The following is a 70,740-nucleotide window of genomic DNA, read 5'->3' as shown; positions in this document are numbered from 1 at the left end:
AAAGGACGGCAGTGAGAAAAGTGGAGAAGTGACCAACGCGCAGAACACTAAGAATAAGCTTGAGGCTAGGAAGCCGCTCACATGCTTTAGGTGTAATGAGCAGGGTCACATTGCCGTCAACTGCCGGAAAGAAAAGATTGCTTTCTCGTATGTCAGTGACTGCGATGAAAATATGCAGCTTTTGGAACCCTACCTGCATGACCTAGTAGTCAACGGGAAGCCTTGCAAGGTACTGCGCGATTCGGCCGCAACGACGGATGTTGTCCATCCGGCGTATGTGTCGCCTTCCGACTATACAGGACAGTGTGCATGGATCCGCCAGGTAGTGGAGGAACAGAGTGTGTGCTTGCCAATCGCGAACGTGGTCATCGAGGGCCCTTTCGGCGAGTTCACAAACGAGGCTGCCGTTTCAGGGAAAGCTTCCTAATTGCTATCCGTATTTGTTTTCCAACAAATCGGACATGCTACTGCGAAAGAGGGGCATCCTTTTCGGAGACAGAGTTGTGCAAGCCTTAACACGTTCAAAGGCGTGAGAACTAGCTACACTGCTCATTCCAGAAAAATCCACAGCGGAGGAAACGGCAGTTAAAACAGTGGTCGATGCGGAAGATAGCGGGTCAGAAAACTTTGAGAGCGAGGCATCTCAGATAAGTCAACTTGAAAGTGAGCTTGATGAGACGCGGAATGAGGACGTTCTTGAGAGTAACCTCTTGCCACCAGTGTCTAGTAATCTCACGAGACTTTTAAGTGGAACCCGAGAGGACTTAGCTATGGAGCAAGCCAATGATCCTAATATACAGGAGATAAGGGAGCGCCACCGTGCCACTAAGACAGCAAATAATATTTCTTTCTAGATGAGAAAGGGAGTACTGTATCGCTTATTCAAGGATAAGCGCGGAGTAGAGCGGGACCAATTAGTCGTTCCCCAAAAGTACTGCGAAGACTTACTGCGACTTTCCCATGGCAGCTCGTGGTCATGTCACTTTGGAATAAGGAAAACAAAGCAGAGGCTGTTGTTGCAAGAATACTATTGGCCTGGATGTTTTAAGGACACGGAAAATTTTGTGCGGTCATGCAACACGTGCCAGCGGGTTGGAAAGGCGCAAGATAAGTGGAAAGCTCCGATGGTGCTAGTACCAATCATTACCGAGCCTTTTCACTGGTTAGTAATAGATGTAGTTGGGTCACTTCCTGTGACAGAGTCAGGGTACCGTTATATCCTCACTATGTTATGCCCAGCCACAAAGTTTCCAGAAGCTGTTCCGCTGCGCGAGGTGACGTCCGAGAGTGTAGTGGATTCGCTGCTGTCAGTGTTTGCACGAGTTGGATTCCCTTCCGAGGTCCAAAGTGATCAGGGTAGCGTTTTCACAAGTGTCCTCACCACCTCATTTCTCGAGCGATGCGGCATTAAGGTACTGCATAGCTCAATCCACCATCCGCAGAGCAACAGCGTAGAAAGATGGCATTCTGTTCTCAAACGAGTCCTGAGGGGACTGTGCTATGAAAACAAGCGCGAATGGGATACCTTCCTGCCTGCAGCACTTTTCGCTTTGCGGTCAGTGCCGCACGAATCCACTGGATTTAGCCCGGCCGAGTTGGTGTACGGAAGGTCACTGCGCTCACCTTTGCGAATGGTGCGCGAAGCCTGGGAGGGGCGCGGAGAAGACCCAACAGTAGTAGAATTCATTCTGAACCTCTTGAATCGCTTACATAACACTAAGGAACTCGTTGAGGCCAGCATGAAGTCAGCCCAGGCTCGTTCCAAAGTGTACTATGATAAGTCAGCCCGTCAAAGGACGTTTCTTATCGGGGACCAGGTGATGTTGCTGAGAGGTTCAAGGCAGAATAAGCTCGATGTACAGTGGGAAGGACCTGCTGAAGTCGTTGCAAAGCTTTCTAACACTAACTACGCAGTGAAAATCCCCGGTAGGCGTAAAGAAGTGCGCATTTATCATTGCAATCTTATGAAGCCTTATGTGCAGAGGGAAGCCGCGGTAAATCTAACGTTAAACCTTCTCGAGGAGATGGGGGACAACTTGATTTGCCTCAGCGGAAAAGAAAGCAACGCTCAGGAGCTTCTCAAAAAGACGGAGCAGAGAGGAGAACTAAATAAATCCCAGCTGTCCGATCTGGGCGAGAAAATAACAGAGTTTGAGGCCTGCTTCGTGGACAGGCCAGGCAGGGCTGATTTGACTGAGCCCGATATTGAGCTGACTTCAGACGTGCCAGTGCGATCAAGGTGCTACCGATTTTCTCCAAGGCAAAGAGAAATTCTGGATAGGGAAGTAACTCGCATGCTGGAATTGGGAGTAATAAAACCCTCGGAAAGCGATTATGCTTCGCCCATGATCTTAGTAGAAGCTCCAGGCAAAGACCCTAGGCCTGTGGTAGACTACCGAAAGCTAAATTCTCTCACCAGGGATCAAGTGTATCCTATTCCGAATATCGAGGAGAGATTAGAACAGTTCAGTAGAGCGGCATATGTGACTACGCTGGACCTTACTCGAGGATACTGGCAAGTACCGCTCACTGAACGCGCCAGCAGATACACGGCTTTCGTCACTCCGACGGGCATCTACCAGCCAACAATGATGAGTTTCGGGCTCAAAAATGCTCCATTTTGTTTTTCCCGACTCATGGATAGGGTTTTAAAGTGGTGTGAAACATTCGCGGTGCCTTATTTAGATGACTGCGGTTTTTTCCGACTCATGGGCGGACCATATGGTACATCTAAGAGCTGTACTGAGCATTTTGCGTCAAGCTGGGCTAACCGTAAAGGCAGAGAAATGTTGCCTGGCAAGGGCGACCGCGGACTACTTGGGTCACAATGTAGGTCAAGGTTTCAGGAAACCCAGCGAGATTAAGATTTCTGCGGTAGCAGACTGCCCGCGACCGAGCACGAAGACGGAAATTCGGGCATTCCTGGGGCTGACGGGATACTACAATCACTACATCCCTAACTATTCAGCTTTGGTTAGCCCTCTGACCGACGCTCTCCGCAAGACAGAACCGACAAATGTAGTCTGGGACGAACAAAAGGAAGCCTCCTTCATAAACCTGAAGGCTGTGCTGATTAGCCGTCCGGTATTGCGAGCTCCAGACTATGACCGAGAATTCACGGTCCAGTGTGATGCAAGTGATCAAGGGCTAGGAGCTGTTCTCTGCCAGAGAGATGACGACGGCAATGAGCACTCCGTGCTCTACCTGAGCAGAAAACTGAGTTCTAGAGAGAGGGCTTGCGCGTCAGAGAAAGAGTGCGCTTGCATTGTATGGGCCATTCAAAAATTGCAGTGCTATCTTGGAGGGGCCAAATTCACCGTAGAGACGGACCATTGTCCCCTGGCTTGGCTGCGAACTGCGAAATCGAAGAACAGTTGCCTTCTGGGGTGGAGCTTGATTTTACAGCAGTACAATTTTGAAATAACATACAAAAAGGGGAAGTTAAATGGGAATGCGGACGCGCTTAGCCGCTGTTTCTAAGCGGTCCGAGGTGCTCCTCACTATGTATCCAAATTGATACTCAGGTTCTTTTTTTTCGTGCTCTTGTATATGTGTGACTATGTAAAGCAGCACGTTTGGTTTTCTAGGCATACGTGGGTCCTGAACGCCTTGAGTGTGGGCTTTTCTCGGACAACGATGGCAGTTTTCTTTTCACCTGGTCTCTTCAGACAGGAGCCGAGTGCTTGCTTAGACATGTGGTTGAGTTTCAGAGACAGCTCAAGCAATTTGGCCTACGACAATCAAGACAACGCGACAAGCAACAGCGAGCTTAAAGCGTTCATGTGCAGGCCATTAAGTCGTCTCTTCATGCAGCAGCTGCGACTGCTGCCCTCCGTGACTCTTCTGGCGGGGGAGGAGGCTGTTATGACCGTGCATGGTCCGCACTTGCGCGCACTATTGTTCGCCTGTGGACATGGATATGTGTTGTGGATATGTGCTGTTGGTGCAAGGGCTCCAAGTGAGCCTGTTTCCATGAATCTTTTTGTGTCAGCCTGCTTTGCTTTGTCGAGACCCTGCAACTGCCAATTTGGCCCTGTCAAGGGAACGTCAAGAAAAATACAAAGCAAAGTCGCCCTGTGAGAAATAGCCATATGTGCTTTTGTTCAATTGTTCACCCTTCCCGTCGAGAAGCGCTATTGTCAAGTGAGGAATGCCTATTGTCCAAAGGAGACCACAGAGTGACACGTCCGCTGACGTACAGGACAAGAAAGGAGCATGACGAATACGGCCATTAGCGGAATTCCCGGGAATGCAGGAAAGATTTGCAATTGTCGGAAAGGGACAATGCTAGGAGCAGTATGTGGCGCCCACGTGAACTTGTCTTTCTGAGAAGGAAATCCACTTGCCGGAACCACCATATCGGATCTTTGCTGAAGAATAGAAATGTACCTCCTCGCCGTTCCCAAGCTCTACCCGCCAACAAGTGACCACGCCCAACGAAACAATACCGGACCAGGCAGTGCATCAGACCATCAGTGCAGTGATGTGTTCGATTGGATGCCGATATCTGAGGGGCGTGCCCTGGAACTGGTTGGTCAGCATCTTCAGAGAGGGGCTGGACATAGGGGGTTTTAAGGACGTTGCAGAGCACGAAATGACGCTCTGAGCCCTGGGTAAACGGCTAATCCAGACGCTTCTCGCTATGAACTCTTAACGGTTGCCATTTTGCTGATATACCCTTTTTTTTCATGTAAATAATTTTCCCAAAGTGCCATTAAACCTGCTTGTACATATTTTACCAACTTCGAATATTCAATCCTTCATCACCCCGAAGTCTTTGCACGCTACCAAGTGAAGGCCGGGTCGACTTAGCCCCAGCGTCACACAGCGAGCAGCTTCTTTGTTGCCTCCGCACTCCGCAAGGTAACCGCCCAGACATGGTTGATTTGGTACGTCCCCAACGCAACCACGTCGGGGAGCACACCGGACTCCGCCAGGGCGTCACGAAAATCTACGACCCGGAAAGGCCTCACTCGTACATCGCCGTGAAGAAAAACCGTGTTAAAACAACACGACTGGTTGGCAGTGTAGGCAAAATGATCTGGTAGTCCTATCTTCGCTTGCATCGATCCTGTTTCCGCGGCCGTCTAACGGCGGCTATCGCCGCTCCGTTGGAGCCCATGACCCGGCGATCCGTTCAGCTCGGCTGCCGGAAGCAAAATGCGCCACTCTGCTTTCGTCTCATTTCCATCTTTAAACCCAGATTTTATACGCACAGAAAATTACGCAACAAAGAGACATGGGTAAAAACGACGCCAGCACGGGCTGCTGGAAAAGTGTGCAGTTAAAGTGAAATGCATTTTAGGGCAGACAACAAAGCGATTACAGCTGTCTGATGATCAATTGATTTGCTCAAAAGAAGAAAAAAAAATAAGATATAGCAGAGCGTGGTTTCGATCCACGGACCTCTGGGTTATCGGCCCAGCACGCTTCCACGGCGCCACTCTGCTTTTTTTTCTTTTTTTCTTCTTTATTGCCGTGAATCACAAAACAAGAATACACATGATAAAACACGTCAACTACACTCGAGCTAACGCGTACGTGGCTAAAATCTTTTCAAGTGCACCAACTAATCGAACAGACAATGCCATTGTGGTGGATCCTGCTGCATCCTGAACGTTTCGCGTATATACACCGCTCTTTCAATGAAGTTTTCACGCGCAGATCGTGTGTCTATATCTGCATGACGCACCTGCATTCGTGTTTTCTACAAATTATGGAGGCCAAGGAGCAAAAATAAATCATACGGTGCATCATCGTTCTGCACTGGTAGGAATCTGATACCGTACGGAGTTAAGGGGAGTTCCTTTTTAATTGTCCTTTGGAGGACGTGCCATTGTCACCCGTTAATAATTAGAGGGGTATTATTAACGATGCGCCCTTAACGGTGCGCACACTCCCAGACACCCTTTGAGTGAGTGGGGGTAACTGTTCCGGTCGCAAAGGAGGTGCCCTCGACCTGCGTGGCAAGCTCAGCCGGAATCCAACTACCTTGTAGTGACAGAAGGGGGTGGTCGTTTGGTGCCCAGCTGTCGCCGGTTCAAACCAGAGTAAGGATCGGAGTCAGAAGTAAGAAACAAAACACAATTTATGTACAGCAAGAGACGATACAGAGGAATACACAAGATCACTTGAAATACAACAGACGAGAGGTTCACTGAATAACAAACGCTAAGCATGCAATTACAGAATGATTCAATAACACAGGCTTTACAACAGATCCAACACGAGAGAGTTACATAAACAAACACCAAATTGTTCACCGGGCACTGTTGCAGTCCGACGCCTCAAGAGTCACGATGTGGCCGCCATACGAGACGAGCGCCGCTCCCTTGAAAGTCCGTGGGCTTGCCAGCAGCGGGTGATCCCCGGGAGTCCAGCCGAAACACAGGCGAGCACGTCGCAAAACACTTGACGAACTGACTGACTGGCTGGCTGACTCATCAAGCGGCGCGGTCTCTTTAAATAGGGCGCGCCGCGTCTGTTTGTTAGCACGCGCCAAGGCTAGCGCGCACACACACTTAGCTTCGCTGGTTATAGCGCTCTCTCTTTCTCCCGTCGAGCCGCGCGTCGCCATTGGCCAGGTCCCATAGAACATGCTAGAAATTTCTGGCTGATTCCAGTCCGATGAACCACCGTCCTCCCCGGGCAATGGAAAGAGGGTGACGGCAACGCGTACAAAGCTACGCGCTCTCCCGCGCGGGGAAGGGGGCTTTTCTCTATGCCTTCCACGCGACGCCGTGCGGGCCTCGCGCCGTGCCGGCTTGATGAAAATGGGCGCCGATTTCGTGACACTGCCCCTCCCTTAAAGAATATTGTTCCACAATATTCACAACAACCACGAACATCGCGCGCACACGCATGCGCTCACAATTGTATGGGGCAAATGTTCACATCACACATATTGCACAAATTTCACAAACTGTAATAACACATTACAAAATTCATTCATCAATGCCATAAAATTCACAAACATAGCAACATACTGTTCTCGGATACACATAGGAATCAACAACACAGAAACCCATAGTTATTCAAATGTGATGCACACAAACCGATGGCATGCTTTCGCCTATATTTCCAAAAACGGTTTGTGGCTCTTCCTTGGAACAGGTGAGCTCTTCTCAAACTGCGAGTTCTCTTTCCTACGAAGCACTGGCGCTTCTTTCGTTCGCGCGTCCGGCTCCCGTTTCTGGTTCTAATGGTACTTCTCATTCGCGATTTTATCTCGCTCCTCCCTCTACTCTTCAGTTCTGCTTTTCGATCGGAAGCTTGGCCAGAACTAGCGCTAACATGCCTAGGACCGCTTCTATTAGGCAGTCCCATTCCTTCCCGGCTGGTGATACATTCTTTGCGCTTGCGCTTCCAGTCCTTCATGAACTTCTTCCTTGTTTTTCTTTGGGACTCTTCCCGCTCGACTTTGCCTACATCAGCAGTGTTGAGTTTTCTTTTCTTTCTTACCTTCCCCCGCACAGCTGACCGAGGCGCGTTTGTTCCCGTTTTACTGGGATAATCAGAATATTGTCTGGAAGGAGCGTCTTTTTGAGATCTTTGTTCTTCCTCAATCCTTTTAATTTTCTTTCTTTTCTTTGCGACCTTCAGTCGTACTTTCTTAAAGCAGCGCTCATTTGCAACTGGAGACTCATTCTCCTCACTTTTGGTTACATCCTGTTCCTTAAAATTTTTGTTGAACTCTTTTCTCGCAGTGCAGTTTTCTCTTTCTGGCGGTTTCCGTTTCTTATCTGCACTGTCATTCCCAACGTAGGGAAATATTTCGTCCTCCTCAATGAGTAAAGCCTCCTCGTCAGTCGAACCGTTCCTGGAAACCGGTTCTTGCATTTCGGCAAGAATGCTGTCCTCAGCATCAGCTCCATCTAAGCTTTCGGCATCGCTGTTATTCCACAGCTCTTCCTTTCCGTCAGTCATGCGACCAGACGTGGAGCTAGAATATTGCGCTTCCTCTTGAAGCGAAGAGTACATGCATGAGCCTTCTGGCTCGATAGCTGCCGTTGCAGCTTCTCTGCAACCTGTCGTCTCGGAGGGCACAATATCATTTTTCTGAGAATTCTGAGCTCCAGTTAGGTCATCTGACGTTTCTGTTGTAAGAACACGCTGATCCACAACCTCATTCTGGCTGCTGGAGCCAGTTTCTACAGTACCTGTGGCTGTCAATGTATCGCTTGGTTCACTGTACTTTATAATATAAGGAAAGGTAACCTCCGGAGGCTCGGTAATACCTTTCAAACGCCGAACTTCAGACAGCTTTTTGAGAAGGATATCTCTCTCTTTTAAGAATTCTTTTTCTTTTTCTGCCTGCTTCCTCAGCCATTCTTTTTCTCTTTCGGCTCTCTTCCTGAGCCATTCTTTTTCTCTTTCTTCTTCTTGCCTCTTTGCCTCTGCTTGTTTCCTCTGCCATTCTCTCTCTCTTTCCTTCTCAGCCTCTTCTTGAACCTCTCTTTCTTTTCGGTCCACCCATTCCCGCAGTTCAGCTCCTTTAAGACCTTTCTCTAAGCCCAACGCAATAATCTCCTTGAGATTCATCTTCAATGTGAACTGCCTAATGCTAATACATAGCACTCTCAATGGACTTTACACACCCGCTTCAGCGCGGTACCTCTTGCTATCGCTCTGCTGTTACACTGTTTACGACCTCTTCGTAAACTCTTCCAACTCTTTCTCCGTCCTCTGAGCTTGAATGCACCAAACGTCCTGTCGCGGACGCCAGAATAATTGTCACCCGTTAATAATTAGAGGGGTATTATTAATGATGCGCCCTTAACGGTGCGCACACTCCCAGACACCCTTTGAGTGAGTGGGGGTAGCTGTTCCGGTCGCAAAGGAGATGCCCTCGACCTGCGTGGCAAGTTCAGCCGGAATCCAACTACCTTGTAGTGACAGAAGGGGGTGGTCGTTTGGTGCCCAGCTGTCGCCGGTTCAAACCATAGTAAGGATCGGAGTCAGAAGTAAGAAACAAAACACAATTTATGTACAGCAAGACACGATACAGAGGAATACACAAGATCACTTGAAATACAACAGACGAGAGGTTCACAGAATAACAAACGCTAAGCATGCAATTACAGAATGATTCAATAACACAGGCTTTACAACAGATCAAACACGAGAGAGTTACATAAACAAACACCAAATTGTTCACCGGGCACTGTTGCAGTCCGACGCCTCAAGAGTCACGATGTGGCCGCCATACGAGACGAGCGCCGCTCCCTTGAAAGTCCGTGGGCTTGCCAGCAGCGGGTGATCCCCGGGAGTCCAGCCGAAACACAGGCGAGCACGTCGCAAAACACTTGACGAACTGACTGACTGACTGGCTGACTCATCAAGCGGCGCGGTCTCTTTAAATAGGGCGCGCCGCGTCTGTTTGTTAGCACGCGCCAAGGCTAGCGCGCACACACACTTAGCTTCGCTGGTTATAGCGCTCTCTCTTTCTCCCGTCGAGCCGCGCGTCGCCATTGACCAGGTCCCATAGAACATGCTAGAAATTTCTGGCTGATTCCAGTCCGATGAACCACCGTCCTCCCCGGGCAATGGGAAAGAGGGTGACGGCAACGCGTACAAAGCTACGCGCTCTCCCGCGCGGGGAAGGGGGCTTTTCTCTATGCCTTCCACGCGACGCCGTGCGGGCCTCGCGCCGTACCGGCTTAATGAAAATGGGCGCCGATTTCGTGACACCCATGGAAAGACAGCATCCAAACACTGTAAGAAAACGTGCTCAATAGTTTCCGGTCTTTTGCACAACAGGCAATTTGTTGTCCATGGGACGAAGATACCTTTATCATTCAGCCAGGTTTTAACAGGGAGTGTATTAGAGTGAAGTTTGAAAAGGAACGTTTTAGCAGATGGCCTCAAGGGCATCTTCTTAACTCTTTGCAAAACGTCCTGCCCTGAGCCTCCACAGTGTAATGCCCGGTAGAAATTCACCGGCAGCATCACGTCAATGAGATCTTTATATAGTTTATTTCTGGAAACATTACAAAGGTAATCAAAAGAGAACCGCACTCCAAGCAAATTGCACGGAAAAACAACCTCGCGCAGGTAGCCAGTCACAGCACCAGGCATGTTTTCACATGACACAGTCCATTCAGGGAGCATCCTCTGCAATCGCACTTGAATGACAGTTCTTAGAAAGGTATCTTTTTGATAACGCATGAATATAAATCGCGAAACCAGCTGACGCAAGATCAGATGTGCAAGGCCAAGCCCGCCGCTTTTAACAGAAATAAACAAATTCGTTTGGGTGGTTTTTTCCCATAAATAAAAACAGCAACAACGCGGTGCATTTTCTTGATTGAGGTTCGTGAGACACACAACACATTGATGAGGTACCACAGCCTCGAAATAAGAAAAACATTGCAAATAGAAGCGCGCGAAAACATTGAGAGTTGCCTTCCTTGCCACGCATCCGCTTTTTCTTCCGCTCTGGATGTTTCTTCCATCCAGTGAACGTTGGGATCTCGATAACAATCTAAAGGCACTCTTAGATAACGCGTTAATAGAGCAGACCTTCGCAGCTTACAGAAGAAATCTGGTGCCACGTCCCAATCACCGTGCCAAAACCCAGAGCTTTTCTCCCAATTGATCTTACATCCAGTTTGATCGCAAAATTTTTGAACGACTCCCGTGACTTCGCAGATGCTCTTTCTGGTTGCACAAAAGACTGCAATGTCATCAGCGTATGCTAGCATTTTCACGTGTGCTGATTGCAGCTTGAATCCTAAAATGCGATCGCTATCAATGATAGCCAAGCAAAGTGGCTCTAAATACAGTGCAAAAAGTAGGGGTGAGAGCGGGCAGCCCTGCCTTAATGATGACCGTACTGCAATGCTGTCAGTCAGTTCACCATTCACTTTAATAAGGGTCGTGCAGTTCGCATAAACCATTTTAACACCCTCCACTATGACTTCACCAAGGTTAGAATGCTCCAAAATGGAAAAAAGAATTTCGTGAGAAACACGGTTAAAGGCTTTCGCCAAATTTAATTGCATCATGGCTATCTGACCCCCGAGTGCATCAACACATTCTAGTACGGTTCTTGCGACATGTATAATCGAGGCAATGGATCGACCCCTGATGCCACACGTTTGATGAGACCCAACCAATTTCTTTATTACGCTTTGCAGTCTTTTTGCTAAAACCTTCATGTACACCTTGTAGTCAACATATGTGAGGCTTATCGGTCGATATGACCCCACCAACTGTCGTTTCTCCGGATCCTCTATCCTGGGTATTAGAACAATGTGCGATGTAGAGAAAGACAATGGAACAGCATTACGTCGTAAGCTTCAGTGATTACATCGAGCATAAACTGAGCCGCATAGTGCTGAAACGTTTTAAAGAAGACAGCGCTTAGACCATCGGGCCCAGGGGCTTTCCTAGGTGTCAGGTCATCTATTGAAGATTCTATCTCCTGTAACGTTATCGGTGATTTTGGGCGCGCTTTACTTAAGTCATCCAATGCAGGCATCAGTCATAGAAAGTCTGTTTGAAAGCCGCCTACAGTCTCAAGCTTAGCGCTAAGCAGTTCTTCGAAGTGCTCTGCTTCCGCATGCTGAATATCTTTAGCATCTTCTGCGATATGGCCGTCATACCTTATACTCCTAATTTCTTTCTGGCAGGCGTATCTTTTCTCGTCTGCTAGGGCTCGTTTTGTCGGCACTTCTCCAGCCCAAAGATTTTCAGCCCTTGCACGTATGACAGCCGCTGTGTATCTTTCGCTGTCGATTGCTTCCAGCTCACTTTTAAGCTCTCGTATTTTACTGGCGAAATGCCCTGGCACAGTACTTTCCATGCTGAAAAAAAATCAAGTTGTTCATTCAGTTCTTTTTCTTTCTCTTTGTACCGCATCTTACTACTCTTTTCTATGGCTCTCAGTTTGACCCACTCTTTGAAGCTGTCCCATTCCACTGCAAAACTTACTGGTCGCATATAGCAAGACGATTTTCAAACTCGGTCTTAACTTCAGTAAGGAACTCTTCATCGGCAAGAAGTTTGGCATTCAGTTTCCATAGATACCAGTTAAAGCGCGATTTCTTTCCTTTGCGACCAAACACTGCACTCACGAGACAATGATCGCTGAAAGACACAGGTTTGACCTCATATGCAGTACATAGGGAAACAATATCTACCGAGGCATACACCCTGTCCAGTCTAGCTTGGCTATCTCGCTGAATGTGCGTTAACTCTGACTGGTTTCCAGTGGAGAACACACTACCCATCCTCAAGGCTATACTCATGCACAAGTGCATTCGACAGCTCGGAGCTTCTGTCTCTTCGAGGCTTAGACTTGGCCGCTCGGTCCACAGCTGCACACACACATTTGTAGTCACCAAGTACAAGCAAGATTTTGTCGACCTTCAACCACAACTCAATAGACTCAAAAAACAATTCACGCTCACATCCTGAATTGGGAGCATACAAACACACAACACGCCAGCATAAATTAGAGTAGGTAAAAGCGGTAACCAAAAGCCTACCACTTGGACAGGCAAAAACGGACTCTAAGCTTACTCCCAGCGTGTTACGTATAAATAAAAGGCACTGACCCGATACACCAACAGAATGGCATACACACACATAAAAGTTTGTTTGAAAAGAAGCCACCATACGGTCAGTGCTTTCTTGGTTCTCAATCTTCGACTCTTGCGCAGCTGCTATATCTATATCATTATCCAAAAGGAGGCGACTGAGCTGGCATTGCCGCCTTCTCGCTCCCAGTCCTCTGACATTCAAAGTAGCTACGTGTAACGGCGAATTAAGCTTGAGAGTCATGTATTAAAAAGAGACGCCCGTACCCGCATGCTGCCTACCTTCATGGTTGCGTGTCCTCCGCTTCTGACGAACAGCGGCGTATGTATGCATGTAATGTCTTCCCAGCAGAATGTCGGGATGCATTCAAACGAAGTCCAAGCACATTGTTTCATTTTTTGCTAACACACGCACCATTTTGTTGCAGAAGGTTCCTGACGCTGGTCGTAGGCAGCCGACCCACAAATCGTTCAGGACACCACACAAACTACGAAGGCGGTCTCCCCGCCTGCCGCGTGTCGGCCGAGAAGTTCGGCTTCGGTCTTGGCTCTTCGGATGCCAGAATTTTGCGGCGGCGGCTCACCACAAACACCGCCTGGCAGCTGAATCTCCTCGACGCTTGCCTCATGCGGACGTTTCGCAGCAATTAAGGCTGCTGTCTCCGGCCCAACCTCCATGGCATCAGTACAGGAAGGCTCAGTACTGAGATGATCCTCAGCGTCAGAAAATTTCGTTACGTCTTCTGACGCTTCCTTTGACGCGCTTTCATGGTCCTGGGCAGGAACGTTCAAGACATGTCGAGTTTCATTATTTTCATTTGAGACCGTCACCTTATTCTTTGTTAAAACCGTCGTGGAAGGCGCGTCCTGTTTCGTTGACTGACTCTAATGTCAGCAGCCTCCTCCGCATCCGTCTCGTAAATAATTAACTCGGACGAGCCTTCGCAGGTCTCAGGTCCGGCAATGCTATCGTAGGTACGAGCACACTGGCTGTCTTCATGCCCTAACCGTCGACAGGTTCCGCAGCGAGGAACCCGGCACTCTTTGCGGATGTGACCCGTACTCCGGCAGCGTAGTCACAACGGGGGTCTGCCTGGCACAATAACGAGCGCTAGCTCACCGCTAACATTCAACTGATGCGGCAGGTCGTCGAGCTTCATGCCAGCTTTCAGCTTCAGCGTGACGAGTCTAGTTGTGGAGCCCTTTTCTAGCATACCTTTAACACGCCAGCGCTCCCGGGAAACTTCTGACACCTTTCCGTACGGCGCAAATGCAGCACGAACATCTTCGTCTGGCACGTTGTGTAGTAGCCAGTGAAGTTTAAGTGGCACGTCCTGGTTCGCCGGGTCAATCACCAAGCAGCGACCTTTTTCACAGACAGCTCACCTATACTGACAATCTTGTTGACGGTTTCAGTATTCTTGAGAGTGACGGCCCAGACGTGGCTCATCCGATACGCCCCCATAGCGATAGCATCGGGGATTAGCGAGTGTTGTAGTAAAGCATCCCGGAAATCTTCCACCCGGTACGGGCGGGCCCTGATATCAGCGTGCAAAAAAAACGGTATTCAAAACAAGCCGACCTGTTGGAAGTGCAGGCAAAACGACCTGGTAAGTGTTGTCCTGTTCAGCAGTCCTGTTACCGCGGCCTGACATGGCCGCTGAAGCCGCTCCTGAAGAGGCCTGCATCCTGCGTCCGCTCACTGCCGTGGCCGGAAGCCGATTCCGCGCCACTCTGCTTTCGTCTCATTTCCATCTTTAAACCCAGATTTCATACACACAGAAAATTACCCAACAAAGAGACATTGGTAAAAATGACGCCAGCACGGGATGCCGGAAAAGCATGCAATTAAAGTGAAATGTATTTCAGGGCACACAACAAAGCGATTACAGCTGTCTGATGATCAATTGATTTCCTCAAAAGAAGAAAAATATAAGATACAGCAGAACGTGGTTTCGATCCACGGACCTCTGGGCTATGGGCCCAGCCCGCTTCCACTGCGCCACTCTGTTTTTTTTTTCTTTATTGCCGGTCATCACCAACACAAAACAAAACCAACAAAAACGCGCTACAAACAGAATGCTGAGAGCAGAGCGGTTACCACAAGCATGACACTGTTAATACAGAAGCCGGCAGGCTCATACGAGTTGCCTTTGTCAAGTTAAAATTCGTTCAGCTCGCATAGTGGTTCGACTCTTGAAATCCAGTCTGGCACAGTGGTCTTCAATTTGTGCATTTCAACCAATGCGTGTATACTCTCGCGAAAGTAGAGCCTTGCAGGGCGGGCGTCAGGGTCACAGTGAAAACCCGCCATTCTGGACCGCCATAGACTGTGCAGGCCTATGAGCATAACCGTATCAAGTGGAATCCCATCATTATTTTAAGTTGGCAGGAATCTAATCCCGTATGAGTCTAATGGTAATTCTTTTTTAACAGTTCGTTGCAGCACATCCCAAATATAGACGCCCTCCCAACAGTGCAGAAATACATGGTCTATTGCCACTGGCTGTTTACATATTAAGCAATGTCAACCCCATGGCAGATGAAAGCCCTTGCTTTCAAAAAACGTTTGTAGAGATAATGTTCCTGTTTGTAACTTAAAGAAAAACGTATTTACCCCAGGAGAAACTGGCATTCTTTTGACACGCTTCAGTACGTCTTGACATAGACGGCCGCTATACAAGGCTCTGAACACAGAAACAGAGAAGAAGTCGTCACAAACAGCTTTATACAGGTTCTTCTTTTTCACTGAACTTAAGTATTCTGTCGAGAAGCGAGCTGACAGAATTCAAACACTGCTGACAACGTCTTTATAAAAACTAGAAAGACGCCCTGACATGCTTTCCGTAGCAACAACGAAATTGGGCAACGCCCGCGCGAGCCTCACTTGGCACACAGTGCGCAAAAAGAGGTCGGTAACGTCACGAAAGAAAATAAATCTGTTTACAAGCTGGCGAACAAATAAGTGAGCAAGCCCGAGACCTCCGTATTTATTTGGCCGGAACAGGTTATCCCGACTACATTTTTCTCAGCTTGATGCCCATACAAACACAGCAAAGATTCGGTGTAGCTTTTGAACACTCATACTAGAACAATAAAGTGCTTGCATAACGTACCACACCTTGGCAACAAAAAATAGATTACACACAGTGGCTCGTGCGAAGATAGACAGCGGCACTCCTTTCCACTTGTCAGCCTTCTCCCGTATTTCCTGAACTTGGGCGCGCCAAAATGGCTTGCTGTCTTCATAGAATTCTAGAGGTACGCCCAAATACTTCACGGGTGTTGTAACCCATGTAACATTGGCAAAAAAGTCAGGCGTTGATGTCCACGCCCCGTGCCAGAAGCCAAGACACTTTCCCCAGTTTACTGGACTTCCTGTGGTCGCACTAAAATCTTTCACAACTTCAACTGCGGCGCAAATACTTACTTTGTTCGCACAAAACACTGCCACATCATCAGCGTACGCCAAAAGTTTGACCTCAGACATGTACAGTTGAAAGCCCTGAACAGATGGATTTTGCATAATAGACAGGCATAAAGTTTCGATATAAATGCAGAATAGAAGAGGGCTGAGGGGACAACCCTGACTTACCGAACGCCGAACATTTATGGGTTCCCCTAATACTTTATTAACAATCAATCGCGTTGTGCAGTTTCGGTACGCCAGGGCTACGCCCTCTCTGATAATAGAACTGACATTGATATAATCCAATATTGCAAACAATGCATCATGTGGAACACAGTCAAACGCCTTTTCTAGGTCGAGCTGAAGAAGCGCGACCCTCGCGCAAGCAACGTCACAACATTCCAGCACGCACCTCTCCTTATGAATATTTGTTGTAATGGACCGGCCCTTTATACCACATGCCTGGTGGGAGCCAACGATATGTTTTATCACTGTCTGTAGCCTGGCTGCCAGAACTTTCATCAGTATTTTGTAATCCACATTTGTTAAAGAAATAGGCCTGTATGACGTCACAAATTTTAGTTTCTCTGTTTGGTTTGACTTATGAATTAACACTGTGTGTGTGAGGATGCGAACGAAGGAGGGAGTGCACCAAGTTTATAGCCTTCGTTAAATACTGCAGCTAACAATGGAGACAGCTCTAGCTTGAATGCTTTATAAAAAGCTGCGCTCAAACCATCCGGCGCAGGCGACTTTACTGGGTTCAGATTATCAATGGCGCGTTCAACCTCGTCCTCGGTAATCGGCTGCTCTAACTTTTCTCTTGTGGTGGCATCCAGTCGTGGCAAGGAGGAAAGAAACACCTGCTTAAAAGTCTCCAACTTCATGTCCCGAAAAGCAAACAGCTCCTGATAATAGTCGAAGAACGCACGTGCAATGTCATTCTTATCTGTCACGAGGCTTCCGTTCCATTCTACTTCGGTTATGTCATTTCTATGAGCCTCTGCTTTTTCAAGACCCAGAGCGCGCTTAGTGGGCGTCTCGCCGGCGACCCATCTTTCGGCCCTGACGCGAACGAGCGCTCCTCTATATCGGTCCTCTTCTAATAATTCTATTTTCTCTTTTATCTTTCTGATGTCCTCTTTGTAAACCCCCGGCTCCTTACACTCCTGCGCTATTAACTTCTTTAATGTTGATCTTAGGCCTGCTTCTTCTCGCTTTTCGTTATGGCGAATACAGCTGGCTCTTTCTATCGCTTTCATTTTAATTTCTTGCTTGCACAGTTCCCATTTCTCCCCAATGCTGCTGTTAGGTCGTTTATTTATTTCATTTAGCTTCTGTACAATAATTTCGATTAAGTTATCGCCTTCTAAAAGTTTGGAATTCAGCTTCCAAAGATCCCACACAAACTTTTGCTTGGGCTTCTAGCTCCTATAGTGCATTTTGCCAGACAATGATCGGAGAAGGACATTGGGATAACAGAATAATTTCTACACTTCGGTATCACATCCAACGATAAATAAATTCGGTCAAGTCGAGCATGACTAGAACTCTGAAAATGGGTGTATTGCACGCTGCGTGCTCCCTCCAAGCACTCAGCAACATCCTCTAATGAAAACTCTGCAATCATCTGCAACAAACATTCGGTGCTTGCATCTTTAAAGGGGCGGTTAGAGGTTTTGTCTCGGGCGCTTAAAACACAGTTGAAGTCACCCATAATTATCAGCTGCCTTGTTGAATCTAAGTATCGTTCGATGTTTTTAAAGAAAATGAGCCTGTCTTCAGCTGCATTTGGTGCATAAACGCAGAGAATGCGCCATTCACTGTTATGCAAAACCAGGTCACAAACAATCAACCTTCCGCACGTAGACAAAATCACGGCCTGCACTATAAGTCCTGGGAACCGTTTGACAAGAAGAAGGCACCCAGCCGACGTGCCCACTGCGTGACTAACAGCCACTTCGTACCGCGACGTGAAACGCTGCGCCATGCTCCCTGTCTCGTCCTCTCCCTCCACTTTAGTTTCCTGTACTGCCAGCACGTCTATGTTTTGCTCTGTTAAAAGGCGAAGTACTTGGCTTTGCTTCCTTCTACCAGCCAACCCTCGGACGTTGAGCGTTGCAACGTTCAGGCACTGATCCATCGCCATAATCATGCATTAGAAGGAGGCCGGGAGCATGACGCTTACCTTTCACGTCTAGCATGCCGCTAGATGCCACTCTGCTTTCGTCTCATTTCCAGCTTTAAACCCAGATTTTATACACACAGAAAATTACGCAACAAAGAGACATGGGTAAAAACGACGCCAGCTCAGGCTGCTGGAAAAGCATGCAGTTAAAGTGAAATGTATTTCAGGGCAGACAACAAAGCGATTACAGCTGTCTGATGATCAATTGATTTGCTCAAAAGAAGAAAAAAATAAGATATAGCAGAGCGTGGTTTCGAACCTCGGACCTCTGGGTTAAGGGCCCAGCACGCGTCCAATGCGCCACTCTGCTTTTTTTTTCTGTTTTCATTATTGCCGACTTTGACATTTGAAAGTGAAATCAGAAATACAGTGCATAAACTGCGCCACTCTGCTTTTTTTTATTTCCGTAACGAAAAACCTTTATTTACATATGTATGTACAAGGCTGCAACTCAACCAATAGCCGAGTGCATTGATTGCTTCTCGTGTTAACGTCGGCCATAGGAAACATGAGGGGAGATTAAGCACAATAGAGAGTTATGTCGAGAGGTATGGTGAGAAATGGTCAGAAAAGGTGTAACATATAAGCCTAAAATGCACCACTAAAGGACAAAGTTGAAAACCAGTAAAGTGGAGAGAAAAAAAAAAGCACTTGGGCAACGCTGCGTGAAGCATCAGCAGCACCCAAACCGTTCGTACTGGCGTGTCTTGAACACCATCACAGCGTGGCAGCCTCGTTGTAGTTCCTCCTGCAGGTTTTCGTCGGTGCCAGAGAACTCTAGTGCGCTCACTGTCCACTCTGTTTTGTCCAATAGGTGCCGCCACGCTGGTTTCGGCCAACGCACACACTCCACCACATCCACGCGCGCACGCCAGAGGGCATGCAACGCAAGCACTATCACAATGTCTCGAAGCTCTGGACGATCACAAGACGCGTCGAGACACAAGAGCCCTGGCCATGTGACTTTCAAATCCGTGGAGAAAAATCCCCGTACATCGTCCCAGAAGATATGCGCCGTGTTGCATTCCATAAAGACATCTTGAGCGGTCTCCCGTCAGCCACACGGGAGACAGTTTGCGCTTTCACGGGCATAACTACTGTGTGGAAACGGAAGAAATCCTTGGAGCTTGTTGGAACGGGCCGCTTCCTAACCCGCTTGAGGACAGCAGTCTTGCCCACCCCTATATGTATTTGCCGATATACTGGAGGTTGCAGAAATTGTGCCAGCAAGTCCCAGTAAAGCTTTCTCGGCTTTACTGCGAGCAGGTACTCCCAGGAAAAAACCCTTGCAGCAGCGAGAGGGACTGCGCTACCTCTTTGTAGAAGGCTGCGGCTCTCATGCCGTGACCTATTGGCTTAGTTGTGGCCAACCAAGGGGCCAAGTGCACCGAGCCTAGATACTGAGTTGCCGCGCGAAGAAAATTATCCTTTTGGCTTCGAAAGAAAATGAGCCTTTGGACTACAAGTTTAAGTTCTAGGTTCACTAAGCCCAGTCCGCCTCGCTCCATGCTCCAGAAGAGATTGCTTCGGGGCATGGGCTCTGCCGTAGAGTGTCAAACGAAGACTGCCCATGATCTGTGTAGCCTGCCCACGGAGCCCCTGTCGATTCTGGTCACTCTGGCTGAGTATAGTACCGCCGGGTAAACCACTGCGTTACATACATAGGCTCTCGTGAACATGGCTATGTGTCTCGGCAGCCATGGGTCTAGCTTCCTTTCAGCGGCAACTAGTTTGGGTTGCCACCTGTTCATGATTGCTTTGCTAATATCTAGATTAACGCCTAGATATTCATCAATTTTTTCGGTCCATTCTACTCCAAAGAGTTGGCGGGGCTTCCCTCTCCACTCTCCCAACCAGGCGCCTTGCGATTTTTTAAAATTTAGTTCGGCTCCAGAAAACTGACAGAAGGAGTTTGCCAATCGAATCACCTCCCCCGCTTGATGTTGGGATGTGCAAATGAAGGCTGCATCGTCCGCGTATGCGAGGACGCGCAGTTCTTGGCCGCCGAGATCTAGACCCTTGATGGTTTTAGACGCAAGTACCATGCTACATAGAGGTTCCAGATACAAGGTGAAGAGAACAGGCGACATCGGACACCCTTGTCGTACTGACCTATTCACCTGTATCGGCGCGCCTGGTATACCGTTCAGGACGATTGCAGTACTAATTTCAGTGTAACAAATTTTGAGGCAATCTATTATGTCGTCACCTACTTCGCACTGCTGAAGGAGAGAAAAGAGGAAAGGCCAGTCAACCTGATCAAGCGCCTTCCTCAAATCGATCTGGAGAATGGCCAAAGGAAGGAGCCCTACATCCGCCGCCTCGCGGACCGTCCTCATGCGGTGTAAGTTGGTATTTATGGAGCGCCCTTTGAAGCCGCATGTTTGATGCTCTCGCACCACGGGGCTGAGGGCGGTCTCGAGTCGACGAGCGAGAGCTCTAGCCAGAATCTTATAGCCCGTGGAAAGAAGCCTGATTGGCCTGAAATCGGCTATGTCGGGGGTTGATTCGGGGGAAGGTTTCTTAGGAATCAGGACTAAATCGCTGCGCCGCATGGAAGGAGGGAGAAGTTTTCGTTTCCTTATCCTCGAACACCTCCGCTAGTATTGGGCTGAGTTCATTTCTAAAGCATTGGTAAAATTCGGCTGTTATGCCGTCCGGTACGGGTGATTTATTCTTAGGGAGTTTTGCAATTACGCGCTCTATCTCGTCAGCAGTCAATGAGGAGCTTTTGCCTCCCTAACCTCCTGAGGAACTTTGGGCAGTTCGCTCAGGACTTCGGATGGCACGGGATCCAGCGGTTTTCCTGCCTGGAAAAGCTTGTGATAGTATTCATCGAAAGCCTGCGCCATTTCGCCATGCCCTCGCGCAGCGGTGCCGTTGTTAATAACCTCCCGTATACTAACCCGTGCAGCCTGCTCCCGTTCGAAGGCACAAAAGAGTTTCGTTGGCTGCGCCTCGTACTGCACTCTTTCCTCCCGACTGCGCACGAGTGCGCCCCAATAACGCCGTTCCAGCTCTGATCGAAGTTCCTCTTTAACTTTCTGAATGTCATCAGAAAATTCTGCCGGCATCTCTTCGTTGGCCTCGACAAGGCCCTGAAGGGTGCCTGTGAGGTGCCGGATTTCAGCTTTAGCGGACGCGGCAATTTTTGTTCCGATCTCTGTGGCAATGGTTTTGACTTTCGTTTTAAATAACTCCCACTCTACTGCATTAACCGACCCAGACTTAAGCCTAGCAACATCCTTATTTACTTTATCTAAGAACTCTTCGTTGCAAAGGATAGTCGAGTTCATTATCCACCGTCTTTCCACTGTTTTTCCTGTTCGACATGTTAAGGCACCCAGCACGCACGAGACCAGGCCGTGATCAGAGAAACACACAGGAGTGACGGTGTAGCTGCGGACGCGTTGGAGCGCCTCACCGCAGACATAGATGCGATCGAGGCGAGCCTGCGCTGTGCCGCGCCAGCGGGTGTAGCGCGCAGTCGACCCCGTCCGTCCGAGCGCCACGTCCACCAGGTTAGAATCTCGCAGGACCTCTCTCAACTCCCCCCCCCCCCCCCCGCTCGCTCTATCACTCGTGCTGAGTACGCAGTTAAAATCACCTCCGAAGTATACGATTCCGGGGACAAGAAGACAAGGACGGAGAGATCGAAAGAGCTCGGACCGTGCCGTTGTCTCATTCGGGGCGTAGACACACACAAAGCGAGTCAGCTCCCTCCCCACAAGGGCATCAACGAGACAAAAGCGCCCGTCCTCTCCCAGGTCGCAGTCAACAATGGTGACGTTATCGTTTTTCCTAATGAGAATGGCGGTGCCTCCTGCTCTTCAAGTCGTGATTGTATGGAAACACCAGAATTGAGCTCCAAAGTAACGAACGAAGAATTTAGCATCATCCGCACTTGAAATTTTGGTCTCTTGTAAAAGAGCAACGTCGACGCTGTTTTCAATAATTAAATCGAGAAGCCATCTTTTCCTTTCTGTTTTTATAAGCCTCACCACGTTAATGGTGGCCACTTTAAGCCACAGCTGGGAGGGATCCATTGTGGGGGGGAAAGCTTACCGGACTGGTGGCATACGCCCCCCGCTACCGCCTCGCAAGGGTGGCTGGCGGCTGCAAGGGCTTTCCTCGTCACGCGGCGGCCTTCTCTCTTCCCCTCCTTGACATTGAGCTCGTCAATGGCATCGGTGGGGATGGTGTTGGTGTTGGTTTTTCCGGACCTGTCGTCTCTGCTCCTTTCCGCAGTTCGCCTTACTTCCGTTGTTCCCTCCGTGTTTCCCCCTTCCTCTCTCTCCAGTTGTTTGGAGACCGGCTTATATGATTCTGATTCCTGAGGCCCCTCGACATCGTTCGAGAGAGCTGCAGGTTCGTCGACCTTCCTGATCGCAGTGATATCTATGGTGCTGGGTTCGTCCAGCGTCTCGGTTTACTCCTCATGCTGCGCGGCGGCCGCTACCGAGTTCGCGTTGCTGCAGGTCCGACCATCAGAGAGAGAAGGAGACCCAGCTTCTCCGAGAGTTGGGGTCGCTACTTTTTGTGGGGGAAAAATGGAGGCTTCGGTAAATGCAACCGCCGGACGTTCACGGTCTGGTGGCGATTCCATAGTAGTCGCAATTTTTTCCACGTCCTCAGCGTCCATGAAATCGTCCAACGGTTGCTTCGCAACCCAACTCTTCGTTCTGGCTGCATAAGACTGCGTGCAGTCTTCCTCGCGGCGTCCGATGGAGCGACACGCCTGACCCCAGGGAGCTTTGCACTGCCTGCGTAGGTGTCCGGTCTATCGACATCTCAAACAAAGCGGCGCTCTGCCGGGCATGGAGATAAGGACCGGGCAGCCGGTCCTGATCTCCGTGCTGGGTTTAAGATGGGTTTAAAGATGGAAATGAGACGAAAGCGCCACTCTGCTTTCGTCTCATTTCCATTTTTAAACCCAGATTTTATACACACAGAAAATTACGCAACAAAGAGACATGGGTAAAAACGACGCCAGCACGGGCTGCTGGATAAGCATGCCGTTAAAGTGAAATGCATTTCAGGGCAGACAACAAGGCGATTACAGCTGTCTGAGGATCAATTGATTTGCTCAAAAGAAGAAAAAAATCAGATATAGCAGAGCGTGGTTTCGATCCACGGACCTCTGGGTTATAGGCCCAGCACGCTTCCACTGCGCCACTCTGCTTTCGTCTTATTTCAATCTTTAAACCCAGATTTTATACACGCAGAAAATACGCAACAAAGAGACATGGGTAAAAACGACGCCAGCACGGGCTGCTGGAAAAGCATGCAGTTAAAGTGAAATGCATTTCAGGGCAGACAACAAAGCGATTACAGCTGTCTGAGGATCAATTGATTTGCTCAAAAGAAGAAAAAAATCAGATATAGCAGAGCGTGGTTTCGATCCACGGACCTCTGGGTTATGGGCCCAGCACGCTTCCACTCCGCCACTCTGCATTTTTTTTTCTTTATTGCCTGACTTTGACACAAATACAACGCACTGGAAAACAAAACAACAGGAACAAAGGAATAATATATGTACACAAAGCTAGTTCGCGTTGCCTATCCCCCACTGAGGGGCAGGCATTGTCATTTTAAAATTCCTTGAGCACCGTCAAAGGTTCCAGCTTTGACAGCCACTCAGGAGCACATGGTTGCAATTTAAGCACGTCGAGCCATCGCTGCACACTTTCACGGAAATACATGCGGGCTGGCCGTGCATCTGGATCGCAGTGATAACCAGCCATTCGTGCGCGCCATATACTGTGGAGGCACATTAACATAACCTGGTCTAACGGCATATCATCGTGGTTATCCAATGGCAAATACCTAATGCCATGGGAATCAAGTGGCAACTGTTTTTTAATTGTCCTTTGCAGAACATCCCACAAATATACCCCCTCCCAGCAATGCAAAAACACGTGATCTATTGTCTCTGGCTGTTTGCAGATGAGACATTGGGCCCCCCACGGTAGGAAAATACCCTTTTCCTCCATAAATGATTTTACACTCAAAGTACCGGTATGTAGCATAAAGAAAAAAGTTTTAGCTCCCGTAGCAACTTGCATTTTCTTTACGCGTTTTAATACATTACTTCCTGTGCCTCCATAGTATAAAGCTCGGTACAAGGGCACCGGGAACACCACTTCACAAACATCCTTGTATAATGTTCTCCTGTTAACATTACTTAAATACTCTTTCGAAAAACGTGCGCTTAAGAATTTCACGCTCAAAACAATTTCCCTAAAGAATCCAAAAAGAGATCCCGGCATACATTGCGTATAAACTACGAAATCAGGCTACGCTCGACCAAGTCTTTGTTGACACACTGTGCGCAGGAATGGATCACTGGCATCCCTAAAAAACATAAACCGGTTGACAATCTGTCGCACAAACAAATGACCCAGACCAAGCCCTCCATGCTTCACCTGCCGGAACAAATTTGTCCGACTGTACCTCTCCCAACTCGAGGCCCAAACAAACACCGCAAAAACTCGATGCAATTTTTGCACATTTACACGGGAGCAATGCAACACTTGCATTACATACCATAACTTACTAATTAAAAACAGGTTGCAAACTGCGGCTCTTGCAAATATTGATAATTGAGCGCTTTTCCATTTCTCCGCTTTTTCACTGGTTTCTCTGACCTGCTCTAGCCAGTAAGGCTCGCTTTCCTTGTAAAATTCCAAGGGCACACCCAAGTACTTTGCAGGCGTTGTAACCCACGACACATTAGCGAAAGTGTCGGGGGTCAGCTGCCAGTCTCCGTGCCAAAATCCCAGGCACTTACCCCAGTTAACTTTACTCCCTGTGACTTTGCTAAAATGTTTTACCACCTCCACTGTCCTCTTTATACTCTCCTTATTCACACAAAAAACCGCAACGTCGTCTGCGTAAGCCAGCAATTTGACTTCTGACTCCTGCAGTCGAAAACCATCAATGTCATTGTTTTGTAGGATGCTTAAACACAATGTTTCAATATAAATGCCGAACAAAAGAGGGCTGAGGGGGCAACCTTGGCGCACCGAACGTCGTACGTTGATGGGGGCCCCCAGTGACTTATTGACAAGTAATCTCGTAGTGCAGTTACGGTACGCCAAGGCCACTCCCTCTCGAATAACAGAGCCGACATTAACATGGTCTAATATACTGAACAGAATAGCATGCGCCACACAATCAAAAGCTTTCTCCAAGTCCAACTGCAGTAAAGCAACACACGCATGAGTTGCATCGCAGCATTCGAGCACACTTTTCGCTTTGTGAATGTTCTGAAAGATGGATCGCCCTTTGATACCGCACGTTTGGTGAGGGCCCACTAGTTCGCATATAACCGTTTGTAGTCTGCCAGCAAGCACCTTCATATAAATCTTGTAATCAACGTTTGTCAGAGCAATGGGCCTGTAAGACGACAACTGCCTAAGCTTATCTGGTTGGTCAGTTTTCGGAATAAGTACTGTGTGCGACGATCCGAAAGACGCAGGCAGTGCCTTCAGCTCATACGCTTCATTAAATAAGGCACACAACAAAGGAGATAGCTGTTGCTTGAACGCTTTATAAAAAGCCGCACTCAGGCCATCAGGCCCGGGTGATTTCCCAGGGTTTAAATTTTCTATTGCCTGCTGCACTTCTTTTTCGCTTATTGGCCGCTCCAGTCTTTCTTTTTGTTCGTCATCAATTTTTGGCATCGCGTCAAGAAAGGATTCTTTAAAACGGTCCAAATTAACCTCTCGGGACGAAAATAGCTCTTCATAATACTCCCGGAAAGCTTCCGCGATTCCTTCGTTATCGGTTTCTGTGCGTCCTGCCCAATCTACCTCTGCCACGTGATTTCGCCTTGCATTTGCTTTTTCTATTCCCAACGATCTTTTTGTCGGCGTCTCATCCATGGCCAATTTTTCCGCTCTCGCACGCACCAGTGCTCCGCGATAACGGTCTTCGTCATTCAGTTGAAGTCTTTGTTTTATTTTTCTAACGCCGTCCATGTATAACCCTGGCGTGTTACACTCCAGGGCTAACAATTTATCTAGCAAAGATCTTAAATGCATTTCATTTTGTTTTTCTTGAAACCGTATGCAGCTGGCCTTTTCTATAGCTTTGATTTTAATTTGTTGCTTACACAGTTCCCATTCTTGACCCAGTTCGTGGGTGTCCTCCTGACAAATATTACCAATTTCTTCTTCTACTAGTCTGGTGAATTGCTCGTCATTCAGCAGTTTATTATTTAACTTCCACAATTCCCAATTAAAACCGCTACCTCCCTTTCTTGGTCCAATTGTACACTGAACCATGCAGTGATCTGAGTACGTTACCGCCAAAACATAATAATCCTGGCATTTTGGAGCCAGTTCTGCGGCCACATAAATTCTGTCAAGGCGGGCGTATACTGAACCCGTCGCTCGCTCGTGAGACACTCTGCAACGTCTTCCAGTGCAAACTCGTCAATCAAGCGCGAAAGCACCTCTGTGCTACGATCCCTAAATGTACGAAGGCTAGTTTTGTCACCGGAGCTCAGTACACAATTGAAATCCCCCAGAAAGACAAGTTGCTTATCCGTGTTTAAATACCCTTCAACAAAATCAAACAAAGCAGCCCTCTCATCAACTACCGTAGGTGCATATATACAAACAGCACGCCACTCAGCCGAGCAAAAACTAAAATCGAGGACCACACCCCGACCCGACGGAAAAGAAGCATGCGACTGCACTACAAGACCCGGCAACTTCTTCACAAACAGGACGCATCCAGCAGAAGTACCGACTGCATGGCTGACAACTGCGTAAAACCGCGACGTGAAACGCTGCACCATGCTCTCGGTCTCTTGTTCACCCTCGACTTTTGTCTCTTGAACTCCAAGTATATCGATGTCATTTTCATTTAAAAGGCGCAGGACCTGGCTCTGCTTCCTTTTTGCTGCTAGACCTCTCACGTTAAGGGTCGCAACCTTTAGTGACAGTACATAAGCCATTTTCTTAGAGTGAAAAGAGGCCAAGAGCTTGGTGCTTACCCTTCACGTCTAGCATGGCGCTAGACGCTTTCGTTGACGCCAGAGCCATGAGGTTGGACTGGCAGACCTTGTGACGGGGGCGGCTTTTCGGCAGCTCTCCTGTCCGTCGAGACATTCGGTCTTGGTTTGAAGGTCGCCCTCCTCCCTATTGGCGTTTTTATCGGCGGCTCGTCGTTGCTAGCTTCCTCTGCCTCATTCGTCTCACTGGCGCTCCCGTCGTGGGCACGCTTCGCAGGGCCCTGGACGTTGGTCGCTCGGCCGCTGCTCTCTTCGAGGGTCCCCCGTCTGCCCGCAGACTCCGGAAGTTCAATTTTTGAGCTCTCGGCATCGCTCACCGTTTCTTTCTCCGACGGTCCGTTGCTTGGCAGTGCCACTTCCCTGTCTGGTCCACCGAGCATCTCGTCGCCACCCCCCGGGGGCACTAACATGCCTGTCGTTGCTGCCATCCTCTCATCCTCTCCGACCCCTTTTGCGGCCTCCTCCGTCTCTGCGACGTCCATTCGCTGTTCCGTCATGTCCGCCCTCGCTGTTGGTGCAGTAGCCACTGCATACGTTCGTACGCAGTCTTCCTCCGAGTGGCCAAACCGCTTACACGTCGCACACCGCGGAATCTTACATTCCCGGCGCACATGACCGGTCCCGCGGCAGCGCAGGCACTGCATGGGCCGCCCAGGCACCACAACAAGGGCCAACTCCCCTGCTACTCTTATCTGGTGAGGCAGATCTGCTATCTTCATCCCAGGCTTCAACTTCAGAAGCACGGTTCTTGTTGTTGAGCCCTTTTCGTGCACTCCCTGGACTCGCCACCGCTCACGGGTCACTTCCGTCACCTCACCGAACGCCGCAAAAGCTGTTCGGATATCCTCATCCGCCACGCCGTGCAACATCCAGTGGAGCCGTAGCTTCACCTGTTGGTCCTCGGGGTCAATGACGATACACCGTCGACCTTTCACTTGAAGCTCCTTGAATGCTAGCAGCCGCTTGGTTGCTTCCGTGCTGTTCAAAGTCACCGCCCAGACATGGTTTATTTGGTAAGCCCCCAAGGCCACCACGTCTGGGAGCGTATCAATCTTGGCCAGGGCGTCCCGGAAATCTTCAACCCTGAAGGGTCGCACTCGTACGTCACCGTGCAAAAAAACTGTGTTGAAAACAACACGTCCGGTGGGCAGATGCGGCAAAATAATCTGATATTCCTTGTCGTCGTTTTCCTCAAGCGTGTTACCGCGGCCAGCCTGGGCCGCAATCGCCGCTCCGCCGGAGCTCATCATTCTGCGTCCGTACACGCCGGTGGCCGGAAGTAGAATCACTGCGCCACTCTGCTCTCGTCTTATTTCAATCTTAAAACCCAGATTTTATACACACAGAAAATACGCAACAAAGAAACATGGGTAAAAACGACGCCAGCACGGGCTGCTGGAAAAGCATGCAGTTAAAGTGAACTGCATTTCAGGGCAGACAACAAAGCGATTACAGCTGTCTGAGGATCAATTGATTTGCTCAAAAGAAGAAAAAAATCAGATATAGCAGAGCGTGGTTTCGATCCACGGACCTCTGGGTTATGGGCCCAGCACGCTTCCACTGCGCCACTCTGCTTTCGTCTTATTTCAATCTTTAAACCCAGATTTTATACACACAGAAAATACGCAACAAAGAGACATGGGTAAAAACGACGCCAGCACGGGCTGCTGGAAAAGCATGCAGTTAAAGTGAAATGCATTTCAGGGCAGACAACAAAGCGATTACAGCTGTCTGAGGATCAATTGATTTGCTCAAAAGAAGAAAAAAATCAGATATAGCAGAGCGTGGTTTCGATCCACGGACCTCTGGGATATGGGCCCAGCACGCTTCCACTGCGCCACTCTGCTTTCGTCTTATTTCAATCTTTAAACCCAGATTTTATACACACAGAAAATACGCAACAAAGAGACATGGGTGGAAAAGCATGCAGTTAAAGTGAACTGCATTTCAGGGCAGACAACAAAGCGATTACAGCTGTCTGAGGATCAATTGATTTGCTCAAAAGAAGAAAAAAATCAGATATAGCAGAGCGTGGTTTCGATCCACGGACCTCTGGGTTATGGGCCCAGCACGCTTCCACTGCGCCACTCTGCTTTCGTCTTATTTCAAACTTTAAACCCAGATTTTATACACACAGAAAATACGCAACAAAGAGACATGGGTAAAAACGACGCCAGCACGGGCTGCTGGAAAAGCATGCAGTTAAAGTGAAATGCATTTCAGGGCAGACAACAAAGCGATTACAGCTGTCTGAGGATCAATTGATTAGCTCAAAAGAAGAAAAAAATCAGATATAGCAGAGCGTGGTTTCGATCCACGGACCTCTGGGTTATGGGCCCAGCACGCTTCCACTGCGCCACTCTGCTTTCGTCTTATTTCAATCTTTAAACCCAGATTTTATACACACAGAAAATACGCAACAAAGAGACATGGGTAAAAACGTGCGCCAGCACGGGCTGCTGGAAAAGCATGCAGTTAAAGTGAACTGCATTTCAGGGCAGACAACAAAGCGATTACAGCTGTCTGAGGATCAATTGATTTGCTCAAAAGAAGAAAAAAATCAGATATAGCAGAGCGTGGTTTCGATCCACGGACCTCTGGGTTATGGGCCCAGCACGCTTCCACTGCGCCACTCTGCTTTTTTTTTTTTTTTTGTTGTTTTCTTTATTGCCTGGCTTTGACACAAATACACCGCACTGAAACTCAAAACAACAGGAAAAAAAAGAATAATATATGTACACAAAGGTAGCTAGCGTTGCCTAACATCCACTCAGGGGCAGGCATTGTCATGTTAAAATTCCTTGAGCACCGTCAAAGGTTCCAGCATTGACAGCCACTCAGGAGCACATGGTTGCACTTTAAGCACGTGGAGCCATCGCTGCACACTTTCACGGAAATACATGCGGGCTGGCCGTGCATCTGGATCGCAGTGATAACCAGCCATTCGTGCGCGCCATATACTGTGGAGGCGCATTAACATAACCTGGTCTAACGGTATATCATCGTGGTTATCCAATGGCAAATACCTAATGCCATGGGAATCAAGTGGCAAATGTTTTTTTATTGTCCTTTGCAGAACATCCCACAAATATACCCCCTCCCAGCAATGCAAAAACACGTGATCTATTGTCTCTGGCTGTTTGCAGATGAGACATTGGGCCCCCCACGGTAGGAACATACCCTTCTCCTCCATATATGATTTTACACTCAAAGTACCGGTATGTAGCATAAAGAAAAACGTTTTAGCTCCCGGAGCAACTTGCATTTTCTTTACGCGTTTTAATACATTACTTCCTGTGCCTCCATAGTATAAAGCTCGGTACAAGGGCACCGGGAACACCACTTCACAAACATCCTTGTATAATGTTCTCCTGTTAACATTACTTAAATACTCTTTCGAAAAACGTGCGCTTAAGAATTTCACGCTCAAAACAATTTCCCTAAAGAATCCAAACAGAGAACCAGGCATACATTGAGTATAAACTACGAAATCAGGCAACGCTCGACCAAGTCTTTGTTGACACACTGTGCGCAGGAATGGATCGCTGGCATCCCTAAAAAACATAAACCGGTTGACAATCTGTCGCACAAACAAATGACCCAGACCAAGCCCCCCATGCTTCACCTGCCGGAACAAATTTGTCCGACTGCACCTCTCCCAACTCGAGGCCCAAACAAACACCGCAAAAACTCGATGCAATTTTGCACATTTACACGGGAGCAATGCAACGCTTGCATAACATACCATAACTTACTAATTAAAAACAGGTTGCAAACTGCGGCTCTTGCAAATATTGATAATTGAGCACTTTTCCATTTCTCCGCTTTTTCACTGGTTTCTTTGACCTGCTCTAGCCAGTATGGCTCGCTTTCCTTGTAAAATTTCAAGGGCACACCCAAGTACTTTGCAGGCGTTGTAACCCACGACACATTAGCGAAAGTGTCGGGGGTCAGCTGCCATTCTCCGTGCCAAAATCCCAGGCACTTACCCCAGTTAACTTTACTCCCTGTGACTTTGCTAAAATGTTTTACCACATCCACTGTCCTCTTTATACTCTCCTTATTTACACAAAAAACCGCAACGTCGTCTGCGTAAGCCAGCAATTTGACTTCTGACTCCTGCAGTCGAAAACCATCAATGTCATTGTTTTGTAGGATGCTTAAACACAACGCTTCAATATAAATGCCGAACAAAAGAGGGCTGAGGGGGCAACCTTGGCGCACCAAACGTCGTACGTTGATGGGGGCCCCCAGTGACTTATTGACAATTAATCTCGTAGTGCAGTTACGGTACGCCAAAGCCACTCCCTCTCGAATAACAGAGCCTACATTAACATAGTCTAATATACTGAACAGAATAGTATGTGCCACACAATCAAAAGCTTTCTCCAAGTCCAACTGCAGTAACGCAACACATGCATGAGTTGCATCGCAGCATTCGAGCACACTTCGCGCTTTGTGAATGTTCTGAAAGATAGATCGCCCTTTGATACCGCACGTTTGGTGAGGGCCCACTAGTTCGCATATAACCGTTTGTAGTCTGCCAGCAAGCACCTTCATATAAATCTTGTAATCAATGTTTGTCAGAGCAATGGGCCTGTAAGACGACAACTGCCTAAGCTTATCTGGTTGGTCAGTTTTCAGAATAAGTACTGTGTGCGACGATCCGAAACACGCAGGCAGTGCCTTCAGTTCATACGCTTCATTAAATAAGGCACACAACAAAGGAGATAGCTGTTCCTTGAACTCTTTATAAAAAGCCGCACTCAGGCCATCAGGCCCGGGTGATTTCCCTGGGTTTAAATTTTCTATTGCCTGCTGCACTTCTTGTTCGCTTATTGGCCGCTCCAGTCTTTCTTTTTGTTCCTCGTCAATTTTTGGCATCGCGTCAAGAAAGGATTCTTTAAAACGGTCCAAATAAACCTCTCGGGACGAAAATAGATCTTCATAATACTCCCGGAAAGCTTTCGCGATTCCTTCGTTATCGGTTTCTGTGCGTCCTGCCCAATCTACCTCTGCCACGTGATTTCGCCTTGCATTTGCTTTTTCTATTCCCAACGACCTTTTTGTCGGCGTCTCATCCATGGCCAATTTTTCCGCTTTGCACGCACTAACGCTCCTTGGTATCTGTCTTCTTCTATCAAGTTAATCTGTTCTTTTATTTTTCGAATATCCTCTATCCATCTGCCGGGTGCCTTACATTCCTGTTCGTGTAGTTTTGCAAGCAAAGCCTTAAGCTGGGTTTCTGTAATTTTCTTCTCGTACACCAGGCAACTTGATCTGTCAATGGCTTTAATTTTAATCTGTTCCTTGCACAACTCCCACTGTTTCCAGATTTCGAGCAAAGTCCCTGGCCTCACTTTAATCAATTCATTCAATACCACGCGTCTAAAGGCATCATCATTAAGCAATTTATTGTTAAATTTCCATAACTCCCAGCTAAATGCATTGCTTCGTTTTTTGGTGCCGAATAAGCATTCCACCAAACAGTGATCCGTGAATGTCATAGGCACAACTCGGTATTCATTGCATGAATGAATCAAATCCAGCGACGCGTAAATTCTGTCCAGACGCGCGTGGCTAGAACCTTGGAAGTGCGTGTACTGAACGGCACGCGGTCCTTCCAAGCAATCAGCCACATCCTCCATATTCCATTCGCTTGTTAACTGGCATAACATTTCAGTGCTCTTGTCTCTGAATCCGCGTGTGCTGGTTTTGTCTCGAGCATTCAGTACACAGTTAAAATCGCCCAGCAATACTACCTGCCTTTCCGTACTTAACTGCTGCATAACATTCTCGAAAAACACTGTTCTTTCCTCCACATAGTTAGGAGCGTACACACAAATAATGCGCCACTCAACACCGCTGTATACACAATCAGCCACTACACACCGTCCAGAAGAGCATGAGGAGTAGCCCTTTACAACCAGACCAGGCAGCTTTTTGACAAACAATACACACCCGGCCGATGTCCCAACTGAGTGGCTAACAATGGCGTAAAATCTAGCCGTGAAACGTCGCACCATGCTCCCGGTCTCTTCCTCCCCGTCAACCTTAGTTTCTTGCACGGCAAGCACGTCAATATCGTGGTCAATTAAGAGCCGATGCATCTGGCTCTGCTTCTTTTTGCCTGCCAATCCCCTGACATTTAACGTGGCTACTTTTAAGGTGGTTTCGGGCGCCATTTTCATCACAGGTGAAGAGACCGAAAGCATGGTGCTTACCTTTCCCGTCTAGCGCGTTGCTAGACGCCGTCGTTGGATCCATCCCCGTCCGGTGCGAGCGGCTGACCTGGCAGCGGGGGCACTTTATCCGCTACCCGTCTCTCTGATGAAATGTTTGGCCGCGGACGTAGCGTGGACCGCCGGGATTGCCCCGTTTTTGCTGGTGGCTCGTCGACGCTGGGGGCTGACGCCTGGTTACCTTCGGGTTCGGACTGTGTGTGGGATCGCTTGGCTGGGGCTGGGACGCCTGGCTTACGAACACCGCTGGTGTCCGAGTGCTCCTCCCCATTATCCTGTTCCATGCCGTTTGAAGGCTCAAGTGACGTGCCTTCCTCATTGCTAGGGAGCTCAGATGCAGAGTCCGCTCTCCCCACATCCCTCGCAGCATTGCCGCTTTCTGCCGAGTCCACCGACGAATCCGTCTCCCGTGTCTGCGTTCGCACCTCTCCGGCACCCTTCGCCGCCTCCTCCGCCTCGACCACGTGAATGGTGAGCTCCGCCGACCGTTCCGCAGTTCCATGTCCCGCTGCCGAAGCGTACGAAAGCACACAGGCAGCCTCGTCATGACCGTAGCGTCTACACTTTGGACAACGCGGCACCTTACATTCTCGTCGAACGTGACCGGTACCACGGCAGCGCAGGCACTGCATCGCTCGCCCAGGCACCACGACAAGGGCCAGCTCTCCGGCCACTCGCAGCTGGTGAGGTAAGTCATCGACCTTAATGCCGGGTTTCAATTTCAGGAGCACAGTCCTCGTGGTGGACCCCTTCTCCCTGACGCCTTGAACTCTCCACCTCTCCCGGGTCACCTCGGTCACCTTCCCAAAAGCCGCAAAAGCCGTCCGGATGTCGTCGTCTGCCACACCGTACAACATCCAGTGAAGTCGCAGCTTCACCTGTTGGTCCTCGGGATCGATAATGAGGCAACGGCGTCCCTTAACTTCGAGCTCCTTGAAAGCCGCCAATTTCTTCGTTGCTTCTGTGCTGCTTAACGTGACAGCCCAAACATGGTTGATCTGATACGCCCCCAACGCCAAAACGTCGGGGAGCGCACCAGCGTTGGCAAGGGCGTCGCGGAAATCCTCGACCCTGTATGGCCTGACTCGCACATCGCCGTGCAAAAAAAGCGTGTTAAAAACAACGCGTCCGGTGGGCAAAGTTGGCAGAATAATCTGATATTCGCTATCATCCATGTCCTCAAGCCTGTTTCCGCGGCTGGAAATGGCCGCTATCGCCGCTCCGCTGGAGCACATGATTCTGCGACCGTTCACTGCGGTGTCTGGAAGTAGAATGCCACTGCGCCACTCTGCTTTCGTCTTATTTCAATCTTTAAACCCAGATTTTATACACACAGAAAATGCGCAACAAAGAGACATGGGTAAAAACGACGCCAGCACGGGCTGCTGGAAAAGCATGCAGTTAAAGTGAAATGCATTTCAGGGCAGACAACAAAGCGATTACAGCTGTCTGAGGATCAATTGATTTGCTCAAAAGAAGAAAAAAATAAGATATAGCAGAGCGTGGTTTCGATCCACGGACTTCTGGGTTATGGGCCCAGCACGCTTCCACTGCGCCACTCTGCTTTCGTCTTATTTCAATCTTTAAACCCAGATTTTATACACACAGAAAATACGCAACAAAGAGACATGGGTAAAAACGACGCCAGCACGGGCTGCTGGAAAAGCATGCAGTTAAAGTGAAATGCATTTCAGGGCAGACAACAAAGCGATTACAGCTGTCTGAGGATCAATTGATTTGCTCAAAAGAAGAAAAAAATAAGATATAGCAGAGCGTGGTTTCGATCCACGGACCTCTGGGTTATGGGCCCAGCACGCTTCCACTCCGCCACTCTGCATTTTTTTTTTTCTTTATTGCCTGACTTTGACACAAATACAACGCACTGGAAAACAAAACAACAGGAACAAAGGAATAATATATGTACACAAAGCTAGTTCGCGTTGCCTATGCCCCACTGAGGGGCAGGCATTGTCATTATAAAATTCCTTGAGCACCGTCAAAGGTTCCAGCTTTGACAGCCACTCAGGAGCACATGGTTGCAATTTAAGCACGTCGAGCCATCGCTGCACACTTTCACGGAAATACATGCGGGCTGGCCGTGCATCTGGATCGCAGTGATAACCAGCCATTCGTGCGCGCCATATACTGTGGAGGCACATTAACATAACCTGGTCTAACGGCATATCATCGTGGTTATCCAATGGCAAATACCTAATGCCATGGGAATCAAGTGGCAACTGTTTTTTAATTGTCCTTTGCAGAACATCCCACAAATATACCCCCTCCCAGCAATGCAAAAACACGTGATCTATTATTGTCTCTGGCTGTTTGCAGATGAGACATTGGGCCCCCCACGGTAGGAAAATACCCTTTTCCTCCATAAATGATTTTACACTCAAAGTACCGGTATGTAGCATAAAGAAAAAAGTTTTAGCTCCCGTAGCAACTTGCATTTTCTTTACGCGTTTTAATACATTACTTCCTGTGCCTCCATCGTATAAAGCTCGGTACAAGGGCACCGGGAACACCACTTCACAAACATCCTTGTATAATGTTCTCCTGTTAACATTACTTAAATACTCTTTCGAAAAACGTGCGCTTAAGAATTTCACGCTCAAAACAATTTCCCTAAAGAATCCAAAAAGAGATCCCGGCATACATTGCGTATAAACTACGAAATCAGGCAACGCTCGACCAAGTCTTTGTTGACACACTGTGCGCAGGAATGGATCACTGGCATCCCTAAAAAACATAAACCGGTTGACAATCTGTCGCACAAACAAATGACCCAGACCAAGCCCTCCATGCTTCACCTGCCGGAACAAATTTGTCCGACTGCACCTCTCCCAACTCGAGGCCCAAACAAACACCGCAAAAACTCGATGCAATTTTTGCACATTTACACGGGAGCAATGCAACACTTGCATTACATACCATAACTTACTAATTAAAAACAGGTTGCAAACTGCGGCTCTTGCAAATATTGATAATTGAGCGCTTTTCCATTTATCCGCTTTTTCACGGGTTTCTCTGACCTGCTCTAGCCAGTAAGGCTCGCTTTCCTTGTAAAATTCCAAGGGCACACCCAAGTACTTTGCAGGCGTTGTAACCCACGACACATTAGCGAAAGTGTTGGGGGTCAGCTGCCAGTCTCCGTGCCAAAATCCCAGGCACTTACCCCAGTTAACTTTACTCCCTGTGACTTTGCTAAAATGTTTTACCACCTCCACTGTCCTCTTTATACTCTCCTTATTCACACAAAAAACCGCAACGTCGTCTGCGTAAGCCAGCAATTTGACTTCAGACTCCTGCAGTCGAAAACCATCAATGTCATTGTTTTGTAGGATGCTTAAACACAATGTTTCAATATAAATGCCGAACAAAAGAGGGCTGAGGGGGCAACCTTGGCGCACCGAACGTCGTACGTTGATGGGGGCCCCCAGTGACTTATTGACAATTAATCTCGTAGTGCAGTTACGGTACGCCAAGGCCACTCCCTCTCGAATAACAGAGCCGACATTAACATGGTCTAATATACTGAACAGAATAGCATGTGCCACACAATCAAAAGCTTTCTCCAAGTCCAACTGCAGTAAAGCAACACACGCATGAGTTGCATCGCAGCATTCGAGCACACTTCTCGCTTTGTGAATGTTCTGAAAGATGGATCGCCCTTTGATACCGCACGTTTGGTGAGGGCCCACTAGTTCGCATATAACCGCTTGTAGTTTGCCAGCAAGCACCTTCATATAAATCTTGTAATCAACGTTTGTCAGAGCAATGGGCCTGTAAGACGACAACTGCCTAAGCTTATCTGGTTGGTCAGTTTTCGGAATAAGTACTGTGTGCGACGATCCGAAAGACGCAGGCAGTGCCTTCAGCTCATACGCTTCATTAAATAAGGCACACAACAAAGGAGATAGCTGTTGCTTGAACGCTTTATAAAAAGCCGCACTCAGGCCATCAGGCCCGGGTGATTTCCCAGGGTTTAAATTTTCTATTGCCTGCTGCACTTCTTTTTCACTTATTGGCCGCTCCAGTCTTTCTTTTTGTTCGTCATCAATTTTTGGCATCGCGTCAAGAAAGGATTCTTTAAAACGGTCCAAATTAACCTCTCGGGACGAAAATAGCTCTTCATAATACTCCCGGAAAGCTTCCGCGATTCCTTCGTTATCGGTTTCTGTGCGTCCTGCCCAATCTACCTCTGCCACGTGATTTCGCCTTGCATTTGCTTTTTCTATTCCCAACGATCTTTTTGTCGGCGTCTCATCCATGGCCAATTTTTTCGCTCTCGCACGCACCAGTGCTCCGCGATAACGGTCTTCGTCATTCAGTTGAAGTCTTTGTTTTATTTTTCTAACGTCGTCCATGTATAACCCTGGCGTGTTACACTCCAGGGCTAACAATTTATCTAGCAAAGATCTTAAATGCATTTCATTTTGTTTTTCTTGAAACCGTATGCAGCTGGCCTTCTCTATAGCTTTGATTTTAATTTGTTGCTTACACAGTTCCCATTCTTGACCCAGTTCGTGGGTGTCCTCCTGACAAATATTACCAATTTCTTCTTCTACTAGTCTGGTGAATTGCTCGTCATTCAGCAGTTTATTATTTAACTTCCACAATTCCCAATTAAAACCGCTACCTCCCTTTCTTGGTCCAATTGTACACTGAACCATGCAGTGATCTGAGTACGTTACCGCCAAAACATAATAATCCTGGCATTTTGGAGCCAGTTCTGCGGCCACATAAATTCTGTCAAGGCGGGCGTGGCTAGCACCCTGAAAATGCGTATACTGAACCCGTCGCTCGCTCGTGAGACACTCTGCAACGTCTTCCAGTGCAAACTCGTCAATCAAGCGCGAAAGCACCTCTGTGCTACGATCCCTAAATGTACGAAGGCTAGTTTTGTCACCGGAGCTCAGTACACAATTGAAATCCCCCAGAAAGACAAGTTGCTTATCCGTGTTTAAATACCCTTCAACAAAATCAAACAAAGCAGCCCTCTCATCAACTACCGTAGGTGCATATATACAAACAGCACGCCACTCAGCCGAGCAAAAACTAAAATCGAGGACCACACCCCGACCCGACGGAAAAGAAGCATGCGACTGCACTACAAGACCCGGCAACTTCTTCACAAACAGGACGCATCCAGCAGAAGTACCGACTGCATGGCTGACAACTGCGTAAAACCGCGACGTGAAACGTTGCACCATGCTCTCGGTCTCTTGTTCACCGTCGACTTTTGTCTCTTGAACTCCAGGTATATCGATGTCATTTTCATTTAAAAGGCGCAGGACCTGGCTCTGCTTCCTTTTTGCTGCTAGACCTCTCACGTTAAGGGTCGCAACCTTTAGTGACAGTACATAAGCCATTTTCTTAGAGTGAAAAGAGGCCAAGAGCTTGGTGCTTACCCTTCACGTCTAGCATGGCGCTAGACGCTTTCGTTGACGCCAGAGCCATGAGGTTGGACTGGCAGACCTTGTGACGGGGGCGGCTTTTCGGCAGCTCTCCTGTCCGTCGAGACATTCGGTCTTGGTTTGAAGGTCGCCCTCCTCCCTATTGGCGTTTTTATCGGCGGCTCGTCGTTGCTAGCTGCCTCTGCCTCATTCGTCTCACTGGCGCTCCCGTCGTGGGCACGCTTCGCAGGGCCCTGGACGTTGGTCGCTCGGCCGCTGCTCCCTTCGAGGGTCCCCCGTCTGCCCGCAGACTCCGGAAGTTCAATTTTTGAGCTCTCGGCATCGCTCACCGTTTCTTTCTCCGACGGTCCGTTGCTTGGCAGTGCCACTTCCCTGTCTGGTCCACCGAGCATCTCGTCGCCACCCCCCAGGGGCACTAACATGCCTGTCGTTGCTGCCATCCTCTCATCCTCTCCGACCCCTTTTGCGGCCTCCTCCGTCTCTGCGACGTCCATTCGGTGTTCCGTCATGTCCGCCCTCGCTGTTGGTGCAGTAGCCACTGCATACGTTCGTACGCAGTCTTCCTCCGAGTGGCCAAACCGCTTACACGTCGCACACCGCGGAATCTTACATTCCCGGCGCACATGACCGGTCCCGCGGCAGCGCAGGCACTGCATGGGCCGCCCAGGCACCACAACAAGGGCCAACTCCCCTGCTACTCTTATCTGGTGAGGCAGATCTTCTATCTTCATCCCAGGCTTCAACTTCAGAAGCACGGTTCTCGTTGTTGAGCCCTTTTCGTGCACTCCCTGGACTCGCCACCACTCACGGGTCACTTCCGTCACCTCACCGAACGCCGCAAAAGCTGTTCGGATATCCTCATCCGCCACGCCGTGCAACATCCAGTGGAGCCGCAGCTTCACCTGTTGGTCCTCGGGGTCAATGACGATACACCGTCGATCTTTCACTTGAAGCTCCTTGAATGCTAGCAGCCGCTTGGTTGCTTCCGTGCTGTTCAAAGTCACCGCCCAGACATGGTTTATTTGGTAAGCCCCCAAGGCCACCACGTCTGGGAGCGTATCAATCTTGGCCAGGGCGTCCCGGAAATCTTCAACCCTGAAGGGTCGCACTCGTACGTCACCGTGCAAAAAAACTGTGTTGAAAACAACACGTCCGGTGGGCAGATGCGGCAAAATAATCTGATATCCCTTGTCGTCGTTTTCCTCAAGCCTGTTACCGCGGCCAGCCTGGGCCGCAATCGCCGCTCCGCCGGAGCTCATCATTCTGCGTCCGTACACGCCGGTGGCCGGAAGTAGAATCGACTCCGCCACTCTGCTTTCGTCTTATTTCAATCTTTAAACCCAGATTTTATACACACAGAAAATACGCAACAAAGAGACATGGGTAAAAACGACACCAGCACGGGCTGCTGGAAAAGCATGCAGTTAAAGTGAAATCCATTTCAGGGCAGACAACAAAGCGATTACAGCTGTCTGAGGATCAATTGATTAGCTCAAAAGAAGAAAAAAATCAGATATAGCAGAGCGTGGTTTCGATCCACGGACCTCTGGGTTATGGGCCCAGCACGCTTCCACTGCGGCACTCTGCTTTCGTCTTATTTCAATCTTTAAACCCAGATTTTATACACACAGAAAATACGCAACAAAGAGATATGGGTAAAAAGCGACGCCAGCACGGGCTGCTGGAAAAGCATGCAGTTAAAGTGAAATGCATTTCAGGGCAGACAACAAAGCGATTACAGCTGTCTGAGGATCAATAGATTTGCTCAAAAGAAGAAAAAAATCAGATATAGCAGAGCGTGGTTTCGATCCACGGACCTCTGGGTTATGGGCCCAGCACGCTTCCACTGCGCCACTCTGCTTTCGTCTTACTTCAATCTTTAAACCCAGATTTTATACACACAGAAAATACGCAACAAAGAGACATGGGTAAAAACGACGCCAGCACGGGCTGCTGGAAAAGCATGCAGTTAAAGTGAAATGCATTTCAGGGCAGACAACAAAGCCATTACAGCTGTCTGAGGATCAATTGATTTGCTCAAAAGAAGAAAAAAATCAGATATAGCAGAGCGTGGTTTCGATCCACTGACCTCTGGGTTATGGGCCCAGCACGCTTCCACTGCGCCACTCTGCTTTTTTTTTTTTCTTTATTGCCGTGAAACAGAAAACAAAAATACACATGATAAAACACGTCAACTACACTTGAGCTAACGCGTACGCGGCTAAAATCTTTTCAGGTTCACCAACTCATCAAATAGGCATTGCCAATGTGGTGGATCCTGCTGCATCCTGAAAGTTTCGCGTATATACACCGCACTTTCAATGAAGTTTTCACGCGCAGATCGTGTATTTATATCTGCGTGACGCACCTGCATTCGTGTTTTCCACAAACTATGGAGACCAAGAAGCATAATTAAATCATAAGGTGCATCATCGTTCTGCACTGGTAGGAATCTGATTCCGTACGGAGTTAGGGGAAGTTCCTTTTTAATTGTCCTTTGGAGGGCGTCCCACAGAAAAACAGCATCCCAACACTGTAAGAAGACGTGTTCAATTGTCTCCGGTTTTTTGCACAACAGGCAATTTGTTGTCCATGGGACGAAGATACCTTTTTCATTCAGCCAGGTTTTAACAGGGAGCGTATTAGAGTGAAATTTGAAAAAGAACGTTTTAGCAGATGGCCTCACGGGCATCTTCTTTACTCTTTTCAAAACATCCTGCCCTGGGCCTCCACAGTGTAATTCCCTGTAAAAAGGCACCGGCAGCATCACGTCAATGAGATCTTTATACAGTTTTTTTCTGGGAACATTGAAAAGGTAATCAAAAGAAAACCGCACTTCCAGCAACTTGCACGAAAAAACAACTTCGCGCAGGTAGCCAGTCACAGTACCAGGCATGCTTTCACATGACACAATCCATTCAGGGAGCAGCCTCTGCAATCGCACTTGCATCACAGTTCTTAGAAAGGTATCTTTTTGATCACGCAGGAATATAAATCGCGAAACCACCTGTCGCAAGAACAAATGGGCAAGGCCAAGCCCGCCCCTTTTAACAGAAATAAACAAGTTCGTCCGGGCGGTTTTTTCCCATGTGGATGCCCAAATAAAAACAGCAAAAACGCGATGCATTTTCTGAATTGAGGTTCGTGAGACACACAACACATTCATGAGGTACCACAGCCTTGAAATAAGAAAAACATTGCAAATGGAAGCGCGCGAAAACATTGAGAGTTGCCTTCCTTGCCACGCATCCGCTTTTTCTTTCGCTCTGGATGTTTCTTCCATCCAGTGCATGTTGGCATCTCGATAACAATCTAAAGGCACGCCTAGATATCGCGTTGGGAGAGCAGACCATCGCAGCTTACAGAAGAAATCAGGTGTCACGTCCCAATGACCGTGCCAAAACCCAGAGCTTTTCTCCCAATTGATCTTACATCCGGTTTGATCACAAAATGTTTGGACGACACCCGTAACTTCACAGATGCTCTTTCTAGTTGCACAAAACACTGCTATGTCATCAGCATATGCCAGCATTTTCACGTGTGCTGATTGCAGCTTGAATCCTAAAATGCGATCGCTATCAATGATAGCCAAGCAAAGTGGCTCTAAATACAGTGCAAAAAGCAGGGGTGGGAGTGGGCAGCCCTGTCTTACCGATGAACGTACTGCGATGCTGTCAGTCAGTTCACCATTCACTATAATACGGGTCGTGCAGTTCGCGTAAGCCATTTTAACACCCTCCACTATGACTTTTCCAAGGTTAGAATGCTCCAAAATGGAAAAAAGAATTTCGTGAGAAACACGGTCAAAGGCTTTCGCCAAATCTAACTGCATCATGGCTATCTGACCACAGAGTGCATCAACACATTCTAGTACGGTTCTTGCGACATGTATATTCGTGGCAATGGATCGACCCTTGATGCCGCACGTTTGATGAGACCCAACCAGTTTTTTTTATTACGCTTTGCAGTCTTTTTGCTAAAACCTTCATATACACCTTGTAGTCAACATTGGTGAGGCTAATCGGTCGATATGACCCCACCAACAGTCGTTTTTCCGGATCATCTGTCTTGGGTATTAGCACAATGTGCGATGTAGCGAAAGACAATGGAACAGTATTACGTTCATAAGCTTCAGTGATTACATCGAGCATAAACTGAGCCGCATACTGCTGAAAAGTTTTAAAGAAGGCAGCGCTTAGACCATCCGGCCCAGGGGCCTTCCCAGGTGTCAGGTCATCTATTGCAGATTCTATCTCCTGCAACGTTATCTGTGTTTCTAGGCGCGCTTTACTTTCGTCATCCAGTGCAGGCATCAGTCTTAGAAAATCTGTTTTAAAGCCGCCTACAGTCTCAAGCTTAGCGCTAAGCAGTTCTTCGAAGTGCTCTGCTACGGCACGCTGAATATCTTTAGCATCTTCAGTGATATATCCGGCATACCTTATACTCCATATTTCTTTCTGGCAGGCGTATCTTTTCTCGTCTGCTAGGGCTCGTTTTGTCGGCACTTCTCCAGCCCAAAGTTTTTCAGCCCTTGCACGTATGACAGCCGCTGTGTATCTTTCGCTGTCGATTGTTTCCAGCTCACTTTTAAGCTCTCGTATTTCACTGGCGAAATGCCCTGGCACAGTACTTTCCATGCTCAAAAAAAGAGCTAGTTGTTCATTCAGTTCTTTTTCTTTTTCTTTCTCTTTGTACCGCAGCTTACTACTCTTTTCTATTGCTTTAAATTTGACCCACTCTTTGAAGCTGTCCCATTCCGCTGCAAAACTTACTGGTCGCATAGCAAGACGATTTTCAAACTCTGTCTTAACTTCAGTAAGGAACTCTTCATCGGCAAGAAGTTTGGCATTCAGTTTCCATAGGTACCAGTTAAAGCGCGATTTCTTTCCTTTGCGACCAAACACTGCACTCACGAGACAATGATCGCTGAAAGACACAGGTTTGACCTCATATGCAGTACATAGGGAAACAATATCTACCGAGGCATACACCCTGTCCAGTCTAGCTTGGCTATCTCGCTGAATGTGCGTTAACTCTGGCTGGTTTCCAGTGGAGAACACACTGCCAACATCCTCAAGGCCATACTCATGCACAAGTGCATTCAACAGCTCGGAGCTTCTGACTGTTCGAGGTTTACACTTGGCCGCTCGGTCCACAGCAGCGCACACACAGTTGTAGTCACCAAGTACAAGCAAGATTTTGTCGACCTTCAACCACAACTCAATAGACTGAAAAAACAATTCACGCTCACGCCCTGAATTGGGAGCATACACACACACAACACGCCAGCATAAATTAGAGTAGGTAAAATCGGTAACCAAAAGCCGACCACTTGGACAGGCAAAAACGGACTCTACGCTTACTCCCAGCGTGTTACGTATAAATAAAAGGCATCCACCCGATACACCAACAGAATGGCATACACACACATAGAAGTTTGTTCGAAAAGAAGCCACCATACGGTCAGTGCTTTCTTGGCTCTCAATCTTTGACTCTTGCACAGCTGCTATATCTATATCATTATCCACAAGGAGGCGACTGAGCTGGCATTGTCGCCTTCTCGCTCCCAGTCCTCTAACATTCAAAGTAGCTACGTGTAACGGCGGATTAAGCTTGAGAGTCATGTACTAGAGAGAGGCCAGTACCGGCATGGTGCCTACCTTCATGGTTGCGTGGCCTCCGCTTCTGACAAAGAGCGGCGTATGCATGCATGTAATGTCCTGCCAGCAGAATGTCGGAATGCATTCAAACGAAGTCCAAGCCCATTGTTTCATTTTTGCTAACACACGCACCACTTGGTTGTAGAAGATTCGTGACGCTGGTCGGTAGGCAGCCGACCCACAAATCGTTCAGGTCACCACAAAAACTACGGAGGCGGTTTCCCCGCCTGCCGCGTGTCTGCCGAGAAGTTCGGCTTCGGTCTTAACGTGGCTCTTCGGATGCCAGAAGTTTTCGGCGGCGGCTCACCACAAACACCGCCTGGCAGCTGAGTCTCCTCGACGCTTTCCTCATGCGGACGTTTCGCGGCAATTAAGGCTGCTGTCTCCGGCCCAACCTCCATGGCATCAGTACAGGAAGGCTCAGTACTGAGATGATCCTCAGCGTCAGAAAATTTGGTTAAGTCTTCTGACCCTTCCTTTGACTCGCTTTCATGGTCCTGGGATGGAGCGTTCAAGACATGCCGAGGTTCATTCTTTTCATTTGAGACCGTCACCTTATCCTTTGTTAAAACCGTCATGGAAGGCGCGTCCTGTTTCGTTGACTGACCTCTAATGTCAGCAGCCTCCTCCGCATCCGCCTCGTCCATAATTAACTCGGACGAGTCTTCGGTGGTCCCAGGTCCGGCAATGCTAGCGTAGGTTCGTGCACACTGGTTGTCTTCATGCCCGAACCGTCGGCAGGTTCCGCAGCGAGGAACCCGGCACTCTTTGCGGATGTGACCCGTACTCCGGCAGCGTAGGCACAACGGGGGTCTGCCTGGCACACTGACGAGCGCGAGCTCACCGCTAACATTCAGCTGATGCGGCAGGTCGTCGAGCTTCATGCCAACTTTCAGCTTCAGCGTGACGAGTCTAGTTGTAGAGCCCTTTTCCAGCATACCTTTAACACGCCAGCGCTCCCGGGAAACGTCTGACACCTTTCCGTACGGCGCAAATGCAGCACGAACATCTTCATCTGGCACGTTGTGAAGTAGCCAGTGAAGTTTGAGTCGCACGTCCTGGTTCGCCGGGTCAATCACCAAGCAGCGACCGTTTTTCACAGACAGCTCACCTACACTGACAATCTTGTATACGGCTTCAGTATCCTTGAGAGTGACGGCCCAGACGTGGCTCATCCGATACGCCCCCATAGCGATAACATCGGGGATTAGCGAGTGTTGTGCTAAAGCATCCCGGAAATCTTCCACCCGGTACGGGCGGGCCCTGATATCGGCGTGCAAAAAAACGGTATTCAAAACAAACCGACCTGTTGGAAGTGCAGGCCAAACGACCTGGTAAGTGTTGTCCTTTTCAGCAGTCCTGTTACCGCGGCCTGACATGGCCGCTGAAGCCGCTCCTGAGGAGCCCTGCATCCTGCGTCCGTTCACTGGCGTGGCCGGAAGCAGAATCCCCACGCCACTCTGCTTTCGTCTTATTTCAATCTTTAAACCCAGATTTTATACACACAGAAAATACGCAACAAAGAGACATGGGTAAAAACGACGCCAGCACGGGCTGCTGGAAAAGCATGCAGTTAAAGTGAGCTGCATTTCAGGCCAGACAACAAAGCGATTACAGCTGTCTGAGGGTCAATTGATTTGCTCAAAAGAAGAAAAAAATCAGATATAGCAGAGCGTGGTTTCGATCCACGGACCTCTGGGCTATGGGCCCAGCATGCTTCCACTGCGCCACTCTGCTTTCGTCTTATTTCAATCTTTAAACCCAGATTTTATACACACAGAAAATACGCAACAAAGAGACATGGGTAAAAACGACGCCAGCACGGGCTGCTGGAAAAGCATGCAGTTAAAGTAAAATGCATTTCAGGGCAGACAACAAAGCGATTACAGCTGTCTGAGGATCAATTGATTTGCTCAAAAGAAGAAAAAAATCAGATATAGCAGAGCGTGGTTTCGATCCACGGACCTCTGGGTTATGGGCCCAGCACGCTTCCACTGCGCCACTCTGCTTTCGTCTTATTTCAATCTTTAAACCCAGATTTTTTATACACACAGAAAATACGCAACAAAGAGACATGGGTAAAAACGGCGCCAGCACGGGCTGCTGGAAAAGCATGCAGTTAAAGTGAACTGCATTTCAGGGCAGACAACAAAGCGATTACAGCTGTCTGAGGATCAATTGATTTGCTCAAAAGAAGAAAAAAATCAGATATAGCAGAGCGTGGTTTCGATCCACGGACCTCTGGGTTATGGGCCCAGCACGCTTCCACTGCGCCACTCTGCTTTTTTTTTTTTTTCTTTATTTCCTGGCTTTGGTTCATACCATTTCACAAGAACACAACACGAATAACACAAAACAAAGTACATATTGGAAGGTCATCATCAGCCAATGTCAGGCTGGCTTCGTCTCAGTACATTAAAACTCCCGCAACGACAGCAAAGGCTCTACCCTTGAGAGCCATTCGGGAGGGTCAGCAGCCACTTTCTGTATGGCAATAAACCAATTCACACTTTCTCGAAAGTATATTCTAGCGGGTCGAGCATCCCTGTCGCAGTGATAGCCCGCCATTCTGGAGCGCCATATAGAGCGGAGGCCCATGAGCATGATTAAATCATACGGAACGCCATCTTCATTATCAATGCTTAAATACCGGATGCCGTGGGAGTCTAGTGGAAATTCTTTCTTTATCGTACGTTGCAAAACATCCCAGAAATAAACCCCTTCCCAACAATGCAAAAAAACATGGTCTATTGTTTCCGGCTGCTTGCAGATTAAACAGTGCGCCCCCCACGGTAAAAAAAAATCCCTTTCCTCCAAAAACTTCTTTACTGATAATGTTCCGGTGTGTAATTTAAAGAAAAATGTCTTAGCTCCTGGCGACACCTGCATTTTCTTTACTCTCTTCAAGACATCTCTGCCCGGACCTCCACTGTATAAGGTTCTGTACAAGGGTTGTGGCAAAACAATGTCACATAAATCGCGATACAGCTTTTTTCGTTTTACAGTGGACAAATATTCATTAGAAAAACGCACTGAAAGAAGTCTTACACTAGCGACGACCTCCCTGTAATAACCAAAAATCCTACCCGTAGCTTCTTCGGTGGAGACAACAAACTCCGGCAGTAGGCGCCGTAGCCTAACTTGGCAGACGGTGCGTAAGAAAGGGTCCGAAGCATCCCGAAAAAACAAAAACCGGTTGACCACCTGCCGTAAAAACAGATGGCCGAGTCCCAAACCGCCGTCTTTTACCCGACGGAACAAATTCGTCCTGCTGCAGCGTTCCCATTTACCTGCCCAAACAAAAACGGCGAAAATCCTGTGTAACTTCTGTACGTTTACGCGCGAACAACTCAAAACTTGCATTGCGTACCAAAGTTTGCTGATAAAAAAAAGATTGCATACAGTAGCTCTGGCAAAAATCGACATGTTGGCGCCTTTCCACTTCTCGGCTCTCTCCCGTAGTTCGGTCATTTGCCCTTTCCAATAATGCTCGCTTTCGCGGTAGGCACCCAGCTCGACGCCCAAGTACTTGGTCGGTGTGTCTGTCCACGTAACATTGGCAAAGCGATCTGGTTTCGACGGCCACTGTCCATGCCAGAGCCCAAGGCACTTGGCCCAGTTCACCCCGCTACCGGTAACTTGAGAGAACTCACGGATACATTTGACAGCCTCGGTGATACTCTCCTGGTCAACCGTAAAAATAACGATGTCGTCTGCATACGCGAGCAGCTTCACTTCGGCTGCTTGTAACCTAAACGCACTAATGTTGACATTATTCATAAGTTTCATGCACAATGTTTCAATATAAATGCAAAACAAAAGAGGACTGAGGGGACAGCCCTGTCGCACCGAACGCTGCAGTCGAATGGGGGCTCCCAGACTCTTATTAATAATCACTCTCGTCGTGCAGTTACGGTACGCCAGGGCCACACCCTTACATATAACTGAACCAACATTCACATGTTCTAAAAGGGAAAACAAAATTTCGTGATCGACGCAGTCGAATGCTTTTTCGAGGTCGATCTGAAGCATGGCGACCCGACCATCCCAGTCATCACAACACTCAAGGACACTTCGCGCCTTTTGAATGTTGGTCACTATTGACCTCCCTTTTATCCCACACGTTTGGTGTGGTCCTACTATATCCTTAATAACCGTTTGCAACCTTCGGGCCAAAACCTTCATAAAAATTTTATATTCAATGTTTGTAAGTGCTATGGGTCTGTAAGATGTTACCAGGCGTAATTTGTCTATTTCATCAGTTTTAGGAATGAGTACGGTGTGGGATGACCCATATGACGGAGGCAGGGCATTTAATGTGTAGGCATCGTTATAAATTGCGTTCAAAATAGGTGTGATTTCGTACTTAAATTCTTTGTAAAAACCTGCGCTGAACCCATCCGGTCCCGGCGACTTACCGGCATTTAAACTGTCGATAGCGTGCTCCACTTCTGTTTCAGTTATCTTTAGTTCTAATCTCTCTTTCACTTCATCGTCCAGACGCGGTATCGTCGCCAGAAACTTATTCTTAAAAGTGTTAGCGTCTACCGTGTGGGATGCGAAGAGGGTTTGGTAATGGGCGTTGAACGCTGCTTTGATGTGGTCGTTGTCCGCCGCCAAGATACCGCCCCAATCTATTTGTTCGATGTGGTTCCGTTGAGCGTTTGCTTTTTCTAACCCCAGCGCTCGTTTTGATGGCGCCTCCCCTGCAGCTGTGTCTTCTGCCCTTGCCCTCACTAACGCACCTCGATAACGATCTTCGTCTATCAATTCTAGTTTTTGCTTTGTTTTCCGTATATGTTCAATCCATTTCCCCGGCGCTCGAGCTTCCTGTTTAAGCAACGTACGGAGCAGTGTCCTTAACTCCGTCTCTTTCTGCTTTTCCTCAAACCGTATACAGGTTGCCCTCTCTATTGCTTTAATTTTTATAGTTTCTTTACACAGCTCCCACTGTTGCCAAAGGTGCATATTTTTACTTGGGTTTATTTTTTCAATTTCTTCTTTTACTATGCGGGTAAAATGTTCATCCTGCAAGAGTTTATTATTGAATTTCCACATTTCCCACGAAAAAGAATTCCCTCTCTTTACCCATCCAAAAGAACATTTAACTAAACAATGGTCTGAAAACGATACCGGCTCTACTTCATAACTATTGCATTCAGGTAAGATGTCGAGGGATGCATAAATGCGGTCCAGCCTTGCATGGCTCGAACCCTGGAAATGCGTGAGCTTTACGGTGCGGGCTCCCTCGAGACACTCTGCCACATCCTCGAGGTTACACTCCTCAACAATTCGCGATAGCACTTCAGTGCTTGCGTCTCGGTATGGCCGCCGGCTTGTCTTGTCTCGCGCACTAAGGACGCAATTAAAATCACCTAGGACGATCAGTTGTCTATCGGTGCAGAGCCGCTGCTGGATGCCTTGGAAAAACTGCGCCCTTTCATCTGCTACATTAGGCGCGTAGAGACAGACAATCCGCCAATCCGTGCTATTCAGCGAAAAATCTAGAAGTGCACACCGGCCCGACTCACAAGAAAAATGACCAAGCACTTCAAGCCCCGGCAACTTCTTCACAAAAAGAACACAGCCAGCCGATGTGCCTACAGCGTGGCTAACCACAGCAAAAAACCTAGGCGTGAAACGTTGCACCATGCTCTCGGTCTCTTCCTCACCGTCAACTTTCGTCTCCTGCACAGCTAATACATCAATATCATGCTCCGTTAAAAGTCGGTACACCTGGCCTTGTTTTCTCTTTCCTGCCAGACCTCTAACATTTAGCGTGGCGACCTTCAACGGTGATGCAGGAGCCATTTTTTAAATAAGAAGAAGAGACCGAAAGCACGGTGCTTACCTCTCGCGCCTAGCACAAGGCTAGACGCCTCCGTCCTCCTCGAGCTTCTGGCCGTGCTCGAGAGGCGCCGTGTCGCCGGCCCGCCTCTCGCTCGCAAGGTTTGAGCGAAGCTTCAACGTGGCCCTCTTTGTTTGAGGCGCCTTTGCTGGTGGTTCCCCGGAAGTGGGCGTTGCCTCCTTGTCTCTGCCGGTGCTGGTGTCGGCATGTGGGCGTTTCCCAGGGGTAGCGGCCGTGGTCGTCCGACCACCGCAGTTGTGCCGGTGAACCTCGCTCACTTCCTTTGCTTCTGCGTCCTTGGGAGCCGGCAGGCTCTCCGCGTCCGCTGAGGTCTCCTCGCTTGGCTGTGGCAAATTCACCGTAGCCGGCGCGAGCTCTGGCTTATCGGCAAGGGGGGCGTCGCCACTCGGAGTCACCGAGGTGCCCTGCGACACGGGAACCTTGTCCAGCACGTCGGCACCCTTTGCTGCTTCCTCAGCCTCGGCGACGTCCATCAGCTCCCTGTTGTCGTCCTTCGCACCGAGCCCGGTCGCTGACGCGTAGGTGCGGACGCAGTCCGCGTCCGCGTGTCCATAGCGCCTGCACTTGGAGCACCTGGGCACCTTGCAGTCACGGCGAACGTGGCCTGTGCCGTGACACCGCAGGCACTGCATCGGCCGCCCGGGAACCACCACGAGAGCCAACTCGCCGGCGACGCGAAGCTGGTGGGGCAGGTCGTCCACCTTCATACCTGGCTTCAACTTGAGCAGCACTGTTCTCGTGGTGGATCCCTTTTCCTTCATTCCAACGACGCGCCAAGCTCCCGCGTCACCTCGGTCACGTTTCCGAACGCCGCGAAAGCAGTCCGGATGTCCTCGTCTTGCACACCGTGTAGCATCCAGTGCAGGCGTAGCTTCACCTGCTGGTCTTCAGGGTCGAATATGAGGCAGCGGCGTCCCTTGACTTCCAGCTCCTTTAAGGCGGCCAGCTTCTTCGCGGCTTCCGTGCTGTTCATGGTTACCGCCCACACATGGTTGATTTGGTACGCCCCCAACGCCACGACGTCGGGGAGCGCACCGACGTTAGCGAGGGCATCCCTGAAGTCCTCGACCCTGTAGGGCCTCATACGCACGTCGCCGTGCAAAAACATCGTGTTTAACACAACACGTCCGGTGGGCAGGGTAGGCAAAACGATCTCGTAGTCCTTATCTTCTTCGGCGCTAAACCTGTTTCCGCGGCCAGCAACGGCCGCTATCGCCGCTCCGACGGAGCTCATGATTCCGCGTCCGTACACTGCGGTGGCCGGAAGTAGAATCCCTGCGCCACTCTGCTTTCGTCTTATTTCAATCTTTAAACCCAGATTTTATACACACAGAAAATACGCAACAAAGAGACATGGGTAAAAACGACGCCAGCACGGGCTGCTGGAAAAGCATGCAGTTAAAGTGAACTGCATTTCAGGGCAGACAACAAAGCGATTACAGCTGTCTGAGGATCAATTGATTTGCTCAAAAGAAGAAAAAAATCAGATATAGCAGAGCGTGGTTTCGATCCACGGACCTCTGGGTTATGGGCCCAGCACGCTTCCACTGCGCCACTCTGCTTTCGTCTTATTTCAGTCTTTAAACCCAGATTTTATACACACAGAAAATATGCAACAAAGAGACATGGGTAAAAACGACGCCAGCACGGGCTGCTGGAAAAGCATGCAGTTAAAGTGAACTGCATTTCAGGGCAGACGACAAAGCGATTACAGCTGTCTGAGGATCAATTGATTTGCTCAAAAGAAGAAAAAAATCAGATATAGCAGAGCGTGGTTTCGATCCACGGACCTCTGGGTTATGGGCCCAGCACGCTTCCACTGCGCCACTCTGCTTTCGTCTTATTTCAATCTTTAAACCCAGATTTTATACACACAGAAAATACGCAACAAAGAGACATGGGTAAAAACGACGCCAGCGCGGGCTGCTGGAAAAGCATGCAGTTAAAGTGAAATGCATTTCAGGGCAGACAACAATGCGATTACAGCTAATGAATGGCAGCATTCTAGAATACTACGTGCTACATGAAGGTTTGTATGTATCGTTCGACTTTTAATTCCGCATGTTTGGTGTGGGCCAACAATAGACTTCATTACATTCTGCAATCTTCTTCCTAAAACCTTCATGAAAATCTTATAGTCTACATTTGTGAGACTTATGGGCCTATAAGCTTTTACTGATAGTCACCTGGCGGGATCATCACTCTTCGGTATGAGAACAACGTGGGTTGTTCGGATAGAAAGAGGCATCATGGGGGGGGGGGGGGGGGGGTCATAAATTTCTTAAATTATTCGGTGCAACACATACGCCATATCACTCTTGAAGGCTTTGTAGAAAGCTGCGCCAAGCCCGTCTGGTCCCGGTGCCTTTCCAGAGCTCAACTCACCAATAGCACGCTCGAGTTCAATAACGCTAATAGGTGCCTCTAGGTTAAGCTTAACTTCATCACCTAGTATATTCAACAGCGACAAAAAATCTGACTCAAAGCCTTCTTGCAAGTTTGCCTCGTGACCCAGCAGTTCTTCATGATAATCAACAAACGCACGCTGAATAGTCTTGAAATCGCGAGTTATTTCTTCCTTGTAGTCTATCTCTTTAATCTCTTTCTTGACGGCATATCGTTTTTCGTCGCTCTCTATGGCAAAGGGACCGCTTTGTTGGCGACTCACCTAGCCACAACCGCTCTGCGCGTGCGTGTATAGCACCTTTGTATTTTTCCTTGTCTATCAGTTCCAGTCTATTTTTTTTTTCTTTTATTTCTGTTGCAAACTGTCCTGGCTGTGCGTTTTCTAGCCGCAGAAATGAATTTATACAGCTTTGAAGCTCTTTTTCCTCCGTTTTCTCATTATGTCGTAGTGCACACGCTTTTTAGACTGCGCTCATTTTTATTTCTTCTTCGAAACTCTCCCATTTCTTTATAACGTGCCTATTGTCGCCCATAAACAAACTACAAAATTTTTTGGTACTGTACGCGCGAAACTTTCATCACTAAGCAGCTTTACATTTGTTTTCCAAAGGTGTCAGTTGAAATTAGATCTCTTGGCTTGGCTCCTTCTGTAAACATCATCTTGCAATGATCGCTGAATGCAATGCTTTTAACCAAGTAATCACTACTCATTGGCACCAAGATAGCCGACACATAAGCTCTGTCGAGTCGCGCGTGGCTGGCTTGTTGGAAGTGCGTGAACTGAGGACGGATTCCTCCTGACAGAACACTCCCAACGTCTTCGAGATTGTTCGCTTGGACAATTGAGTTCAAAAGCAACGAACTTTGATCCCGAATGATCGCGTTAGTAGCTCTGTCCTCAGGTATACACACGCAATTGAAATCACCTAGAAGGATCGTATATCTGGTAGAATTCAAATAAGGTTCAATATTTTTGAAAAATGCTTTGCGCTCATTTTCCTTATTTGCGGCATACACACACAGTACGCGCCACTGTAAATCAAGATATGAAAAATCACACAACAAAACGTCCAGTATTACAAACTACAACAGATTCTTCAACAATACCTAAAGAATTGCGGGTGAAGATAGCACACCCTCCTGATGTACCAATAGAATGGCATACACATACACTCTACTGATTTCTAAACGGTCCGACCATGCGGTTTGTCTGAGTTTCACTTTCGACCTTAGTTTCTTGCACTGCTATCACGTCCAAATCGTTGTCCAGCATGAGGCGACTCAGTTGACACTGACGTCGCCTCGCTGCAAGGCCTCTTACATTAAACGTCGCAAATCGAAGTGTTGCTTCAGGTTGAGCTGCCATTTCGTTGAGAAACACAATATACCCGAACCGCTCGGTGCTCGCCTTCTACCGTGTTATACACAGATGAAGAAAACAGGAAACGTTCTCGCTTACGAAATTTTAAGTTCACTCGAGAGGTGTGCGTCCGCCGTGTACTGACTGAACGTCAGCACACCCTCGCTGGCAGAACCGTCGTGAGTCGCCCCACGTCCTTGAGTCATTCTGGGGCGAGCCATTTTTTCTACGTCGGTGTAGTCGTCGCCGGCTTTCTGTCCGGCGGGATGTTGGGCCTCGGGCGAAGCGTCGCCCGACGCTGTCCTGGCGTTTTGGGCGGTGGTTGTCGGCGCCGAGGGTAGAAAAAGCTCGAATCTTCAACACAGGCCTTGTCATGGGTCATCTTTGTTGGTGCCACGTTGGTGGATGATTGCTCATAGTCCATACCTCCTTCGATAACTGCGGCATTTTCTCGCATATGCAGAGGTGGGCAACCTCATGAGGTTTCGACCTCATGAGGTCGACCTCAACCTCAAAATGACCTCAACCTCACGGAGTGAGGTGAGGTTGAGGTGAGGTCGGTGACAGCTCTAAATGTTTTGAGTGAGGTCACGAAATTGGACCTCAACCTCATGCGTGAGTTTGAGGTTGAGTGAGGTCGTCATTGTGTGAGGTCGAAATTGTGAGGTCCATGCTTTTTGCTGTTGCCGTGGCTTTCTTCGAAGAGCGCCCCTTTTGACGCGGAGCTCGAGCGTACTGCCGCGGTGTGCCCGCCGACTCTCGGTGTTTGGTTACCCCCCAAACGTTCGACCGGATGCCGCAGCCCCTGTCCAGCTTTCGGCATTCCACCGTAATGTCCGCAGCCCGAGGACGCTTCCATCTGGTCTACTTGGAAGGAGATATTTTTTTGTTTACTTCACGAACTCCTCATGCCCCCCGCCCGCCACCCCTGTTTCCTCTGACTTGTTTGTGCCGATGCTTGCCTCAGGCTCAAACACCCAGGAGCGCGCAAAGCACATAACTCACGTTGACCTGCGGTGCTTTTTGTCGGACGCCGCAAAGAAACCAGCAAACTAAAAAGCGAAGCAAATTGTCTTTGCGCAGACGGCACGGAGCAAAAACTGTGTCTTGTGCATGCCCGTTTCCAGGCGCTAACGTCACGGCTGCTGCCTTACATTCGATAAAGGACCCCGCTGTACATTGCACGGAAACTTAACAGAAAATGGTGCAGCGAAATTGTTAGGAGACGTGATACTGACAGATAAAAAAAAACATGAACAAACCAGAAAAACCGGCACAATACCATCTGGGCATTTTATCGAAGTCCTCCCTTTCGAATTGTATGTCATCGTTCTATATTCCGGTCCTGTAAATGTATGTTCTTGTATTCTCCAGAACAACCTCTCTTTGGTCTTGTGCTGCTTGTTTCTTCTAACAGATTCGCAGGTGGCCCCGAACAACTGCAATGGGATGAAGGTGCTAGTGTAGCGGTAAAACATGCAACAGGATTAAACGGACGGCACAGCTTATAAGACGCAACTGGTATACAGGAAAGAAGCCTGCGCATGTTAACCATTTGCCGAGATAGAAGAGGCAAAAAAATATATGGGGCTTGTATGCAGCAAAGCGCAATGAAAAAAAAAAGGATTTCGCTCCGCTAAGGCCCTTTATTTCTCTCTCCAGTTCTAGTGAAATCAAGCAATGCACGAGGAAGAAGGAGAGTAAGGGATTCTTAACTTCATAATATCAGGTTTCTCTTGAAATCTCTTATTCAGGCGCAGAAAAAAAAAGAGAAAAGCGTTCTCCTACATGTTTTTATGAGCTAGAAAGTATTGAGATAGTTTCCGGCTCAACATTTTGGTGTCTAGACGGACGAATTGGTGTGGCGAACTGAACGTGTCTCTTTTGTGCTCCCGTCTGCTCGAGACTGACAAATCAATCGGATGAAAATTTTTGTGGCCAGGTGTCGGAATAATTTTTTCAGATATTTGTTTTCTTTAAAAATCAATTTAGATGTACGTGATATGAAGGCAATTACATGCTAGCACTGAGGAATGCAGTATTAAGTCAATGTCTCAAACCTTCTATACGCTCTGGGAAGCACAGTTTACGAGCTAGAAAGTATTGAGATGGTTTCCGGCTCAACATTTTGGTGTCTAGACGGACGAATTGGTGCGGCGAACTTAACGTGTCTCTTTTGTTTTTGTGGCCAGATGACGGAATAATTTTTTCAGATACTTGTTTTCTTTCAAACTCAATTTAGATGTACGTGATATGAAGCCAATTACATGCTAGCACTGAAGAATGCAGTATTAAGTCGATGTCTCAAACCTTCTATACGCTCTGGGAAGCGCAGTTCTGTTCTGTTTTTAGTGTGTGATATTTGTTATTACTTTCGTTACCATGGTATTTATTTATATATATTTTCTTGTATGTCAATTAAGTTCGTACACTGCCGAAAAGAGAACAGGCTTCTTCCCTCACATTAGGCTCTTTCTTTGGCATCTTTTCAGAGGCCCACAGCCCAACCCTCCTTTCCACTTAACCCGCATGGTCATTTAGCTTTTTCCTTTTTCTTTTGCAAGTATTGGAAAACGCAATCTAGTCTCTGAAAGCGCAGCTGGCACACATACGCCACTGCCTTTTGGTGTGTATTGGTGACAGTTCGGCATTCACCGCATGAGCAAAACCAGATGCCTACAGACGGACGGCGAAGGGAGGAGCGCGTGCACAGCGGGGGGCACGGTCCCTCCGGGCTGCTTGCTCGCCTCCTTTCTGTTCTTGTCTTTATTTTACGTTTATGTGCTGTAACTATACGACACTAATGGGGAAACGATTTCTCTAGATTCACCTACGGTGCACGCGGCGAAGCAGCTTCGGAGACACCACCGTGCAATTTATTAGCTCAGTCTTCAAAGGAAAACAAGTGAATACCACAAAGAAGCTTGTCTCAGAATTGTTGGCGAAATGGCATCCAGTATTCGGTTCGGACGTACAAGTAATTTATATCGTGTGTGTGTGTTTTTTTTTTTTAGGCGGATGGGAGTGGACATTTTGCTCCGGCGAAATTTGACGGGCGAGCCGATGTTCGCGAGAGCAAAGTGGTTCACGTTTAACCCTTTTTCTTAGCAGTTCCGACCCTCGTAATTTTTTAATGTCAGCGTGGTGTTCGAAGAAGCAATTTGGCCAATTCTTGCAATACGCCACGGGATCACAGAATTATAAACTAACGCCCAGGAGTTGCCGGTTGGGACCTCATAAGATAAACAGCATTCCTCTTCGAAATTTTCTGAAGGGTTATTCGGCGTTGGCCGAGTTTTATGATTAATTGGTGTTTTGCTGTCTTATCCTCTTTTGTTTGTTTTGCTGGGGATTTAGTCTTCACAAGTCGTTTCATGAGTGGCTATTATGGAAAATTTGTGCCCCGTTAATATGACATCCGTTAATATGGAGGACCCGAATTATGGACAGTTTTTCTAGGGGCGAAGATTTTTCAATGTATTTATGTCTCGTTAATATAGAAACTTGCTCTCTGAATAATGGAGATGGGATGAATGCACACAGCCTATTCGGCCCATGTATTTTTGTCTCGTTAATATGGACATCGTTTGAAAAAGCAGGGTAGTCCGAACGCAAGTTAAAGAAGGGTGCGCAGGCCGGGAACCTATGCGACAGCCGATACGGTCGGATGCCTGAACGAGTCCTGTGGAGTTGGAAAGAACCAAAGCTGGCGTGTCGTCGTTTTAGGAGGGGAGGGGGGGAGGCAAGAGCGGAAGGGAGGAGGAGGAGAAAAGGAGGGTGGATGACAGGGATCGTACACAGCAAACCGAGGTCAGCTAACTAAGAAAGACCCCAAAAGGAGGGAACCGGGAGATTTCTGGGTGCAGCAGCAGCGCCGCAACTAGAGACCGCAGTCGGGAAAACAGCAACATGTGGTCGCAATAAATTCTGCTGAACGTGAACAGAAGAGAGGCCGGTAAAAGCGTAAGAAAGAAACAATAAGAAGAAAGACAAGCGCCAAAATTGGGGGTGTGAACTGAAGTTTTTCTATCCCAGAACACAAAGTGTGTTCAGGATAAGACACACTCACGAAGTAGGGCGACAAAAGAAACGCGACGACCACGCAACCAGGACCGGGCATCCCGTCCTGGACGCCCTTCCTTCTCATGCTCCTGGTTTTCGTCACTGTTGCGCTGCCAAATTACCACATTTTGCACCACAGCGATCCGCATGTCGGCTTCGCCTTGGGTCAACGATGCGGCCTTGACAAGGTCTGAGCTCTTCGTAGTCGGCGAGCCGTCGTTCTAAACTGTACTTCAGTTTGCAGTGTTTGTTTCATAGGAACACATACAAATGGCACAGGAAAGGGCTGTTTGATAGCCCTCTGTATAGTAGCCTGCCAACTTGACTTCCTCGCTTCCTTACAGAAACAGTACAAGGCAAGAAAGAGAATCAGAAGAACGCAAAGTCAGGGAGGTTAACTAGAGAAAAAGAGTGCAAAGAAGCAGGAGCCTGTAACTCTCAACTTTAGTCTGACTTATGGCATGGTGAGAGTTAAACTCAAAAGAATGGAGCTGAACTTAGGCGCGAAGCGGGAAATCTGTGAATACAAGCGGCAAAAGCAATCTCAGTCAATCCAAGCCGTGAAAGACTGGACCCAAGTTCAACTAGGCCTCAGCCTCGCCAGGTCGACGGTATACCATCTATATATACTACCGGACTCTGATAAATGGCTCAACGTCGGCATCACAGCGTAAGCCACAGTCCGACAGCGCCCAGCATAGTTCGAAGAAATGGAGTCAGCCTTGGTAATGTGGTTCGGGAACGTGCACGTGAATGGTGCTGTGGTCAGCGACGAAATGCTTCAAGAGAAGGCTCGCTGCCTCGGCAACATTATGGGTGCTTCTTCTCCTCCGTCCTGATAAGTTTTACCTGTGATGACATACGGAATTTTTGTTCAGTAAAACAGGGGGACGTTTACTGAGAAATATTATTCTACGCTCTGTCTAGGCGTTACTGACTTCAGCTACTCAAGAGGATGGCTGACAGGGTTTAAGAACAGACATGACGTTTCGGGTCGACGGATTTATGGAGAAGAGGGTAGCATCGACATCTCGGCTGTGTTTATATACCCAAATTAATTAAAACAGCAGCCATTAATTATAAATTTTTTCTCAATTATATACTTTTCGTTTTTATTCATGACTCGTTATTATGGATGACTCGCTTTATGGACAGTTTTGGTCGGAAACCAAAGCGTCCATACTAACGAGGCACGACTGTATTCCTATTTTTTCTTAATTTAACGTATTCTGTCGCAAAACAATGTACAGTGTATTAAAAAAAAAAGCTCGGCAATCATCAATTTTTTTTTTCGAATTAAGAAAAAGAGCAAGGATGAAAGCTTGGGCGCGTTGGTGTCGGTTTTCTTGCCTCATATCGCTAAACAGACAGGGACACAGCCAGACATACGGGACGGGCGATTAAAAAAAAGCGCCCGTCCCGTGTGTCTCGCTGTGTCCCTGTCTGTTTAGCGCTATGTGGCAAGAAAAGAAAAAGAGCATATCGTCATTGTTGTCGTCGTCACTACGGTCAACAGCATTTGTCTTTTCAGTTTATAGTAAGAACTGGCTTGTTTTATTTCTAATACGAATCTTATTCACGTGGGTCAGATGGGATAAACTCTTTGTATTGCATTAAGGGCCTATATATGCGTAGTAACGTGGTACCCATGTAGGCCTTAGATTGAAACCGACCACAAAAGGTTAGGCGAGGAGGGGGAGAGGATTGCCACTTTAGTGCAGAGTTGGACATGTAGTGTCCAGAGTTTCTCTGCTTTTATCCAGGATATTAATTGTAGTATAAAATTAGGAGTAAAATACAGCCTTCATACGACAAAATTCTGGCTAGCCTATATATACCCCAGGATTACCGAGAAATGTATATTTGCTTTAAGTTACGGTTTCATTTAATGATTCTTTTTTTTTTTTGAGGTCGAGCGCCAAACCTCAACCTCACATTTTGAGTTTGAGGTGAGGTTGAGTGAGGTTGCCAATGGTCACCTGAAAAGTGAGGTGAGGTCGCCTGGGGGACCTCAACCTCAATTGATGAGGTTGAGGTTGAGTGAGGTCGGCAAATATTTTTTGAGTTTGAGGTGAGGTCGAGGTTTTTGAGGTCAAATGCCCACCTCTGCTTATAATGCTGCCTTCTCCATCTGATGCCCCCACAGTCTCGGCTACACCTGCCTGAACAGGCAGAGAGGCGCGGTCTTCACTAGACTTCACTGCCGCGCCCCCAGTGTCATCCGTATCCTTAGCATTTGACTTCGGTGTGTTCGATTCTGTTCTCGCAGCTTCCTCAGCTTCAACCTCGCCCATGATGAGCTCCGAGGTGTCTTGCCTTATCATAGACCCTATGACATTTGCATAGGTTTTGACACATTCAGTTTCATGATGGCCGAAGCGGCGACATAGAGTACAACGAGGAACTTTGCACTCACGTCGGAATTGTCCTGTGGTATGGCACCTCAGGCGAAGTGGAGCTCTGCCGGAAATGACTATGAGAGCCTGTTCGCCAGCAATGCGCAGTTGGTGCGGCAAATCATCAATTGCCACACCAGGCTTCAGCTTCAAGGTCACTGACCGTGTTGAGGAGCCTTTGTCCAGTACGCCTTGTACGCGCCAGCGTTCCTTGGCAATTTCTGTGACTGTGCCTTACGGAGCCAGGGCGGTCCGCACATCTTCATCGGGAACGTTGTAGAAAATCCAGTGAATTTTCATCCTAACATCCTGGTCACCAGGATCGACAACAATGCACCGACGGTCTTTCACGGCTAGTTCACGGCAAGACAGCAACTGCTTCATTCCATCGTCACTCTTGAACGTGATGGCCCAAACGTGATTCATTTGGTACGACCCAAGGCGATAAATTCGGGGAGCAGTACCAACTGAGCCAGCGCGTTGCGAGAAACCTCGACCTGTATGGTCTCGCTCTCACATCGGCGTGCAAATAAAGAGTGTTAAAAACATTACGACCTGTTGGAAGCCGGGGCAAAACAACTTCGTAAGCTTGGTCATCTGAGCAAGACAACCTGGGCCCGCTTGCACAAGCCATCTTGAGACTGTCTTAGCTAAGTCCAGACTTAACTGGAGTCTTAAGGATAGGCCGCTAGCATGGCTGCTTAAGACTGGAGCCAAGACTGGGCTTCAGTCTTGACTTGAATAAGTCGCTTGCAAGATTACGACTCTAGTGCCGTCTTAGTTAAGACACAAGGACGGCAGGTACCTAAGTAGCGAAATAGGGGAAATCAGGGACGTGCTGGCCCCGTCCCAGCTTTGAGATGTAAACATTGTCATTCTTGCGTTGTGCTAGATCCGTGTCGTTGCTTTTTTGCGGCTTAAGATTGTGTCATGAGGTAAAATGACTAACGTGGTTGCTGAGGGTGTTCATGGAAGCCACTCTGGTGAACACGGGCCGAGCCGAAGTGAGCAACGAAGATTGCAGTCGGGTGTTTTGCTGTTTGGCCTGTGCGCTCACTAGTTCGTTTTTTCCTCTGTCAGCATTCGTTCTCCAGCGGTCTATTTCTCTGCAACTGTTGAAATCACTGGTTCTGCGTTTCAGCATCCGGCTGCAAGCGTGCGAAGCATTTGGGCCCCTTTCGCTGCGCAGTAAGGCAGTCAAGCACATCGTGAATCAGTGAGCGTTCAGTGAACAAAAAAAATAGAACGTGCGATGAAATCGTCCTTGTGACTAAGTGCGTCTCCGGTGATGGCCGAAGAGCTTCCGCGTCCAACGGGCATGCTGTGTGTATAATTTTATTCGACGTATGTGTGTGTGTGCGTGTGTGTGTGTGTGTGCGCGCTTATGTGTGCGCGCTGTGCACCGTGTGCATACGTCTCGTGGCGAAGTGATTAGTTGTGCGCGTGATCACGCCTGTGTCACGTCTGTGGTCGTCGGTGGCTTTAATGCAATGCTGTGCTCTTTACATGCCTCCATTTTACTGTCTCCGTACTGTAAACGACCCGTGATCAGCACAAACTTTCGTCCTTGGGTTGCGTTTGTGTTCACAAAGCATTTGGGCTGCGATTGGCGTGAATTGCAGTAACATTCGCGCTGCAATTAACGCACAAATGGAAAGAAAGGTTTTATGAAGTTGGATGTGAGGAAACATCGGGAAGAGACACGCACAGACCCCGGTTTCACTAGTTCCTGCTATTGCAGCATTTCATTTTATTCCTTTATCTTTGCAATGTGCGCCACAGATGTGCTACCATCCCCCCCCCCCCCCCGCTTTAGTACAGATATGTTCTTTGTATGAAGATTGGGAAATACTCAACCTTGCTATTATCTTTGTTTTTGCTGGACGTATTCTTACCTTTTGACTTAATAGGAATTGCGGTATGGTGTGTTGCACTGCAGAAAACAGTCTAGTTTGATAGCTAACAAGGGGTATATTAATTACCTGTGTTGCTTGATGTTGATTAAATATAGTAAGCTTGACGGACAGGACTTTTTGTGTGGCACCTGTCTTCAAAAATCGGAACAGCTGTCAGACGATTTGGTGGTGCTTCTTGTAGTCGTCTTATTCTTGACGGCTGCATTCCTGGGCATGTCCATAAAATGTGTCGAAGATCCATCTCGGCAGCTGGCCTTGGACACTTAGGGCATGTGCTCTGCACTGCATCCTCTTCAGAACCCCATCGGCACGTCACCGATTGAGTAAGGGACGACAAGCCTTGCTGCGCAATAGCATCAGCGTGGAATTCAATCTCGGTTTTGTGCCGCCACATGATTGCCTGCAACTGTAAGCGATGAATATGCGCACCAGAAGTGACATAGGCTTCCTGCTTTACAGCTGGCCATCCCAGGATGAGCTGCCGGGCCGCATGAGCGACTTCTGTGCTGCTGGAGGTTTCCCTGGCATCGTGGGCACCATAGATGCCACTCATGTCAAGATCCAGGCCCATGAGCTCTATGAGGGAGCGTGCATATAAATAGGCATTTCTACCACTCCATCTTCGTGCAGCTTGTGGTGGACAGCAAGTGCCAGATCCTCGATGTGGTCGCAAAGTGGCCCGGTGGCACATATGACGCACGAGTGCGCAAACACAGCGCCCTCGCTCAGCTCTTCAAACCGGGCACTTACACCGGCATCCTGCTGCAGGGGCTATCCATGCAGACTTTGGCTCCAGAATGATTCGCCGCTAGGGGGCCGAGCAAGGCAGTCGTGCCTCGCATGGGCTCCGCATTCCACAGTTTTTTCGAGAACTAAAACTGCTCTTCTGGTGCGAAAGTGGTTTCCATGGAACGCTGACACCTCGCCATGGCTGCTGGTGAGTGCCTTGGACCTATACTTTTTTCCGGAACTTCAAGAGCTTCTACTCCGGCTGCGTGGCTACATACCGCCTCGCTAGCCCTAACGCCATCTGCACCGGCGTAGGGCTCCCGTACGAACGCGCCTCTTCAACACCCAGATGGAGTACACCGTGAGCGGCCAGGATTTTCCCGCCGTAGAATTCAATCAGGCAGAATGGACTGAAGTCCTCAATGCTCGAAAAAGCTTGCCTGGGCAGCAATCTGAGAAACCCGACGAGAAGCAGGCAAGCGAAGCTGCATCAGCTGATGGAACGCACGCAAGCAAAGTGGCGTCCGCAGCAAGCGTTCCCTCAAATGTCCACGAGACAGCTGCGACGCGCCTCCGTACAAGGCCGCTGCCGCGGCTGCCGGTTGACGACTTCAAGATTGTTTTCCGCCCTAATGCGGGTGTCAGTCTAGTCCAATACAACGAGGGAGAACTACGGGCGGCTGTTGTCGCCGGCAGCGGACTACAGCCTACTGTTGCCAAGGAGGACCTCATATGTACCAACCTGGCCAAGAATATTTTCACTGTGTCAACTTCTTGCGCAGACCGAGTTGCCAATTATGCCAAAATCAGACAACTCACACTTCGTGGCAGCAAACTTATGTTCCACGCATACTTAGCTCCTCCGGACGGGGCACGGCCAGGAATCATCTACCGCACCTGGAACGGTGAGTCGCCGCCGGACTTGCTCAGAGAACTACGCCGGGCGAATCCTCTCTTACCGGTTGTCCAGGCCAGGGACATGGGCCGAACCTCGCATTCTGTGCTCATTCACTTCAAGGCTGAAGAACTTCCGCCATCGGTGAAAATGTTTGGCGTCCTTTACGCAGTATTACCCTTCCGCCCCAAAGTGGAGGCCTGCCTGAACTGCAGACAAATCGGCCACAGACGCGATGTGTGCCCCTTGCCGAATCGCCTCACCTGCCCAGGCTGTGGACAGAAGCACCAAGCGGACCTCCCTTGCATTCCGACGTGCGTGGTCTGTGGGGGCGCCCACATGACGGGCGACAGGGCCTGCTAGAAACGCTACCAACTCCGCTATAGTCGTCCCTCCCGTCCACGACAGGCGCAGCCGCAGCAGGAGTTCAACCTCAAGAAGGAGTCCTTCCCAAGAATCGAAGACGGCCACCATCGCAACGGGAGCAAAAGTTCTGGACGAACTGGATACCAAAGCCGGGACACTGGGACCCAGTACCAAAAGATGAGCTGGGCAGAGCAAGCCTCCCGCTCCACTAGAACCCGATCTGAATGAAAAGAAAATTCTAAAACTCAGGAAACTATCGAACGTCTAACTAGAGAGAATCAGGAATTAAAGCAACAGTTGGCTCTAGTACTGGAACGCTTAAATACACTTACAGCACCTACTCCTAAACCTTCTCCGTCCCTTACTATAGCCCTCTCCACCTCGGAGTCAGATATAGCAGACCAATCAGAGAGCGATCCCATAGAATCCTCCCCCCAGCCCGCGAAAAAGAAGAGGACACAACAGCCCGATTCAGCTGACGAGGACCCTAAATGCGCATTTAAACAAATCCGAAAAGAGCACAGGGGGCTCAGACAAAAGGTTGATTTAGGCTTTACCCAAATCGCCGAACGCTTTCCCGAGATAGAGAATATTCTCGGCATGCTAGTTGCTCGGCTCTCCCCTTTGGACGCCCTGCCACAATCCTCCCCCTCTCAAGCGCCTTCCCAGCAATAACCCCCCCTTGCGCCCTTGCCTCCTCCTCCCCCTCTTCACTCTGCATATGGCAATGGAACTGCCGCGGGTTGCAAAGGAAGAGAGACAATCTCTCTCTATACATACAGCACTCTACACCTTCCCCAGATGTCATCTGCATACAAGAGCCTTTAAAGGCATGCAAGCTTCTAGGCTTTCAGGCTATACACTCCCATTCTACTTCCCAGTGGGTTACCACATATATCCAGAGAAATATCGTGTATGTAGCTCACGATCTGTCCGACCTCTATTCCGACTGCACTCTTCTCAAACTAATCCCCCATCGTAAAAGACAACTCTCATATTTCGTTTTAAATATCTATTCTCATCCTAGAGATAACCTTACTGCTGTATTTGAAGCAGTTGACAGGGCCATCCAAATAGCAGGCTCCGCTCCTATAGTGGTAACGGGTGATTTTAATGCGCCACACGTAGACTGGGGATATAATAAGAACACTCGCAAGGGCACCAGTCTATCTCAGTACATTCAGCAAAATAGGTGCACCCTAGTCACTGACTGTACACTAGCCACACGCATTCGCAACAGTGTGAGCAGAAATACCAGCCCAGACCTTACTTTTACTAAGAAAGTCCGTCAGGCTAACTGGACTCACACGGGAATCAACCTCAGCAGCGATCATTACACCCTAACAGTTACGCTGCCGTCTGCTAGTTTACGGCCTCAGTTTCACCTTAAACCTATTGTAGACTGGGACAAGTTCCGCAAAATTAGAGACCAAAACCCAGCACAAGAAATTCATGACTATATGGACTGGGCTTCTAAGCTCCTATGGGATGTATCCCTTAGCGAAAAATTGCCCCCGGCAGAACATATTGGCGATCCAGTTGACAGCAGACTACTCCACCTCTGGGAGGCCTATCAGAATTTAGAGAACCGATGGCTCAGGCAAAAACATAATCGCAAATTAAAACGGAAAATGGCGCAAACGCTCCAGCTCATCATCGAACACGCGGCCGAGCTCTCGTCACAGCAATGGAATCAGTTATGTAACCGATTAGACGGCACTCTACACATAAAAACTCGTGGTCCCTCCTCCGCCATATGCTAAACCCATGTTCCTCACGGTCAGAAAATAATAAACAAATCACCAAACTACTGCACGAGGCGGAGAAACAGGGACAAGACATTGAAGCAGCTCTTAAAGCCACATACTTCCCCGACCTAAAGCAGGAACCATTACCGGCTTACAAAGGAACCCCCAATTTAGACTTGGACGCTCCCATCACAGAGGCGGAGGTATGGGCTGCCCTGGGTAGGCTCCGCACCACGTCCGCACCAGGTCTTAATGAAGTAACAAACAAAGCGCTACGAAATTTAGACGCCAAATCATTAGCCTCTCTCACTAGGTACATGAATCAACACTGGGACCAGGGCACGCTACCCCCGGAATGGAAATCAGGCAAGGTAACTTTCATACCAAAACCTAACAAACCTTTAGACCTTAAGAATCTGAGACCAATCTCTGTCACCTCCTGCACAGGTAAAGTCATGGAGCACGTAATCCTAAATCGACTTAACCGATACATGGAGCAAAACCAGCTCTTCCCCACCACCATGCTTGGCTCCCGCGCGGGCCTGTCAACCCAAGACGTCATGTTACAACTTAAGGAGGATGTACTCAATCCCGTTTTCCCTCACATCACCAGAGCTATCCTTGCATTGGACCTGACGAAGGCCTTTGATAATGTTGCCCACTCTAACATTTTACAATCACTGAGCGACCTAAACGTGGGCTCTCGCACGCATGACTATGTTGCTGTCTTTCTCAGCAATCGATCCGTCTGTCTACAATCAGGCGCAGTAAAAACTTGCCCTTTAACGCTAGGCAGTAAGGGAACGCCCCAGGGAGCAGTTTTGTCCCCATTTCTTTTTAACATTACTCTTATCCCGTTAGCGAGGGAACTTGACAAAAATCCTTCCATCTACCACTCCTTGTATGCGGATGACATCACCATCTGGGTCAATACCGGCAACCATGGCGAAATAGAATCCAAACTTCAGCTGGCCGCTGACACTGTTGCTACGCATGCAAGCAGCATTGGTCTAAGCTGCTCGGCAGCTAAATCTGAGCACATAGTCATGGACCTAAAAGAACGGAACCCCCCTAATATTCAAGTCACATTAAACGACACCCCCATCCGCAGGGTCAATAGAATCAAAATTTTAGGTCTCAGTATTTCTGACAACGGCTCCAACGCCGAGGCCATAAAATTAATTCGTGCTGCCATTTTCAATACAGCCTCACTAATTAAGCGTATCGCCAATCGCCATCGCGGCATGAGGGAAGCAGACACCCGTCGCCTCATTCAAGCATTTTGCCTATGCACGATCACCTACTTCATCCCTTACCTCTACCTCACACCCACGGAGACCGAGAAACTCAACAGACGTATCCGCACAGCTTACAAAAGCGCTCTCCTCCTCCCTAAATCAACGCCTACTGATAAACTACTTCAACTAGGGGTTCACAACACCTTAGGAGAGCTGGTAGAAGCTCACCTCATTAGTCAGTACCACAGACTCTCCCATACCGAAACCGGCCAAATTCTTCTGCGCCGAATTGGGATAAACCTACCCGGTCATACCTCGGCCACGCGCAATCCTCCCACCGCTGTTAGCAACAATCTTTACATTCCGCCTCTTCCCAAAAATACCCACCCGGAGCATAATCGTGAGAGACGGAAAGCTAGAGCCAAGGCTTTGCACAAGCACTACCCTCCTGGCGCTCCGGCAGTTTACGTAGACGCTGCCGAATATTCAAACCGACCAGCTTTCGCGTTAGCCGTCGTGGATGGATTCCACAACACGATAGTCAGTGCGTCCATTCCAAATGTGCAGGATTCCCTGCAAGCTGAAAAAGTAGCAATTGCCCTAGCAGTCACACACTCCTCTGCTGAGTATATCTTCTCAGACTCCAAAACAGCAATTAGTAATTATGCCCATCGCAAAATCCACTCCCCGGCCGCAAACATTCTAGCATCATTCCCTCCACCGAATCACCTCATCACCCTCCTCTGGGTCCCTGCACACAGCGAACACCCAGGCAACACGGCCGCTCACTTCCAAGCCCGAGCACTCGTCAACCGGGCTGAGAGCGACCTGGTGCCTTCGTCTCGCAGTGCCAGAGATCGGCTTCTTAACTACCACGACCTCACCGTATTTTATAGAAATTCCCACCTGCTGTACCCTCCTCCGCATAAATCTCTTCCCAAAAGCGACCAGGCTTTCTGGCGCAGACTTCAGACGGCCACAGTCATGACCCCTTTCCTTCTCTCTAATATAAACCGTGGCGAAACCTCTCCTCACTGCCACTTGTGTCCTAGCACTAGAGCCGACATTACTCACGTCTTCCTGAACTGCCCGAACAAACCCAAGCCCCCGTGGCAAGGGCCAAGACATCAGGAGCGATGGGAGGCTGCTCTGCGCAGCTCGCTGCCGGAGGTACAGCTTCTGACAGTGAGCTGGGCCCGAGGGGTCGCCGAAGCTCAAAAGTGCGTCTGCCATCTAGAGCGGCCTGAGGGCCCTTCGTCGTCCTGCTCCCTCACTTCCCTTTACCCCCCTCATTTCGTTCTTTTTTTGAATCATTAAAGTTGCTACCTACCTACCTGGCTCCAGAATGCGGACATGTGCGGCAAAAAGCGATACAGCGCAGCTCACGGAACCACCAGAGCAGTGATTGAAAGGTAGGTGCGAAGCACATTCTAAATATTGGATTGCATGGTATCGGACACTGACCGGTTGTGGATGTCCGTGTTGTTCGAACAGCTTGGTACAGTTGCAGATGTTGTTGAGCGAACAATGTATGCTGAAGAAATTAACTTTGATGTCGCATTTGTTTACTAGTTAAATAGCACAGCAGTCAAATAACTTTGGCCAAGCCTGTAGGGGGGGGGGGAGCTTTTCAGCAAACAAATTATGGTTGGGTGTCAGTCAAGTTATATTTGTTGAATGACTCATATCAATATTTACTTGGCAATTAGATTTGTTCAAATATCATAGTAATATTTTGTCATTTGAGCATGATATATATTTACTTAAATGAAGGTATCGAAATATTTCCATTCATTAATGGTGCAAGGGTATTTACTGCATTACATTGCACCGGACACGTTTACAGGTTGTGTGATAGCCTGGAAGAACAAATGCTTAAAGCATACATTCCATGTACAGCATATTACGAAGCTGTCAGTTCCATAAACCACAGGTTACTCAGAGCAGATGTGGCTTTATTTGAAATGCATCATGATGGAGAGAAAATGTTTATTCTGCATATGCATTCACTTTTACTGCAGCAACTTGCGTTACGCGCGTCACCAGCTTTATAGTGGCATTGCATAGCCCACTCACAATGTGTTTTTTTTGTAGGACAATAGGGCAGCTGAAACGCTGCTTCCATTCCCTCCATGATCAGCAGCACATGTCACTGGACCATGTGTGGACCAGCGTCATGACGAGGCGCTAACTCCACAACGTGTCTCAGGAGTATGCGTGCAGCATAGGCAAGCACATGGAAGTGCAAGATGAAGTGTCTGTACATGCTTATCCACACTGGGGTTATAGATTTATGCTGCACAAAGGCATGGTGCAGCAAGATTTCTCTGCTTTAAGTACAGTTATAGGAAACAAATTATGCCTGTGCTAGTCACTGAGTTTAATGTTTTCACTGGGTGACTTCTCATGACCGGATAACTATGCAAATGTGCTTATTTCATTATGTGCTACGTCAGTCTTGTATCGACATCGTGAAGCCTACACAAGAGTGTGCATTGAAGTATTTGCTGTTGAGCTGTTTAACATTGCAGTACATATAGAGCATAACAGATGGAGCATAAACATCTCCTTTTTACTTCATTTTGGTTGTAACATCCAATTCGAGACATGTAAATAGGAGATTATATTTGAGCATTAAGCTTAATGTCTACCTTTAGTGGAGTTACAGTGGTTAGGGTGCTCGACTACTGCACCCGAAGATGAAGGATTGAATCCTGGCCATGGTGGCCACATTTCGATGAAGGCAAAAACATAGGCACCCGTCTGCTGTTCAATGTCAGTGATTGTTAAAAGATCCGAGGTGGTCGAAATTTCCCTACCTCTCCACTACTGCATCTCTCGTAGCTTGAGTCACTGTGGGATGTTAAGCCTAATAAATGAAACCAAGCGTAACATTAACATCGGTTGCACCAAGAGTAGGTTCAATGTGGTAAAGTATGGTACTTAACAGATTACAGATATGTTTTTAAGCTGTGAATTTGTTATTTTAATACCTACAATATATATTTTGTTACAGTCTGCGCAGTAAATTGTTAAACATGCAATATATTTTTCCATCACTCAAAGATTGCCATTTTGTCAAATACTTGCATGGCATCAGAGTGCAATGGTAAACTCTGGGAGACTTGGTGAATGTATGCAAAAGTAGAAGCGCGGGCTACCATATTGTGGTAGGTGTTCACAGCCCCAGGTTGTGTATAAATTGTCTCGTTTGGCATCCATGCCAGCAATGCTCGAACGAGCCATGTGGCTCAAAATAATGGCTTGAAGGG

General features: G+C 48.3%; 2 protein-coding genes and 11 non-coding genes across 13 annotated transcripts; 1 reads left to right on the top strand and 12 right to left on the bottom strand.

The window, feature by feature from the left end:
- Positions 1-23,249: 23,249 nt before the first annotated feature.
- Positions 23,250-23,321, bottom strand: TRNAI-UAU (transfer RNA isoleucine (anticodon UAU)). The gene has a single exon. It is a non-coding gene; the product is annotated as a tRNA-Ile (tRNA).
- Positions 23,322-28,664: 5,343 nt separating this feature from the next.
- Positions 28,665-28,736, bottom strand: TRNAM-CAU (transfer RNA methionine (anticodon CAU)). The gene has a single exon. It is a non-coding gene; the product is annotated as a tRNA-Met (tRNA).
- Positions 28,737-28,936: 200 nt separating this feature from the next.
- Positions 28,937-29,008, bottom strand: TRNAM-CAU (transfer RNA methionine (anticodon CAU)). Its single transcript has one exon. It is a non-coding gene; the product is annotated as a tRNA-Met (tRNA).
- Positions 29,009-29,183: 175 nt separating this feature from the next.
- Positions 29,184-29,255, bottom strand: TRNAM-CAU (transfer RNA methionine (anticodon CAU)). The gene has a single exon. It is a non-coding gene; the product is annotated as a tRNA-Met (tRNA).
- Positions 29,256-29,455: 200 nt separating this feature from the next.
- On the bottom strand, positions 29,456-29,527 carry TRNAM-CAU (transfer RNA methionine (anticodon CAU)). The gene has a single exon. It is a non-coding gene; the product is annotated as a tRNA-Met (tRNA).
- Positions 29,528-29,728: 201 nt separating this feature from the next.
- Positions 29,729-29,800, bottom strand: TRNAM-CAU (transfer RNA methionine (anticodon CAU)). Its single transcript has one exon. It is a non-coding gene; the product is annotated as a tRNA-Met (tRNA).
- Positions 29,801-40,612: 10,812 nt separating this feature from the next.
- TRNAM-CAU (transfer RNA methionine (anticodon CAU)) lies at positions 40,613-40,684 on the bottom strand. Its single transcript has one exon. It is a non-coding gene; the product is annotated as a tRNA-Met (tRNA).
- A 3,492-nt stretch (positions 40,685-44,176) lies between these two features.
- On the bottom strand, positions 44,177-45,931 carry LOC146209897 (uncharacterized). Its single transcript, XM_084587466.1, has one exon. The coding sequence runs from the start codon at positions 45,893-45,895 to the stop codon at positions 44,690-44,692; it is 1,206 nt and encodes a 401-aa protein (XP_084443592.1). The 5' UTR covers positions 45,896-45,931; the 3' UTR covers positions 44,177-44,689.
- A 489-nt stretch (positions 45,932-46,420) lies between these two features.
- Positions 46,421-46,492, bottom strand: TRNAM-CAU (transfer RNA methionine (anticodon CAU)). Its single transcript has one exon. It is a non-coding gene; the product is annotated as a tRNA-Met (tRNA).
- Positions 46,493-46,694: 202 nt separating this feature from the next.
- TRNAM-CAU (transfer RNA methionine (anticodon CAU)) lies at positions 46,695-46,766 on the bottom strand. The gene has a single exon. It is a non-coding gene; the product is annotated as a tRNA-Met (tRNA).
- A 5,076-nt stretch (positions 46,767-51,842) lies between these two features.
- Positions 51,843-51,914, bottom strand: TRNAM-CAU (transfer RNA methionine (anticodon CAU)). The gene has a single exon. It is a non-coding gene; the product is annotated as a tRNA-Met (tRNA).
- Positions 51,915-52,114: 200 nt separating this feature from the next.
- TRNAM-CAU (transfer RNA methionine (anticodon CAU)) lies at positions 52,115-52,186 on the bottom strand. Its single transcript has one exon. It is a non-coding gene; the product is annotated as a tRNA-Met (tRNA).
- Positions 52,187-67,276: 15,090 nt separating this feature from the next.
- Positions 67,277-68,728, top strand: LOC146209892 (uncharacterized; the record flags this gene model as incomplete). The annotated part of the gene is made up of 1 exon (XM_084581435.1): positions 67,277-68,728. A coding segment is annotated over exon 1 (1,452 nt), but the record flags the coding sequence as incomplete, so codon positions are not given.
- Between the last annotated feature and the right edge of the window lie 2,012 nt (positions 68,729-70,740).

The sequence above is a fragment of the Amblyomma maculatum genome, chromosome 1, assembly GCF_055883805.1.
Source record: "Amblyomma maculatum isolate TAMU_Amacu chromosome 1, ASM5588380v1, whole genome shotgun sequence".
NCBI lineage: Eukaryota > Metazoa > Arthropoda > Arachnida > Ixodida > Ixodidae > Amblyomma > Amblyomma maculatum.
Note: the sequence above shows the minus strand (reverse complement) of the source record. Positions and strands in the feature narration are given on the sequence as shown.

Coding starts and splice junctions, on each gene's coding strand:
- LOC146209897 (XM_084587466.1), bottom strand. CDS start 45,895: ATGCAGGGCTCCTCAGGAGCGGCTTCAGCGGCCATGTCAGGCCGCGGT.